This window comes from Neolamprologus brichardi, chromosome 14, assembly GCF_056152115.1.
Source record: "Neolamprologus brichardi isolate AB-2024 chromosome 14, ASM5615211v1, whole genome shotgun sequence".
Lineage (NCBI taxonomy): Eukaryota > Metazoa > Chordata > Actinopteri > Cichliformes > Cichlidae > Neolamprologus > Neolamprologus brichardi.
This window is the reverse complement of record NC_142117.1, coordinates 25,444,295-25,515,787: the sequence shown is the minus strand read 5'-3', so window position 1 is coordinate 25,515,787 and position 71,493 is coordinate 25,444,295. Positions and strand designations below refer to the sequence as shown.

Genomic DNA, 71,493 nt, shown 5'->3' with positions numbered 1-71,493 from the left:
AGTATTTACTTTGAAAACAGTTTGACATTCAAGCTGATGGTAAACAGCATACTGCACTTATCACAACAGCAAAATTTTGGCATCAAGAAACCAGTCCCGAACTGGACTTTCTGCAGGCCATAACTTTCAATATTTTAAAGAATTTGGCATATAATTAAAATAAAAAACTTGACAAAGAAGTCCCACTCTGATGAGCAGCTAGAATCCTGTATCAGACAAGAATGGGACAATATTCTTCTTTCAGACATTTACACAGAAAAATGAGCAAACAAACAACAACAACAGCAAACAAACAAACAAAAAAAATGGAAATAATAATCAAAATATTGCTCTATGAGATTTGCAAATAAATGCATTCTGCTTTTCTGTATATTTTAGGCCAGGAGTGGCCAGGGTGCGGCTCTTTGCCTGGTTTCATGCAGCTCTTACATACATATCAAAGTTTGTCTTTGTGTTTTGGAGTTTTTTTGTTGTTATTGTTGTTTTAAAATGTGCGTGTTCCCTTTGCTTGAGTTAAATGGGGTATTTTCATCAAATGCGCATGTGTGTGAGATGAAAATACCGCAAAGTTTCCCAGTAGGGGCAAGTTCACCCTCAAAATGGCAGGGAAAAAATGCACAGCTAAACAAAAATATGCTGGCTTGGAACATTGCACGGGCTAAAAAGCCATACAGTGAAGGGGAGTTCGTTAAAAAAATGCCTCAGTGACATTGTCTAAGGAGCTTGGAAAGAAAAGCGTCTGGACGTTTCACCTCTCATCCGAGAAGCTTCTTCAGTTCTTCAAGAAGGTTCAAGAAGCTTCTCGGATGAGAGGTGAAACGGCTTCAAGCAACTTAAAGAAGTCCAGATGCTTTTCTTTCCAAGCTCCTTAGACTACAATGACCTGGATGACTGAGAACCTTCACAGACTCAGTGACGTTGTTGAAATCTTTTCTCCTGAAAACGACAAAAGTAAAACGCATGGTATTGTCGGATGTCCAACTGTCCCACCACACTGTTGAACACAGAATATCAGACATTAACACAGCTATTGAATTACAGTTGCACTCTGACCTTCAAGCATGTGAGTATTTTAGTGTCGCATTGGATGAGAGTTGTGATATACAAGACAAGACTCAGTTGGCAATATTTGCACGGTCTGTGTCAAATGATTGTGTGATCAAAGAAGAACTCCTTGATAGTGTGCCATTAAAAGAGAGAACCTGTGGCATAGATGTGAAAGAAACCATGATGGCTGCATTTGAAAAATCGAATCTGCCCTTAACGAAACTAACTGCAATAACCACGGATGGCGCACCAGCCATGATGGGATCTGTGAACGTGCTCATGGGGTTGTGCAAGCTGACCAAACATTTCCTGAGTTTTGGAAACAACTCGTGTCTAAATCATTGAATTTAGATAACGTCATGAAGCCTTTGATGGAAATCGTCAACTACATCCGCACACATGCGCTTAACCACAGGCAATTCAAGAATCTCATCGCTGAGCTGGACCAAGGGCTTCCAGGTGACCTGCCACTCCACTGCACTGTGAGGTAGCTGTCAAAAGGCCAGGTACTCTCTCACTTCTTTGAGCTTTTGGAATCCGTGAAACTGTTTATGGAAGAGAAGGACAAGGACTATCCCAAGCTCTCGGACATCAAGTGGATTATGGATCTGGCATTTTTGGTCGACAAGTTGTTTCACTTGGACAGACTGAACCTGACCCTGCAGGGTAAGTTAAAAAATGCTGCCTGACCTGGTGCAAAGTGTGTTTGTGTTTGTCAACAAACTGAAGCTGTTAAAGGCACATATTCAAAAGATAGATTTATCGCATTTTCCCACTCTGCTAAAAGCCAGCGGGCAAGTCGCCAGCACCGCCCTGAGTAAGGAAAGAGACAGATATGCAATTCTGGTTGAAAACTTGCACAAAAGCTTTGTGACCCTGTTCCATGATCTACAATTGAAAAGGCCACAGATTACATTCCTTGTCGACCCATTTAATGCAGAGACAGACTGTTTGAAAGTCCCGCTAGTCACAGATGAAGCTGCGGCTGAGTTGGAGATGATCGATCTTTGTAAAGAGGACCAATTGAAACCTGCTTTAAGGGAAGGGACCATTGAGTTCTGGAAAGGTGTGCCAATGGAAAAATACCGCAAAACGGGCTGCGCTTAAGATACTGTCAATGTTTGGGTCAACATATGTCTGCAAGTCTGTGTTTTCTACCCTAAAACATGTGAAATCAAAGCATCGATCTGTTCTGACTGACACTCATTGCTTCGAGTGGTAACAACGGAATACAAGCCAGATTTGAAGAGGATTGTTCAAGGCAAGGAATGCCAGAAGTCCCACAAAACAACATGCATTGTAAAAGAAAAATGCTATTGTAGATTATTATATTTTTGTTTGTGGACTTAGAGTTTGTGTGTGAGAGACAGTGCACACAATATTCATTGTTGAAAATGACTGGCCTGTGGTTTTAGTACTGTAGGAGTCCATTGCTGTCATTATCATGTTGGTGTGTGACATTTACAATAAATCTGGCTGAGCAGAGGTGTGTGTAGTGTGTGTGTGTGTGTGTGTGTGTGTGTGTGTGTGTGTGAGAGAGAGAGAGAGAGAGAGAGAGAGAGAGAGAGGGAGGAAGGGATGGGTGATGTTCATGTGTGCCCATGTGTATGATGTGGCTCTTTGCGGTAACACAATAAAAAAAGAGCGGCTCTTGGTCTCTGACTGGTTGGCCACCCCTGCTTTAGACAATGTTTTGGATTTATAAATTTTGTAGGAAACAATTCATCAAAATTATTAAATAATTCTTCAGAGGAATTAGTCCATATTTTTGGATGGCATGTGAAATTTTTGCTATGTGTGAAACTTAAAAAAAAAGAGATCTAACCTGTAATGTTGCTGATTTCTCCCTCTGCACATTGTATACAGTCATAGCAGCAAACAGGCCTTCCTTTCTGGAGAACCTTGCGTGTTCCTGGGGGACATTTCTCGCTGCAAACTGACACAGGAACCTGCATGAATAATTACATAAAACTTTATATAAAATATGAAAAACACTGCATGGTGTCATCTTTCCAACATGTAGCAATAAGCAAAAAAACATAGCGTGAAACTATATAAAAATATGTATAAAATATGTACAGTTATAATATAATTTTAAAATATTTTATAGCTTACCAGCTTTGAGTTTCTTGCCCAAATTAAAGACTTGTTTTGGAAATTTAGTTGTTTTTCTGGAGCTAATGATATATCATAAAGACCAACTGTCACAAACTCCACAATGCCGTTTTCTTTTGGCTGCCAGTTTATAATTTCATACTTTGCTGCTGGATCTCCATTCTCATCAAAGTAAACCTCATCCCCTTCCTTAGTTGTGAAGTGACTCTTTCGTATGTGTTGTAAAATCTAAGAAATATGTCATAACTCAGTATATTGCATGACTGAGATCTTGCACACCCATTGACTTACGAATATAAGACATTAGCTCTTTTCTAAAAAACTTTTTTCTTTCTAATTGAACTTAATGTGTTAACAATAGTATTAGTTGGTTTTAAGCTCACCGTGAATGGATCTAGCTGCACATTGTTGCTACATTTATTACAGCTGACAATGTTGTGAAGTGCATGGGCCACTGCATACACTCCTTTATAGACATTGTTAAAGATAGGCATGAGAGACATATCAGTGAAGCTGTTTTGAACTCCGTTCAGATCTTCATCTCCAGTACACTCTCTCTGAATGTTTGCTGATGACATTGACTGCCTAAACTTACAGTTAAATAATGCCTCCCAGAACTCAGTAAATAGTTCATTGTTAAATGAATTGAGTGACTTCACATCCAGTATGAACTCTCTCAGGCCAGTGACATGTGCTTTGGGAATGGAAAGGCCTATGGCACCATTCAGTATGTGATGTATATCCATTTTTGCTGTTTGCGAATCAAATATCCAAGACTCGCTGCCTACCCACTGATACCCAGACAAGTTATGGTATGAAAACTCATGTATCAGAACATCCATCTCCTTGTGTGACAGAAAGGCAATGATCACCTTGGAGGTTGAAGCCTTTATAGTGCGAATTATTTCTCTTATTTTGTCAGATGGATCTGTTCTAAAAAAAGATACAGAATACTCCAGACAGATGCCCAGCTGCTGTGCAGTTTCTGTGAATGTGGCCATGCCATTATTTCCATAATCATTATTAGTTCTGATAGCTCCAACCCAAGTCCATCCAAAATGCTTGACCAAATGGGCCAGGGCTCTGCTCTGGTAGTAGTCACTGGGTATTGTTCTTAGGAAGGATGGGTACTTGGTTTTGTCACTAAGACAAGCACATGTGGCAAAGTGGCTGATCTAGAATTAAACATAAAGAACTTATATTTGAAAAAGACACAGAATGAGAGAAGATAAAGATGTTAAAAATAAGACAAACACTTAATTAAATTTGCTCAGAGGAGTTGGGAAAATGATTTAGTTACATTATTTAATTTTATAAAATATCAGTTCTACTCACTACTGGTACATAAAATGGTCCAATAACAGTGGCTATTGCTATGGTTGGAGAGGAAGAGGTCTCTCCCATTATGGCCTGTATGTGCGCAGGTCTGGTACATGATGCCTTGGAGGGTACAGACACAATTTCATTACCATTAGCCAAAGCCAGTGTAAGTCCTACACTTCGGGCAACATTGCCACAAGTATTAAAGATTTTATAGCCCAGAGTGACTCCCGGCAGTAGGTCTGTACTGTTATTAATCTCCTCAATGGCAAAAAGCATAGCTTGGGCAAACTGCAAATCTCTGAAATTTAAACTTAATTGAGACAATTATTAATAATTCATAAAATAGAGAGAAAAAGTATTTCAAACAAAACCATTTAATGTCAATGATTTATATAACTGAAACCAAACATACATAATACAAAATATTTATCAAGTTTTATTTGTATCAAGTGACTTCTAGGAGATTCCTTTAATCTAAATGCATTTTGTTGATGAGACTTACCTGGTGCATTGAAGTGGCAGTGGTTTGTGCCTGTAGGTATCCTTTCTGTCTTTCCAGCTGGTGTGAAACGAAAACATACCCCCCAATATAATATCCCCATCCTTACATAGCAGTGGGTTCCCAGGATCTCCTCTCTGCCTGCACACTGGCTCCTCAGCATGAGAGACAGATGCCACTAACAGCAGTTGCAGCAGTGCCCATCCCTGCTCAGGCCATACCTGTGTTGATGTCATTTTTCAGCTAAACCAATTAGTGGAACTAAAAATGAAATTTACAGTGGTATTTATACCTTTTGGTGAAACATAAGAAATGATAGAAGAGTGGCAGTTCATTCTCAGTAGACCTACAAGGTTGGGCAAAAGGAGGGACATGCCCTAATTTTCAATTTAATGTAGGTTAAAGTGTGTAAAATAAATAGATAAATAAGATAAGATAAGATAAGATAAGATAAGAAGAACTTTATTTATCCCAAGGAAAATTATTTTGTTATACACATGCTCAATGCAGCAAGAGAGACAGAGGAACAGTAATAAGATATACAATATGTACAATAGAATACAAGTAAATACATACATATACAATACAATACAATAAATACATACATACACTTTAGCCATGCCCATTTAAATATGAAGTAACAGTGTAAAATAGAACTCCCAACAAATACACATGCTTTGCAAATTATTTTTCCATGGGAAATTTGCAGTGATTTCTCCTTCTATGGCAATAAAGGTCATATATTTACCATAAATTCCAGACTACAGAGTGCACCTGATTAAAAGCCACATGCTCTAATTTTAGAAAGGAAATCTATTTCTAAAATTAGAAATAGATTAGAAGTAACACACAATCTAATTAGAAATAGATTGTGTGTTACTTATGTTGTGTGTTACATAAGTAACACAAGTTATGTTGCTTATGTTTTTTTACTGAACAGTGAATGAACAACATTCCAATATCTTCTAACGACCGGTAAACATATATACTGAATACATACGACAGCCTACCAGGAAAAGTAATTAATCGCCTTCTTCATCTTCCTCTTGAGCACTAAAACCATCAAAGTCCTCTTCTTCAGTGTCCAAATTGAACAGCCTTAGGCTCTCGCCACACACTTCAGTCTCTTTGTTGTCACTCTCACTTGAGCACAGGTGGTCCTCTTCATCACGCAGCAGTCCAGCCTTTTGAAATCTGTTGGTGATGGTGGATGTTTTGACACAGCTCCACACATTTAGGATCCATTGGCAGACTTTAGTTAAAGATGCTCTTTGCATGCGGCCTGTTTTGGTAAATGATTTCTCGCCGCTTGTCATCCAAGCCTCCCATTCAAGGCGCAGTGCCACTTTAAATGCCTGGTTCACGCTGATGTCCAGTGGCTTCAAATACTTAGTGCTGCCCCAAAGAATCACAGCTGGAATTGAGTTTGTACTCTTGTTAGCAGTTTTTCCTGAATCTGTTATATGGGCCGTCATGCTGTCCATAACAGCAATGCTTTTTTTCTGTGAAAAAATCCCCCTTTGGCATTGTCAGCCGCTTAAAAATCACCATTGGTGGAAGCTTTAGCCTGGATGCTGTGTAGCTCAGAACACAAGTAAAATGCGTTCTCTCATGGTCACTTGTTTTCTGTGTGATGGACAAGTCACCTTTTTTATTAACAATCTGAGTGAGAGGCAGGTCAAACATCAAATGTATTTCATCCACATTTATAATATCGTCTGGCTCGATGGAATTCTCCACTATCTTTGTTTGAGTGACTGTGCAGAAGTTAGCAAGTTTTTCCTCGTAGTCGGGAGGGAGCTGCTGACACAAAATTGTGCCCTGATGAGCAGGCCTTTTCGTCTCACAAATCTAAATCACTGCAATGGTCCACTTCTAAAATCTTCAATTTTCATTTCGGTGGCGATTGCTTTAGCCTTCAGTCTGATCTGCACGGTGGAAACACCGCAGCCGCCTTCTCTCTGATGTTAATCCAGTTTTCAAGAAAGTTTTCAAGTTCGGGCCATCTGTTATGATTACCTCTGAAAGCTTTTGTCGTCTTTTTGCATTGACTCAGTTTTTCACACTGGCATCTCCACTGTCTCATCATCGATTCATTTATGCCAAGATTACATGCAGCGGGTTGTTTTCCTTCTTCAACCGCCAGATTGATTGCCTTTAACTTTAATGCATACATAATATTAAAATTTGGGCTGCATCATATGCTTTTCATCGAGTGTTTTCCATGTTGATGAGGATGATTTACAATAATTTAATTGTGAAAGTATGCTAATGTATCACACAATTTCATTGGACCTCTGTGAACTACTTATCAACTTTATTGGTCTACTGTTACAAGGCATAATGTTTTTGGTAGCATTAAAAAAAAAACATGCATGTTTTTTTTCCTCCTCCTCTGGTGTGTTCCTCACCTGAGTGCATGCTACTGTGCACAACCCGTGGCATTTCCACCCTCAAGAGACGAAAAAGGGGAACGAGGGCCGGCGTCCAGGTGAAACGGAGAAGGTACCGGAGGCTAGCTGCTTGGCTGTGGGGTGCCTGCGACCAGTATCTCTCCTGTCGTTTGCTGGGGATGTTACGCCGCCGCCTGGGACCCGAGCCCCATGGCTCGAAAGCAGTTTGCTCACTCTGTGTCCGTCATCCATTTTCCGTTTTGCTGGTGACAACTACGTCTGCTCATCGATCAAGGTTTTTCCCAACTCTGAAGTCGCCACCCTGCCCGGCAGGTCCACAGGTTTGCACAGGTGTTTAATTCAAGTACCGCTGCAGTCAGCTGTAGATTCCGCAGATAAACCGTCATCAATTTGGTTCACCCTGCTTAACGTTCGCTCCATAACGAACAAATCATTTATTCTAAATGATCTTTTTATTAAAGAGTCTCTAGATTTTATGTGTCTGACTGAGACGTGGCAGCAAAATAAGGATTATGTCCACTTGAATGAAATCTGCCCGTCTGGCTGTTCTGTCATTGGAACTCCGCGTCTTTTAGGACGTGGTGGAGGACTTGCTGCTGTTTACCAGGACAGACTCATATGCAAACTGATGACCTCGGACTTCTTTTCTTCATTTGAGTCACAGATGATGAAGGTCGGTTCTTTGAAAACCTTTTACTGTATTTTAATCTATCGACCTCCTGGACCTGCTGGGGCCTTTCTAACTGAATTTAACGACCTTCTGACATTGATCATTAAACTGGAGAAGGTTGTAATATTGGGAGACTTAAACCTTCATATTGATGACGCTTCCTGTAACACTGCTGCTGAGCCCATCACTATCACTGAGTCTTTTAAACTTTAAGCAGCATGTTTCTGGCCCCACACATACAAAGGGCCACACTCTTGATCTTGTTTTCTCCCTGAGTTTAAATATACATGATGTATGTGTGGAAGATGTCCATGTGAGTGACCATAGTTGTATATTCTTTAATTTGTCATTTTACGTGGATCCTTCACCTCCTAAATGATGATGATGATCCAAAGGCGGATTATAAACCGGGATGCTGCTAGAAGGTTTTCTGTCATGTTTGTCCCTCGCATGGCTCAAAATTATATGGATTCACTTATTTTGTCTTTTAACAATCAATGTAAATCTATTTTAGATACGGTGGCACCTCTGAAACTAAATGTTGTCCATTCTTCAAATTTCTGTTATTAGTGTGTTTGACTCTATTGGCCCCTGTATTCTGGAAATAATTAATACTTCTCTTTATACTGGCTCAGTTCCCAGCTATTTTAAAAAAGCTATTGTTGAACCTATATCAAAGAAACCAAATTTGGACCCATCTCTTCTAAGCAGTTACAGGCCAATATCAAAATTGCCATTGGTGTCAAAGATCTTGGAAAAAACAGTTGCAGAACAACTTAACAACTTTTTGGAGAAGAACAATTTTCTGGACATTTTCCAGTCTGGTTTCCGCAAATTGCACTCTACTGAAACCACTTTGCTTAAAGTGTCTAGTGACATTCTGATGGCAGCAGACACTGGAGAGTACACCGTTCTGGTTATGTTGGATCTCAGCTCTGCTTTTGATACTGTTGATCACAGCATCATGATAAATAGGCTGAAGGACTTGTTTGGGATTACTGGTGTTGTTTTAAAATGGTTTATGTCGTATCTATCTGAGAGATCCTTTACTGTCTGTATAAATCATGTGCTGTCGGAAACATCAGTTCTGCCTTCTGGGGTACCTCAAGGATCTGTTTTAGGTCCTATTCTCTTTTTGCTGTATATACTCCCTCTAGGCCAAATTATCAGACGTTACAATAATATTTCTTATCATCTCTATGCTGATGACATTCAGTTATACTGTTCTTTCTAAGCTTCTGAGTTGTATAAATTGTCTTGTTTAAATAATTGTCTGTCAGAAATCAAACAATGGTTTCATAAAACTTCCTACGTTGCAATAGACGTCAGCATGAACTATCACATGTACGGTGTACATTTTAGGACATCGTCAGGTCTCAGGAAAAAAGTTGTCAGGTCTCAGTCTCACATGAAAAAATGTCAGGTCTCAGACTCACATGAAAAAATGTCAGGTATCAGTCTCACATGAAAAAATGTCAGGTCTCAGACTCACATGAAAAAATGTCAGGTCTCAGACTCACATGAAAAAATATCAGTCTCACATGAAAAAATGTCAGGTCTCAGTCTCACATGAAAAAATGTCAGGTCTCAGACTCACATGAAAAAATGTCAGGTCTCAGACTCACATGAAAAAATGTCAGGTCTCAGACTCACATGAAAAAATGTCAGGTATCAGTCTCACATTAAAAAATGTCAGGTCTCAGACTCACATGAAAAAATGTCAGGTCTCAGACTCACATGAGGAGATGGATGTCAGGTCTCAGACTCACATGAAAAAATGTCAGGTCTCAGTCTCACATGAAAAAATGTCAGGTATCAGTCTCACATGAAAAAATGTCAGGTCTCAGTCTCAGATGGAGGCTGCCATCTTGCAAATTTGGAGTAGTGACTTGAGGTGGAGCGACTGTGTAACGCTCCCGCCCACACACCCGCTGGACATGACCGCAAACACGCCCCCCTACACTTTTTATGTAGCCCGGCTGCTCAAGTTTTTTTTGCTGGTTTACCGCGACTGACGACTCGTTTAATTAAGGTAAATACAACCATGTCACTGTTATAAAAAAAAGACACACAGTTTATCATCTTATAGTTCTAAAATCACTCTGTTGTTAATTCATTTGCTAGATTAGCCGCTAGCATACGCACTGTGTTGGAGGCTTGTTGCTAGCTAGTTAGCGATGCTACACACCTGCTACTCTTAATAGTCTGTGTTATTGAAGCATTGAGCACTCCTTAGGTTTTGTTATACATTTTTAGACAACGATGAGATCATCTGCACACTCTACAGAAGCCCAGAGTTACTGTTAATATCAAAAATATAATGCTGTCCTTTGAGATTTTAACATAAGACTGTGAGTGTAATTGATCTAAAACTGTTTAAATCTCTACATCCTGGTAACATGGAGACTTTAAAAACATCAGCAGAAGGTTTCAGTAGTGTAGTCTAATTTGTTCTTTTCATTTAATAATAGAGTCCATATTATATCAACAGCTACATTCACCCTGGAGAGAAACTAGTGAGGGAGACCATCAGGACCAAGCTGGGTTTCCTGGGTCCAGAGGTTTGGAGAAACTTCTTCCCTTTCTTCATCACAGCTGTCCTGTGCCTTAAGTTCTGTTGACCCGCTGTAAGAGGCATCATTTAAGAAACACCAGGAAGACTGAAGCTCATCGCATTGATCAAGCAGGACTCATGATCTTCACCAGCAGCTCCCTCACAGGGAAATCTTCAGCACTCCTCCATAGGCCCACCCCAGGAGATGGATAAACCCAGCATTTCATGAACACTGTGATGAGACCTTTGGTTTGTGTTAATGTTATAAATACTCAGATACTCCCCAAAGGCTCCAGACTTTTATATAAATATATGATATTCAGTCCTGTAGAAAGTTATATATTTAAAAATATATGATCCTCTCTGGTTACTCTGGTATGAATAACTCTGAATCACTTTATGGTAAATAACACTATCTGCAAAAAACAGTGAATGAATTCCAGATGACAAGTTTGTAGTTCAACATACAAGTGATGACCTTTGACCTTCATCAGGTTTTATTTAATTGTGTTAGACAAAATCTCATATGCTCTTCATGCAGCTGAGTACATCAAGTGTTTAAAACGGAAGCTGTGCAGGTCTGAGATACAAACTGAGGTCCTGTTAATGCTGATATATAGTGACACAGTTACATGGGTGATTAATCCTTTTGTTTTTTTGTCTTTAACTTTATCAATAAAGCTGCAGCCTTCACTACAGCACATGTGGTACTCTAACCTTTGTACTGTTTTCATCAGTTCATTTTACAGTTAACATATGAACATGTTGGATGATCTGTCTGCTGTCACTCGATGGGGCTGAGGTCTGAATCTGAGGGCAGCTCCTGTAATCACAAAGAGAACAGAACCATCAAACTCAGATATCAATTTTATCCCTCAAAATTGAAATAAAGCTGATTCTTCTGTCCTCACACACTCAGGATCTGAAGTTCTTCTCTTACATTTTTTTCAGTATTACAGTACACTATAGTACTTTAATCCATAGTTCCTGATTAATGAGGAGTTACTGAAGTACAAGCTTTTAAAAAAAATTGTTACTGTCTTTACAGATGTGGCAAGAGACTGAAAACATGCCGTTGTTTGCACATATTTAATATTCAGCTCTGCACAGGAGCTGAAGCAGGGTGCAGCCTGTTGCTTTTACAGTATAATACTTGTAATAAAAGTACAGTAACAGTAATTAGTGACTGAGCAGCCCGGGGCGTTTCTCTTGATTTCTTTAGTAAATGCATTCACCTGCACAGATTAGCTAAACGAACCCTGACATCTTAGCTAGCTAGATCTCAGGACCTAGCTAAGGACGGTAGTTACGGAGTAGCTTACAAACACATTTAATTTACCGAAATAGTGCAGCGGGGCCTCGGGTCCTTCTGTCGGGTAGTCCAGTTTACTGAAGAACACCTCAGGCTGTCAGGTTAAAACACTCGGTCGTGTTTTCGAAGTGTAAACGCTGGCCCTCCTCTCAGAGCCTACGCTCTATCTGCTATTCCCGAACAGAGATACGCAAGTTTCTCCGTGACTGCAGCTGTCACTACTGTCATTGGTGGGACGTGACAACAGCGCCACCTGCAGGAAGATTTTCTCTCTGTCTGATAGCTGTAGCTTTCATGTGAGTCTGAGACCTGACATTTTTTCATGTGAGACTGATACCTGACATTTTTTCATGTGAGACTGAGACCTGACATTTTTTCATGTGAGTCTGAGACCTGACATTTTTTCGTGTGAGACTGAGACCTGACATTTTTTCATGTGAGACTGAGACCTGACATTTTTTCATGTGAGTCTGAGACCTGACATTTTTTCGTGTGAGACTGAGACCTGACATTTTTTCATGTGAGACTGAGACCTGACATTTTTTCATGTGAGTCTGAGACCTGACATTTTTTCATGTGAGTCTGAGACCTGACATTTTTTCATGTGAGTCTGATACCTGACATTTTTTTCATGTGAAACTGAGACCTGACATTTTTTCATGTGAAACTGAGACCTGACAACTTTTTTCCTGAGACCTGACGATGTCCTAAAATGTACACCGTACACATGTCCGCAATTACCTGCCTGAAACCGGAAGTGACAGCATTTTTGCGAAAAATGTAGTTTTTTATCTTCAGGGCCTCATAAACCTATACTGGTGTTTTTAAAAGTCATGTTTGACTTTATGCTTTTCTTTATCGTTTCTGGGATGCTAAGAACTCAGATTGCACTGCCGGAAACAGTTTATTTTGATGCACATGCTGGTTTTTTGCAAATTTGCATGATAATATTGTGGCGTGTTGGAGGAGCAGCTCATTCTTTCCCATCATGGCTTGGGACATGTGCTGCTGTTTAGATGTTCTTGTTTTATTGTTTATGGTTACGTTACTTTTAACTGTTATCTTTAATGTTGTGTTTGTACTACGGTACAAAGTCACTGACAATTATTATTTTATAGAAAGAATGCAGTACCATAAGTGAGTTTTGTTATGCTGTTATTGACCATTGAAGCACACTGTAGCACAAGCAAGTGTTTTATAAAGAGCTCCCCTACCTGCTTGGGGTTGAACAGCAAGCTCCAACCTTCAGTAGATCTTCTTTGTTAAGATTTCTCTCCATGCCATGATATTTAATTTTGTTTTTCCTGCAGTACATAAAAATTGGTCTCAAAAATAAAACTATTCATACACTCAAAATAAATTTCCTGTGGTTTGAAACTATGTTATGCATCTGTTTTGTATTTACAGTTTTGAGAGATAAACCTCTTAAATTTCTCTAACTAGAAATTGTTGTAAAAAAGAAAAAAAAAACACAAACAAGTTTGTATAGTTTTTATAGATTATTGCACTTTTTTGCAATTTATGTAGTTACTATGGACTTAATGCATACATAATATTAAAATTTGAGCTATAACGGTTGTTTTGATGTATAGCAACTTACACTACAGCATGTAAAAATATAAAGATAAGCTCTGGCAGACTTAAGGCGGTCTTAAAGGGTTAAAAAGTTGGTATTCAGAATACAGTCACTTTGTTGAAATAAATGGATTACACGGCAGTCTTTTCCTGTTTCATATGCTAGGCTATGCCTCTATTTTTGGTAATTCCACGCTGGTGGAAACCCAAACAAAACACACATTAAGAGGCTCTAATGCCTGAGTCTCAATCTCACGGCCCATGTCACCACTACTTGCGCCTGACGAGCCCTGACGAGCCCAGTTATAAGTAAGCTAGGGTGACCAACCTTCCTCTTTTCCCCGGACATGTCCACTTTTCACATTTTGTCCGGGGGGATTTTAAAGATTGATGAAAATGTCCGGGTTTTCCTACAGAGGACCCATTTGTGTAACGTCATCCCCGAGCTGCTGCTTTGTGAGTTGTTGTTCTGCACTCACAGACGAGACAGACAGCGCGCAGTAGCACACCTGATGATGCTTAAAAGATGCCAAAGTGCAACTGCAGCTTTTCAGACAAACTGTAAAATAAATTTCCTTCATACTGTCCCGGTACTGGTACATTTTTTGTTTCACCATTCATTAACCGCACAAAGAAGGCGTCGTTTAAATGTGTTCAAATTTTCGTTAAGCAAACAGTATTATTAAAGTTATTCCTGACTTTTTGGAAATCAAAATATGGTCACCCTAAAGTAAGCTATTAAGACTCGACTGTACACTGTGTTCGGGTTTTCCTCCAAAATAATAATTTCCGTTGGAGCAGCCTTTCAACTCCTCTCTCTGTCTCTTGCTAGCAAAGTTGACCCAGACAAAGTAAAGCTAGTTTTCAGCTACGAGCCCGACACGGAACCCAGCTTATTAGCCAGAGGTCCCTTTCCAGACTGCTCAGGAACTGTGCAGACCAGCTCTGTCAGGTGGCCCTGTACATCTTCAACTTGAGCCTGAGCCTGGAGAGAGTTCCTGAACTGTGGAAGACTTCATGTGTGGTTCCGGTGCCAAAAATCGCACACCCCAAGGAGCCCAACCACTTCAGGCCTGTTGCCTTGACTTCTCATCTGATGAAGACCATGGAATGGCTCATCCTGCACCACCTTCGGCCACTGGTGGGCTCAGTGATGGACCCCCTGCAGTTCGCCTACCGTTCTGGAATTGGGGTGGATGACGCTGTCATCTACCTGGTACACAGATCCCTCTCTCACCTAGAGCAGGCGGGGAGTACTGTGAGGATCATGTTTTTTGACTTCTCCAGTGCTTTCAACACCATCCAACCTGCACTACTGAGAGGAAAGCTGGAGGGAGCCAGAGTAGGCAAACAGCTGACTGCATGGACCATCGACTACCTTACCAACAGACCACAGTATGTGAGGCTCCATGACTGTGTGTCCGAGGTGGTAATCTGCAGCACGGGGGCACCACAGGGCACGGTTCTCTCACCTTTCCTGTTCAGCCTTTACACTTCAGACTTCTGTTATAATTCGGACGATTGCCATCTACAGAAGTTCTCAGATGATACAGCCATCATTGGATGCGTATCAGACGGGAATGATCAGGAATACTGGGGGGTCATCAGTGACTTTGTTGGCTGGTGTGAGACCAATGTACTCCGAATCAACGCCGGCAAGACAAAGGAGATGATCATAGACTTCAGGAGGAAGTCACCCCCTACAACACCGGTGAACATCCAAGGGAAAGACATTGAGATAGTGGACTCTTATAAGTACCTGGGTGTTCACCTCAACAATAAACTGGACTGGATTACAAATACAGACATCCTGTATAAGAAGGGCCAGAGTCGACTCCACCTGCTGAGGAGACTGAGGTCCTTTGGAGTCTGCAGGACTCTGTTAAGGACATTCTATGACACTGAGGTAGCATCTGCCCTTTTCTATGCAGTGGCCTGCTGGGGGAGTGGATGCACGGACAGGGACAGGAGCAGGATTGACAAACTGGTGTGGAGGTCTAGCTGTGTGCTGGGATGTCCCCTGGAGTCTGTGGAGGTGGTTGGCGAGAGGAGGATGTTAGTAAAGCTGACATTCATCATGAACAAGCCACATCACCCACTGCATGAGTATGTGAGTGGGCTGAGCAGCTCCTTTAGTCAGAGACTGAAACACCCTCGCTGCAGGAAGGAGCACTTTCGCAGATCATTTATCCCAACAGCAGTTAGACTCTATAACTCCTCAATCATGATGTCATAAGTCACTGGACACTGTGAACATCCACGGCCACCACTTCATGCATAATGGACCTTCTATGTGTATGGACATGTGCAGGTATATATGTATGTATATGTATACATATGTATATTTACTGTGTACATGTGTGTGTGTACATGTCTATAAATAGGAATAGTAGTGGTACAATAGCTATATCAAGCTATATAGTTTATGTCTTCCATATTTCCAACCATATCCATAATCACATACTGTGTATGCTACCATTGTATATAGTATTATCTTACTTTTTTTCATTGATTGTACTTATTTGTATTTTTGTATTTCCTTCTGATATCTGTACCTGAGCTGAGGTGACGCAAAAATGTTCCCATTGTGGGATCAATAAAGTCTTATCTTATCTCCTATCTTATCTTACTTGGGGGACTGAAGAAGTCACTTGGATGAGTGACGAAACATTTCTCCCACTGAAATTGCTATGTCCAAATAACCAGAATCAACTTTTGGGGATTGACTTGCCTGGATGATTGGGCATGCATCAGGGACTTGGGAGACAGATTCTGTTCAGCATCAGCAACAATGTACCAGATGTGAGATGAAGAGCTAACACAGCACAAAGGCAACAGTATATGATCAGCAGTTTAGAGGTATTTTAGACATTCAATTTTTGTTTACACCAAAAACCCATCTTGTAGAGTACCATATATTATATTTTGTTCTGATCCTATACCAAGGAAGAGCTGGACTGTTATTGCTGTTACCAATATATTAAGAGGATAAAGGTAAACTTCCCTGATTTCATTTGCTATGTATCTGTGTGTACCTGCTCTTTGACAATTATGCATGAAACGCATACATGGACAAAGCAAAGCAATTACTGTCATCAAGTTGAACACACACACATTGTACAAAACAAACAAATGGCCAACTGTACCCTTATACACACACTGATAACATGGACTGAACCACCACTTACAACCACTAGCACTTTATATAACTACTGTATAAATTATCCATATATCTCACTGATATCAACTGCACTACTGTAAATTCTATACTGACAATCATACTGTACAATACAATAATTATAGTTTTACAACTGTTTACAACTGTTTATTAATACTTGCAATTGTATATCTACAATCTGTATAGTTTTCATATTTCATATTTCTGCATTTTTTCTATATTTTTAACCATATGTATTACCTGTTCATAGCCTGTACATAGATTGTACACTCACTACAACTATAGCCTGTACATACTTATAGTTATAGTATATTCATAACATGCCTTCATACTGTGTACATTGTGACATACCTATAATAGATCCATATTCTGTAATATATCTCTATTATTGCTAAAGCACTTTCTGGATGGATGCAAACTGTATTTTGTTGCCTTGTACTTCTGACATGTGGAATGACAATAAAGTTGAATTGTATTTAATTCTATTCTATTAGACTGTGCTGCACACTAAAATTCAACAATGGCATGGGAATAGAGCAGCTGAGAGAGAATTCAACATTAATGAATCAATGGTACGGAAGTGGAGGAAGCAAGAATGACTTTTGTTTTGTTTGGCTTAATGCCCCTTATAATCCGGTGCACCTTACATACCAAAACGGACCCGCTCATCGACAGTGCTCCTTATGGTCAGAAAACTACGGTGCATGGAAAATGTGTGCTGCACACTAGATTTCAACAATGGTTATATATAGAGGCTTCTTGAAAATGAGAACAAACAAGATAGAGAATAATAGATACTCTTACTGATTTTACCTGCATTTGCCTGCTATTCAAATGAATAGCAAATGAATACAGAACAATATAAAAGCATGTCATGATGAATGTGTGAATGACTCAATAACCTTTAGCTATCACTAACTTGGTTTCTTGTTTGAATAAGTAATTAAAATGCATTAAAAATGAGAAGTAGTTTCTATAAAGACAGTATCAATTGGAGTGTATCCTACTGACAGCTTCTTTCTATTCTGACAGGATGGTGACCAACTAATTGTGTAAAAATGATCAAATTAAAATCCCATTTACTGCATTCATTTTTCAGAGTGAATTTGGTGCCTTCTTCCCCATCATGTATTTCTTTGTATTCTTCTCAGGTTTCATTAAGATTATATAACATTTGGGTATGAAGATGCAAATTAGCAGTCCAAAACTGGAAGCAAGTATAGCAAATATTTCTACAGCAACACTGAACTTCCCAGGAGAGCTGACATATGCTGGGACAAATGTAATCCATACTGCACAGAATATCAACATGCTGAAAGTGATAAACTTGGCTTCGTTGAAATTATCGGGGAGCTTTCGAGCTAAAAATGCAAAAATAAAACATAAAATAGCCAGAAGTCCTATATAACCAAGCACAGCCCAAAAGCCCACAACTGAGCCAAGGGCACACTCCAATGTGATCTTGTCTTTAATTTCCTTAAAATTCTTAAATGGAAAAGGAGGAGAAGTTGTTAACCAAATGATACATATGTTAACTTGTATAAGCGTGAATGCCGTAACACAGAGTCTCTGCTGTGTCTGCCCAAACCATTTTTTAACATTACTACCTGGACGTGTAGCTCTGAAGGCCATTAAAACAACCATAGTTTTTCCCAGAAGACAAGAGATACAAAGGACAAAGGTGATGCCAAATGCTACATGTCGGAGCATACAGGACCAATCAGAGGGCTGACCAATGAAGGTCAGAGAACACAGAAAACACAGAATTAAGGAGAAGAGCAGCAGGAAGCTCAGTTCAGAGTTGTTTGCCCTGACAATAGGAGTTTTCCTGTACTTGAAGAAAATAAGTATCACACCAATCGTCATGTGGGCCCCAAATACAGATGCTGCAGTGAGCAGTGCTCCCATAATGTCTTCATATGATAGAAACACTGCTTCCTTCTTTATACAGGCATCTCTTTTTTCATTTGACCAAAACGCCGGGAGACATCTCACACAGGTGACTGAATCTGGAAATTAATATTAAAGCAGACGTTACTTTTACCCAGTACAGTTGTGTATGCCTCTGCCATGATATATTCTACTGGTGCTTTAGAATTAGAAGTTGAAAAACAACATTATTATTGAATGACTGCTACACTGTTTTGTGATTAAGTGACGATTGACACAGCATTCATCAAAGATTATGAATGTGGTATACGTTCCCCTAGAATTTTAAAGGAATATGCATATAATTTAAAAAATCATGAGAGTACACAGGCAGAAAGATACATAATTCTCCTGTTAGAAAATCAAACATGTCCCTTTTATCCTAACGATATCTATAGCTATATATCTATACATATCTATCTATCTATCTATCTATCTAACTATATATATATATATATATATATATATATATATATATATATATATATATATATCCCCAAGAAAGAGGAGGAACCATCATGAAGAATAGGCCTCTGCACAGTATGTGTGCTGGCAGACAGAGGAAGTGGAACTGGTAGGAATCCTACCAGTGCCTCGAAAAAGCTGAAAGACAGTACAGAGGCACTAATCATGACAGCAGAGGAACAAGCTCTGAGCACAGGATCCATAGAAGCTGGGGTCTGTCACACCAGACAAGACCCCAGGAGCAAGCTGTGTAAAGATGTCCCTGAGACAATCCAGCACATAACTGCAGGATGCATGTTGCTAGCTGGCAGGGCATACATGGAACGCAATAACCAAGTGGCTGGCTTAATATACAGAATCATCTGTGCCGAGTATGGCCTGCAAGTCCCAAGGTTAAATTGGGAGAAACCCCCTCGAGAATGATCGAGTTAAGATCCTGTGTGGCTTTCTGGTAGGACATAACAAAGAAGTGCAGGAGACAGATGCTGTCCAGTGTAGCAAGTGATTTATTCACCATTTTTTGACCAACCAATATTTACAAAAATAAATAAATAACTCAACTCCAAAATTAACTCAGTTCAAATAAACATAACTAAACTTAAATCAATGGAAATTAAGGTCAAACTGCACACAGCTACACTGCCCTGGTCCTTCCTTCCTGAACACCTGCTTTCATCTGCTTAAATAGTCCATTCACCCCTGGACTATTCCATTAGGGTAGGTAAGGCAAACATTTCTATACTCAAACCTGTACTACTACTCTTCCTAGCAATAAAACTCTAAGGTATAGTCAATACATCCATCCATCCATCCATTCGCTTCCGTTTATCCTTTTCAGGGTCGCGGGGGGCGCTGGAGCCTATCCCAGCTGTCATAGGGCGAGAGGCGGGGTACACCCTGGACAGGTCGCCAGTCTGTCGCAGGGCCAACACACAGGGGCAGACAACCATTCGCACTCACATTCACACCTAGTGGCAATTTGGATTATCCTATTAATCTATCCCCACAAGTTGCATGTCTTTGGATGGTGGGAGGAAGCCGGAGTACCCGGAGGGAACCCACGCAAACACGGGGAGAACATGCAAACTCCACACAGAAAGACCCCGGCTTGATGGTAGAATTGACCTTCTTGCTGTGCGGCATAGTCAATACATATTAAAACAAATCCATTTCTCTACTAACACTCTAAAAATCAGCTTTATTAAATTACAAAGAGTCTCCTCCTTCTTCACCTGGTCTCTTCCTGTGACCTCAGATTAACCAGGAAACTAAGCTACATTTCCTCCTTTTGTTCCTGGAACACAGGTAGGTAAGGCGGGTTCAAACAAAACCAATTAACAGTTGAAATAAATAACATGTTAACTTAACAAACTTGTCAGAATTGATTTAAACCAAGATGTTATATAATCTGTAAAAGTGCAAAACATAAACAAACCCAGGATAGTAGATATTTGCCTATTGCAGACCACATATGAGATATGGCTAAATCAAAACAAGAATGTTAACTAAAAATATGGACAAATGGTGTTCTCACCCACTTTGTCACAGGCTTTCAGATACAGATGGACAAAATGGAGATGGCTAACCAACCGGACATAGTGGTGGTAGACAAACAGAAGACAACAGCCGTAGTGCAGACGTAGCGGTTCCCAATGACAGCAACATCAGAAATAAGGAACACAAGAAGCTTGAGAAATACCAAGGGCTCAGAAAGGAGCTCAAGAAGACGTGAAGGGTGAAGGTAACAGTGGTCCCAGTGGTAATCGGAGTGCTAGGTGCAATGACTCCCAAGCTAGGTGAGTGGCTCCAGCAGATACCAGGAACAACATCCGAGATCTCTGTCCAGAAGAGCGCAGTCCTAGGAACAGCAAAGATACTGCACAGGACCCACATGTTCCCACACCTCTGGTAAAGGACCCGAACGTGAAGGATAGACCACCCGCAGGGGCAAGAGGGAGTTTGTTGAAATATATATGTATACTTTTCTAAGGTAGCACGTTTTATTACAGCTCAGTACTTAAATAGTAATAGTAGGGTAACAAGGCAGAAACAAAGTAGTAATGCAGTTATTATTAGTTAAGTTATTACCATGCTATTACCAAAGTAATAACCACTTAATAACCAAGTAATATTATGGTAGCAACATTTGTAACAGGAAAGTAATATTATGCTGACATTTATGTTAATGCATAATAAGCGCCCAAAAACTAAGTGTAATACTGTAGAAATACAGCTCGGTAAAAGAGTGGTAATAGTAGGGTAAAAATGCAGTTTCCAAGTAATATCTACTGAATTACTACTGGTGGTTTCTGTGTAATAAGCAGGAAACAGAACTGCAAAATGCAAATCTGCCTCTCTATTTAATAACATATTAATCAACTATTAAAGCAGACGTAAGAACGTTGTGATTACCTGGAAACACCTGTGGTAGTTTTTCTGTTATAAGCATAAATAGAAACAGCCTACAAAGAGCTGGCTGCCAGTAGGTGGCAGACTGCTGTCTACTGGGAGTCTGTCATTTGTATTTTAGCCCTGGATAAAAACAAAGAAGAAGTAGTGCGTCTTTTTGGCTTGCTTCTTGGAGCGATGCTTGCACAAAACAATGGATTATAACAGTATATTGGACAAACGGGAGAACATAGATGGCATCTTATTTTTGTGTACTGGACATTTTAAAAATTTGTTCCACTTCCTTTCCTACCTGAAATATTTTTACGATACTATGCATTGTCATCCATATATAAACTATGCTGTGAAAGAGGGTCCTTTACACTTCTATGCACACCTAATGTATTCATATGTATTATTATTTTAAGCTTAATTATTAGTATTTTACCTAAGTGTTTTCACTTCATTACAGACTTCCTGGTGCTTGTTTCATTCAGTTATAATGATCATGGAATTCAATTCCTGCTTATTAAGCAGAAAATGCCAAAGGTGTTTCCTGGTAGTCATCACTACTTTTTAAGTTTGGTTATTAATTTGTTCTTAAACAAAAATAGGCAGTTTTGCATTTTGCAGCGCTACTTCCTGCTTATTACACAGACTCTTTGACAAGTAATTGAGTGGTAATAACTTAGAAATTACCACATTATTACATATTTGTTTCTGCCTTGTTTCCCTAGTCCAATAACATTAATGTTAGTTTAATATTTCTTAACTATAACCACTGTTGCTACCATGATATTACTTTGATGTTGAAAGGTTATCACTTTATAAACAAGCTGTAATACAATGTGCAGGCATACAGACAAACCTGAGGCAGTGAGTTAAATATTTTCAAATATTTTAATCAGGCCTTCTAGATGGAGATTATCTCTGCATAAAAGCATTAATCAAAATGATTAAATAGTTCTCATATGGCCTTCCTACATATATAACATTGCTTTGCAACACACCAAAGTTAAAATGAAATATTACCACACCTGTAACGTTGCTGATTTGTCCCTCTGCACATCTTATACAGTCATAGCAGCAAACAGGCCGTCCTTTCTGGAGAACCTTACGTGTTCCTGGGGGACATTTCTCGCTGCAAACTGACACAGGCACCTGCATGATCAAGAACGTTATGTATAAAATAAAAAAAATAGAACAAAAACATAAAAACAATGAAATTGTACGATAGCTTACCTGCTTTGAGTTTCTTGCCCAAATTAAAGACTTGTTTTGCAGATTTAGCTGTTTTTCTGGAACTAATGATGGATTATAAAGACCAACTGTTACAAACTCCACAACGCTGGTTTTTTTTGACTGCCAGTTTATAATGTCATACTTTGCTGCTGGATCTCCATTCTCATTAAAGTAAACCTCATCTCCTTCCTTAGTTGTGAAATGGATCTTTCGTATGTGTTGCAGAACCTAAGAAACATGTTATGACTCAATTCATTGCATGAAAAAGATTTTGCACACCTACTGACTGAAAAATATACAGAAGAACTGCAAAATGAAGTTCTTGTAAATATTTTTAACTAAAAGATCCTTTTAATAATGTATCTTAATGTGAACATTGTAATGTAAATTAGTAAAAAGCTCACCGTGAATGGGTCTAGCTGCACATTTTTGTTACATGTTTTATTACAGCTGAGGATATTGTGAAGTGCATGGGCCACTGCATACACTCCTTTGTAGACATTGTTAAAGAGAGGCATGAGAGACATGTCAATGAAGCTGTTTTGAACTCCAGTCACATCTTCATGCCCAGTACACTCTTTCTGAATATCTGCTGATGACGCTGACTGCCTAAACCTACAGTTAAATAATGTCTCCCAGAACTCAATAAACAGTTCGTTATTAGATGAATTCAGTGGCTTCTCATTCAGTATGAACTCTCTCAGGCCAGTGACATGTACTTTAGGAATGGAAAGACCTATTGCACCATCCAGTATGTGATGTGTGTCCATTTCTGCAGTTCGTGAATCAAATATCCAAGTCTCACTTCCTATCCACTGGTACCCAGACAAGTTATGGTAGGAAAACTCAGGTAGCAGCACATGAAAATCTGCACGGGTAAGGAATGTAACAATCACCTTGGAGGTTGAAGCCTTTATAATGTCAATTATCCTTTGTATCTTGGCAGATGGATCTGTTCTAAAGAAAGGTACAGAATACTCCAAACAGATGCCCAGCTGCTGTGCAGTTTCAGTGAATGTGACCATGCCTTTATTTCCATAATCATCATTGGATCTGATAGCTCCAACCCAAGTCCATCCAAAATACTTGACCAAATGGGCCAGGGCTCTGCTCTGGTAGTAGTCACTGGGTATTGTTCTGAGGAAAGATGGGTACTTGGTTTTGTCACTGAGACAAGCACATGTAGCAAAGTAGCTGATCTAGAATAAAAAAATGAAAAACTTATAAATGAAAAAGACACACGATGAAAAAAATAAAGCTGTTAAAAATAAAATATTTGAATTTTTTGTTTTTAACAGTTGTGATGCATATGCATAGATACAAAAATAGCAATTCTACTCAGTACTGAGTACATAAAATGTACCCGGCAAAGCTTTGATCTAAGAAAATAAAATATTTTTAAAAGTATTCAAAGATTTTTAAAAAAGATTAGATATGTAAAATACCCACCACTGGTATAAAAAAAGGTCCGATGACAGTAGCTACTGCTATGCTTTTAGAAGAAGAGGTCGCTCCTATAATGGCCTGCACATGTGCAGGTCTGGTACACAGTGTCTTTGACGATACAGACACAATTTCATTACCATTAGCTAAAGCCAGTGTAGCTCCAATGCTTCTGGTGTCAGGTCCACAAATGTCATAGATTTTATAGCCCACAGAGATTCCTGGCAGTAGGTCTGTGCTGTTATTAATTTCCTCAATCGCAAAAAGCATAGCCTGGGCAAACTGCAAATCTCTGAAATTTAAACTTAATTGAGACAAACAATTATGAATAATTGTGTTCCTTAAAACAGATACAAATATTTATGGATAAATGTTTAAATAGAAACAAAAGCATTTCTCATGAAAACATTTAAGATAAGATAAGATACGATACAATAAGATAACATTTATTAGTCCCACACATGGGAAATTTGTTTTGTTACTGCAGAAAGTGGACAGTGCAAAGTTACATAGAAAAATTAGAAAAAACACTAATGAAAGGAATTTAAACGACTGAGAAAATAAAAATAAATTTTATTCTTCAACAGATTCCGTAAATGTAAATGGATTTGTATCTTGTCATTTACCTGGTACATTGTAGTGGCAGAGGTTTGATCATGTAGGTATCTTTTCTGTCTTTCCAGCCTGTGTGAAAAGAAAACACCCCACCCAATATAATATCTCCATCTTTAAATAGCAGCAGGTTCTCAGGATCTCTTCTACGCCTGCACACTGGCTCCTCAGCATAAGAGGCAGATGCCACTAACAGCAGTTGCAGAAGTGTCCATCCCTTTTCTGGCCATCTTTGTGTTGATGTCATTTCTTGAGCTAAACCCTTAGTAGCATTAAAGTACTGTAATGACGATGAAATACTTAGACTGGTATTTATACCTTTTGGTGCAGCATAAATAAAAATCGAATAGAGACAGTTCATTCCCAGTAGATGTACAGATTCAGCAAAATGAGGGACATGCCCAACTTTGCCATTTAATGTAGGTTCATATATGTAAAATAAGGATATACACAGGTTCATTTAAATATGAATTAACAATGCAAATCACAATTCATTACAAATGAATATGTAGAAAAAATATTTTTCCAAAACAGTACTTTTATGGAGTACATTTTTACAGCACTCTTAGAGTTTTATGAAACAAGTTACAGTCATCCATTCACTCCCACTTTCACATCTGTATAGATGTGTGAATAGATGTGATATTAAGATCTGTCATGAGTCTAATACCCATTCTTTAGTTTACATGACATGCTAAGGAAAATTTACACCATTGAACCCTACTCTAAGAAACTGTCGTGGATTTAACAATGTCTTTGAAGTGTGGTTTAAGAAAAAGTGATTTTACATCATGTGTAGTGCCATCTTGTATCAGCAGTGTTGGGAAGGTTACTACAGAATACAGAATACATGCCCCAAAATGTATTCTGTAACGTATTCCATTACGTTACTCAATGAGAGTAACATATTCTGAATACTTTGGATTACTTAATATATTATCATGCTGTTTACAACTACGTGAATGTACTATTGCTGTGATTTATTACTGTTACTGAAGGTCCGCGGCTCCGAACCGTAGTAAAGGGACCTCTGGCTAATACGTCGGGTTCGTGTCGGGCTCGTAGCCGAAAACTAGCTTTACTTTGTTGTCTGGGTCAAGTTTGCTAGCGAGAGACAGAGAGAGGCGTTGAAAGGCTGGTCCAACGGAACTTATTGTTTTCGGAGGAAAACACGAACACGGTGTACAGTCGAATTTTAATAGCTTACTTACAACTGGGCTCGTCAGGCACTCTTCTTGGCTGCAGTGGTTATTATTATATTTACATGCTTCCAGCTCCCGTTTTTGCTCGATGACAGCTCGTACTTTTCCTTTTTCTCCCTCCCTCGCTCACAGACACATAACAGGTATGGCAGTCCATTCTCCCTGCAGCACGGACTACACTGCCTATGATGCTACATTCTTTAGCGCTATGTCTGTAGCATTCTGCCTATTAGCTTAGCACAACAACAACAAAAAAGCGCTCTCTCACCCAGGAAACACACAGAGAGAGAGAGAGAGCGTCACCCTGTAACCATGGGTAACCAACCGTAACGCTGCCACCTGGAACAACAGAACATAGCTGTCAAACAAAACCCAAACAGTCCTGACCCGCCACAATATGAAACAGGGAAGTACCGCCGTGTAATCCATTTATTTCAACAAAGTAACTGTATTCTAAATACCACCTTTTTAAACGGTAACTGTAATGCAATACAGTTACTCATATTTTGTATTTTAAATACGTAATGGCGGCACATGTATTCCGTTACTCCCCAACACTGTGTATCAGTACAGAACCTGATTGTTTGGTGTTAACTTTTTTGCTAGATGCACTGAAATGGGGTAATCCACCTGTGGACCCTAATGTTTGGGTTTGTAGATCACTTTGCAAATGACAGTTGTGTGGATAAGTACTTGCGTGAGTCAGTTGCATCGGTGGTTCAACAGACCCACAAGTTGAAGCTGACACTATCCCCTCTGTGTTGTTGAGTCATGATGTGGAAAAACCAAGCGTTGCAATCAGCTGGCAGTGCAATATCCTTTTTCAATGAGTCCCAAGCACTTCCAACCAGTTTACACCAGTTTGCAACCAGTGTGGGGGTCAGTACTCAAGAACAATAATGTATTACACATTATGTGTTACATTTAAGTAAAACAGTATGTTACATACTCCTAGCCTAAAGTTATTTGTTATATTACTCAATACTTTCTGGTAACTTTGTAAAATGACCAGTTATGTTGTTTGGATGAGCTGCATTTTATCACATAAAATATTGCTGATTGCATCCAACGGGCATCTGCTCTGCCAGCTTGGTCTGTATACTGACCCAGCGAAGAAAAATCAAATCTGGCTTTAGCCTGTTGGTCCGGTGAACCACTGGTTCTACTTAGAAGACAGATTCCATTCAGCATCAGCAACAATGTACCAGATGTCAGATGAAGAGCAAACACAGCACAAAGGCAAGAGTACATGATTAACAGTTTAGAGGTATTTTAGACATTCAACACCAACAGATTTTTTTTTATTAACTGTAATTTTTGTTTACACTAAAAACTCATGTTCTAAAATACCATATATTATATTTTGTTGTAATTCTATACGAAAAAAGAGCTTGACTGTTATTGCTGTTAGCAATATATTAAGAGAATAAAGATAAACTTTCCTGATTTCATTTGCTATGTATCTGTGTCTAGCTGCTCTTTGAGAATCATGCATGAAACGCATACCATATTTTTCGGACTACGAGGCGCACTTAAAATCCTTCTCTCAAAAATCAACAGTGCGCCTTATAATCCAGTGCGCATTATGTATGAATTCTGGTTGTGCTTACTGACCTTGCACAGATTTTATGTAGTACATGGCGCTCAAAGATCTGTCAAAAAATGTTTTAGTACGACTTTGATAAGCTACGAAGGCGCACCGCTTGATGGATTGTCGGAGCATTACGGCTACCGTAGTCAGGAACATCGCAAAGTAATCCGCGTCCAAACTGCCCTTCAGGTCCCAAAGTCAAACGAACAATGTGGCATCACTGAGAGTTAAAAACTGTCTAAATTCTTTCATCTTTAATCAAATGATCAGTGTTGCTGCTTTACCAGGTGTAACAATTAAGATTAACAGCCAGGCATCCATGAAAACAGAATTTATTAATGTTCTGATATCAAAAGTTTTTAAGGTAGACTGTTTTCTTGGATTTGGTAAATGTTTAAATATACAATTGTAACTCTCGGGTGCCACCTTAAAACTTGTAGTCGGTAATAGGACATGATGTCGTCGGTAAACAGGAAGTAAGTCTGTGAATTAAGGAGAAGGCATGTGTAGCATGGTGGCCTTAGCCAGATAAATCCAGTGGCATCCACATACATCCTGTGCCTTTGGTAGCATTGTGGGTATGTATAGACTTGTTTTATATTTTATGTGCATGTATAGACCACTTTCTTTTAAGTAAGTTCATTTTTCTGTAAGTTTAATGATAAAACCAATCTTATCCAGTTTACGCTAGCAATCGCTTATGGAGCTAGTTAAAGGGGAACGACAAACGAATTGGAGGCATTCATTATAGCAAGACTTGTTAAAATCATAATTTGATGTTTGTATTTGAGTTAAAAAGGGAAGTAATTCATATGAACGTTGCATGTTGACATATTAAAAAAAATGGGTTAATATATTTTCATCGTTATATATGTACATGGTGAATAAGTACAGTGATTATGCCTTGTACTGTTTGTTACAGTTTCACCTTTCCCTGTGTCAATAAACCTGTGAACCGGGAATCGTGTCTTCAGAGTCTTGATGTGGGGAAGGAGTTTAGCTGACTGCCCAACCATAGCAGAGGCAGTACAATTAAACTTACCAGAGTTAGAAGTTAGAAGGAAGTTAGCTCGCTAGTTTCCACCTAAACATGATATACCATGTTCTGAAATTCGTGAAAAAATTTAAACATACAGCGCTGCTATGACTTCCAACATAAATGAAGACAGAAAAATAAACAGCAGTGACATTTGTAGGGTTAATGAAGTTGGACTAGCTGGTATATAATGATGTGCTAAGTGCTAGCGATCACTTAGCACATCATTATATACCAGCTAGTCCAACTTCGAGACAGTTATGTTAGCATAACATTAGAACAGTTAAGCTGGAGGATGAATGCTAACTTTTTTCCACTTGATAAAAATTAATGTGAGGGCTTCCGAAGGTGAGGGACAAATGCAATCGCATGGCAGGATGCTGTAAACAGACCAAACTTCTGTCAGGAGAACACCTCATATAATCCATCCACAATATGAGGCTAGTCATTAATATACTGTAATAACATGGGAATAGAGCAGCTGCGAGAGAATTCAACATTAATGAATCAATGGTACGGAAGTGGAGAAAGCAAGAAGAATGACTTGAGTAAAGTTTGACCTATCTGACTGTTTTGCTTAATGCCCCTTATAATTTGGTGCACCTTACGTATGAAAACAGACCCGTTCATTGACAGTGTGCCTTATAGTCAGAAAAATACGGTACATGGAAAACGCAAACCAACGATTGTCATCTTTTAGACTGTGCTGCACACTAAATTTCAACAATGGATACACATACACATAGAGGCTTCTTGAAAATGAAAACAAACAAGAATTATAGATACTCTTACTGATTTTACCTTAATTTGCATATTATTCAAATGAAAACTTTCCTGAGTTTTACAGAACAATATAAAAGCATGTCATGATGAATGTGTAAATAACTCAATAACCTTTAGCTATCACTAACTTGGTATGGTTTCTTGTTTGAATATGTGATTAAAATGCATCAAAAAGGAGAAGTAGTTTCTATAAAGACAGTATCAATTGGAGTGTATCCTACTGACAGCTTCTTTCTATTCTGACAGGATGGTGACCATCTAATTATGTAAAAAGGATCAAATTAAAATCCCATTTACTGCATTCATTTTTCAGAGTGAATTTGGTGCCTTCTTCCCCATCATGTATTTCTTTGTATTCTTCTCAGGTTTCAGTAAGATTATATAACATTTGGGTATGAAGATGCAAATTAGCAGTCCAAAACTGGAAGCAAGTATAGCAAAAATTTCTACAGCAACACTGAACTTCCCAGGGGAGCTGACATATGCTGGGACAAATGTAATCCATACTGCACAGAATATCAACATGCTGAAAGTGATAAACTTGGCCTCATTGAAATTATCGGGGAGCTTTCGAGCTAAAAATGCAAAAATAAAACATAAAATAGCCAGAAGTCCTATATAACCAAGCACAGCCCAAAAGCCTATAGCTGAGCCTAGAGCACACTCCAATGTGATCTTGTCTTTAATTTCCTTAAAATTCTTAAATGGAAAAGGAGGAGAAGTTGTTAACCAAATGATACATATGTTAACTTGTATAAGCGTGAATGCCGTAACACAGAGTCTCTGCTGTGTCTGCCCAAACCATTTTTTAACATTACTACCTGGACGTGTAGCTCTGAAGGCCATTAAAACAACCATAGTTTTTCCCAGAAGACAAGAGATACAGAGGACAAAGGTGATGCCAAATGCTACATGACGGAGCATACAGGACCAATCAGATGGCTGACCAATGAAGGTCAGAGAACACAGGAAGCACAGAGTTAAGGAGAAGAGCAGCAGGAAGCTCAGTTCAGAGTTGTTTGCCCTGACAATAGGAGTTTTCCTGTACTTGAAGAAAATTAGTATCACACCAATCGTCATGCATGCCCCAAATAAAGATGCTGCAGTGAGCAGTGCACCCATAATGTCTTCATATGAGAGAAACACCTCTTCCTTCTTTATACAGGCATCTCTTCTTTCATTTGACCAAAACTCAGGGAGACATCTCACACAGGTGACTGAATCTGGAAATTAATATTGAAGCAGATGTTACATTTACCCAGTACAGTTGTGTATGCCTCTGCCATGATATATTCTACTGGTGCTTTAGAATTAGAAGTTGAAAAACAACATTATTGAATGACTGCTACACTGTTTTTTTCATCAGAGATTATGAATGTGGTACTCTTCTTTTCCCCAGCATTATAAAGGAGTATGTATATATATATATATATATATATATATATATATATATATATATATATATAGAGAGAGAGAGAGAGAGAGAGAGAGAGAGAGAGAGAGAGAGAGAGAGATCCAAGAAAGAGGAGGAACCATCATAGAAGAATGGGCCCCTGCACGGTATGTATGCTGGCAGACAGAGGATGTGGAAATCCTACCAGTGCCTGGAAAAAGCTGGAGTGAAACACAGTACAGAGGCACTAATCATTGCAGCAGAGGAACAAGCTCTGAGCACAAGATCCATAGAGGCTGGGGTCTATCACACCAGGCAAGACCCCAGGTGCAAGTTGTGTAAAGATGCCCCTGAGACAATCCAGCACATAACTGCAGGATGCATGTTGCTAGCTGGCAGGGCATACATGGAACGCAACAACCAAGTGGCTGGCATAATATACAGAAACATCTGTGCCAAGTATGGCCTGCAAGTCCCAAGGTCAAATTGGGAGAAACCCCCTCAAGAATGACCGAGTTAAGATTCTGTAGGGCTTTCAGATACAGACGGACAAAATGGAGATGGCTAACCAACCTGACATTGTAGTGGTAGACAAGCAGAAGAAGACAGCTGTAGTTATAGACATAGCGTCCTGATAGTACTACATGTTATACACCCCCCTTGGTTGATTATGTTGTTAATTCTATGTTGTCACCTGCTCCTCTATTCTGGACACGTCTTAACCTTGGTAAAATGACTCTATACAAGCCTTACGACGTGTCTTTCATCCGTCTGAGAGGAAGTGGAACAAAAACAATCTTCAGGTATCCCTTGACACTCTACGTAGGAACCGTTCTATATACCAGGACTCTGTTAAGACAGCTAAAGCGTCTTTCCTGTCGGATATTATTATGACTAATAGCCATAACCCCCGAATCCTGTTCAAGATCTTTAACTCTGTGATCGATCCTTGTCCTGGAATGTTGGATTTGGCCTCCCCAGCTCTCTGTGAGCAATTTTTAAATCATTTTACAAGAAAAATTGTATTGTTAAGGGCCTCACTTTTACACCCTTCTGTGGTGAATCCTCTTCCTACTTCAAGATGTCTGTTGACTTTTTATCAGTTTGAGCCAATCCCACTCTCCACCCTCAAGAGACTAATTGAACAGCTGAGAAGTTCAAATTCTGTACATGACATTCTCCCCTCCTGCATGATTAAGGATGGTTTTGATGTAATGGGGCCTTATATTCTATCTTTGATGGACCGATCAGTACTGATGGGCTGTCTCCCAACTGCTTTTAAACACACAATAGTGCAACCTGTTCTAAAAAAACCCAGCCTTGACCATAATGAACTTGCAAACTATAGACCGATCTCCAAACTCCAGTTCTTATTTAAAGTATTAGAGAAAATTGTCTTTTTGCAACTACAGGCCTACTTAAACACAAATATTAGTGACAAATTTCAGTCATTACGCTGCAGTACTGAAACGGCTCTGCTGAGGGTCTTCTACAATCTTCTTTTAATTAGTGACTCAGGTCGCCCTGCTATTTTAATTTTATTGGACTTGTCTTTAGCTTTTGACATGGTGGACCATAATATTCTTTTAAAGAAGCTAGAATATGCTTTAGGCATTAAGGGTTCTGCCCTTAACTGGTTTAAGGTCTTTTTCTGTGAAGATGGGATGTTATTCATCCACCATGGCTCCTCTTTGTTGTGGTGTGCCCCAGGGGTCTGTGCTGGGCTCTTTGTTGTTTTCTTTGTACCTGCCATCTCTGAGCTCTATTTTTGATATAAAAATCGCTTACCACTGTTATGCTGACGACATTCAAATTTATTTTCAATTGACTGGTGATTTGTCGTTTTCACTGGACTGCTTGTTAGATTGCATGAAAGAGGTCAAAGATTGGCTGTCAGCCAATTTTCTTATTTTGAATGAAAGGAAAACTGAGATTGTGGTGTTTGATAGTCATATCCCTCGGGACCAGTTAGCCTTTCTATTTGGGTCCCTTGCCATCTTCCTCTCTGACACTGTAAGCAATCTAGGTGTTTTCCTGGACAGTTCATTTAAGCTCGATAAACAAGTGTCCCCAGTAGTCAAATCTGGCTTTTATCAATTGCGCCGAATCGCTAAAGCCAAACATTTTATACCGTGCAACGATCTTGAAAAACTTATCCACGCTTTTGTGACTTCCAGATTAGACTACTGCAATTCCCTTTACTTTGGTCTTCAATCCGTACACCTTCATAGGCTTCAGCTTGTTCAAAATGCTGTGGCTCGTCTCCAACCTGAACCCGAAAATTTGCTTCCATTGCTCCAGTTCTTGCTGACTTACATTGGCTACCCATCAAATATCATATTGATTTTAAAATCTTGTTGCTTACCTTTAAAATTTTAAATAATGTTGCTCCTAGTAATTTTGCTGACCTTCTTAGCTTGTATACTCCTAGTCAAGCATTAAGATCATCTGGTCAACTACTCCTGGTCCAACCTATGTCCCGCCTAAAGACCAGGGGCGATCGTGCTTTTGTCTCAGCTGCACCGAGCCTCTGGAATAGTCTTCCTATTACTATTCGCGCCTTGCACTCTATTCAATCTTTTAAAACATGGTTGAAAACGTACCTATTTAATTTGGCATTCCCCACTAGCTTGTGCTCTTATCTCATCTATTTTAACCTTTTACTGCGTTATTCCTGATTCTCCTAGATAATATTTTATATTTTGAATTGACCCTATCTCTGAACTGAGGCCCGATATCTATTGTATTTAGCCCACACTCCTGGTTTAATTAGTGCTTCCTATCTGTTAGTATTAGTACCGGTGCTTGTTTTGTACTTTGTTAATGTTTTATATCAATGACTTATTGCATTATGGTGAAGCACTTTGGTCTATCTTTGGTTTTAAATGTGCTATATAAATAAAATTGTATTGTATTGCATTGTAAGGAACATGAGAAACTGGACCAAGGTATCAGAGAAGAGCTCAAGAAGATGTGGAGGGTGAAGGTAACAGTGGTCCCAGTGGTAATCGGAGTGCTAGGTGCAGTGACTCCCAAGCTAGGTGAGTGGCTCCAGCAGATGCCAGAAACAACATCTGAGATCTCTGTCCAGAAGAGCGCAGTCCTAAGAACAGCAAAGATACTGCGCAGGACTCTCAAGCCCCACACGTCCTGTAGAGGACCCGAACTTGAAGCATAGACCACCCACAGGGGAAGGAAGTAGCACGAAGTTGGACTAGCTGGTATATAAGGTAGCACATTTTATTACAGCTCAGTACTAAAGTGGTAATAGTAGTGTAGTAATTCAGTGGTAATTCAGCAGTTATTACTTGGAAACTGCCCTGTTAACCTACTATTACCACTATATTACTGAGCTGTATTTCTACAGTATTACACCTAATTTTTGAGCCCTTATGATTCAATAACATAAATTCCAGCATAATATTACTTTACTGTAATCAATGTTGCTACCATGATAATACTTTGATGTTATGTGGTTATCACTTTATAACCAAGCTGTAATAGAAAGTGCAAGGAGATATACTAATCTGTGGCAATGAGTTAAATATTTTCAAATATTTTAATCAGGCATTCTAGATGGAGATTATCTCTGAATGAAAACATTAATCTAAATGATTAAATAGTTCTTGTATGGCCTTCCTACATATGTAGCATTGCTTTGCAAAACACCAAAGTTAAAATGAAATATCACCACACCTGTAACGTTGCTGATTTCTCCCTCTGCACATCTTATACAGTCATAGCAGCAAACAGGCCTTCCTTTCTGGAGAACTTTGCGTGTTCCTGGGGGACATTTCTCACTGCAAACTGACAAAGGCACCTGCATGATCAAAAAAATTTAACTGTGTATAGACATAGAAAAAAATGTCTCTTTGATGTTCTTTGTCAAAAAAGCCCCTCTTAATCTTGACGCATCAAAACCAAAATAAACAAAGTATGTACGTATGTATAAAATGAAAAACAGAACAAAAACATAAAAACAATGAAATTGTACGATAGCTTACCTGCTTTGAGTTTCTTGCCCAAATTAAAGACTTGTTTTGCAGATTTAGCTGTTTTTCTGGAACTAATGATGGATTATAAAGACCAACTGTGACAAACTCCACAACGCCGTTTTCTCTTGGCTGCCAGTTTATAATATCATACTTTGCTGCTGGATCTCCATTCTCGTTAAAGTGAACCTCATCTCCTTCCTTAGTTGTGAAATGGATCTTTCGTATGTGTTGCAGAACCTAAGAAACATGTTATGACACGGTTCATTGCATGAAAAAGATTTTGCACACCTACTGACTGAAAAATATACAGAAGAACTGCAAAATGAAATTCTTATAAATATTTTTAACTAAAAGATCTTTTTAATAATGTATCTTAATGTGAACATTGTAATGTAAATTAGTAAAAATCTCACCATGAATGGGTCTAGCTGCACATTTCTGTTACATGTTTTATTACAGCTGAGGATATTGTGAAGTGCATGGGCCACTGCATACACTCCTTTGTAGACATTGTTAAAGAGAGGCATGAGAGACATGTCAATGAAGCTATTTTGAACTCCAGTCACATCTTCATGCCCAGTACACTCTTTCTGAATGTCTGCTGATGACGCTGACTGCCTAAACCTACAGTTAAATAATGTCTCCCAAAACTCAATAAACAGTTCATTGTTTGATGAATTCAGCGGCTTCTCATTCAGTACGAACTCTCTCAGGCCAGTGACATGTGCTTTAGGAATGGAAAGACCTATTGCACCATCCAGTATGTGATGTGTGTCCATTTCTGCAGTTCGTGAATCAAATATCCAAGTCTCACTGCCTACCCACTGGTACCCAGACAAGTTATAATACGAAAACTCTCGTAGCAGCACATGAAAATCTGCACGGGCAAGGAATGTAACAATAACCTTGGAGGTTGAAGCCTTTATAATGTCAATTATCCTTTGTATTTTGGAATATGGATCTGTTCTAAAGAAAGATACTGAATACTCCAGACAGATGCCCAGCTGCTGTGCAGTTTCTGTGAATGTGGCCATGCCATTATTTCCATAATCACTGTTGGTTCTGATAGCTCCAACCCAAGTCCATCCAAAATACTTGACCAAATGTGCCAGGGCTCTGCTCTGGTAGTAGTCACTGGGTATTGTTCTGAGGAAGGATGGGTACTTTGTTTTGTCACTTAGACACGCACATGTGGCAAAGTAGCTGATCTAGAATAAAAAATGAAAAACTTATAAATGAAAAAGACACATGATGAAAAAAAAAATGAAACGGTTAAAAATAAAAGATTCAGTATTACTGTAAAAATACAAAAATAACAATTCTACTCAGTACTGAGTACATAAAATGTACTAGGCAAAGCTTTTATCTAAGAAAATAAAATATTTTTAAAAGTATTCAAAGATTTTAAAAAAAGATTAAATATATAAAATACCCACCACTGGTATAAAAAAAGGTCCGATGACAGTAGATACTGCTATGGTTGTAGAAGAAGAGGTCGCTCCTATAATGGCCTGCACATGTGCAGGTCTGGTACACGGTGTCTTTGACGGTACAGACACAATTTCATTACCATTAGCTAAAGCCAGGGTAACTCCTGCACTTCTGGCATTAGATCCACAATCATCATAGATTTTATAGCCCACAGAGATTCCTGGCAGTAGGTCTGTGTTGTTATTAATTTCCTCAATGGCAAAAAGCATAGCCTGGGCAAACTGCAAATCTCTGAAATTTAAACTTAATTGAGACAAACAATTATGAATAATTTGCATTGCATTGTGTTCCTTATAACAGACACAAATATTTATGGATAAATGTTTAAATAGAAACAAAAGCATTTCTCATGAAAATGACTTTAAACAACTGAGAAAATCAAAATACATTTTACTCTTCTTTTGATTCCTTAAATGTAAATGGATTTGTAGTGTGTCATTTACCTGATACATTGTAGTGGCAGAGGTTTGTTCATGTAGGAATCTTTTCTGTCTTTCCAGCTTGCGTGAAAAGAGAAGATAGCACCCAATATAATATCCCCATTCTTAGATAGCAGTGGGTTCTCCGGATCTCCTCTCTGCCTGCACACTGGCTCCTCAGCATAAGAGGCAGATGCCACCAACAACAGTTGCAGAAGTGCCCATCCCTTTTCATGCCATCTCTGTGTTGATGTCATTTCTTGAGCTAAACCACTTAGTGGCATTAGAGTACTGTAATGAAGATGAAATAGTTATTCTGGTATTTATACCTTTTGGTGCAGCATAAGAAATAACTGAATAGAGAGAGTTCATTCCCAGTTTCAGCAAAATGAGGGACATGCCCAACTTTGCCATTTAATGTAGGTTCATATATGTAAAATAAGCATATACACAGGTTCATTTAAATATGAATTAACAATGTAAATCACAATTCATTACAAATGAATATGTAGAAAAAAATAATTTTCCAATACATACTTTTATAGAGTACGTTTATACAGTACTCTTAGAGTAAGTTACGGTCATCCATTCACTTCCACTTTCACATCTGTGATGCATAGATGTGATATTAAGATCTGTCATCAGTCTGATACTAATTTCATTCTGAAGTTTACATGACATGCTAAGGAAAATTGACACCATTGAACCCTACTCTAAGAAACTGTCATGGATTTAACAATGTCTTTGAAGTGTGGTTTAAGATAAAGTGTATAATGATTTTACATCATGTGTAGCACCATCTTGTATCAGTACAGAACCTGATGTCACTAGGTTGGTTGTTTGGTGTTAAATTTTTTGCTAGATGCACTGAAATGGGGTAATCCACCTGTGGGCCGTAATGTTTGGGTTTGTAGATCACTTTGCAAATGACAGTTGTGTGGATAAGTACTTGCTTGAGTCAGTTGCATCGGTGGTTCACCAGACCCACAAGTTGAAGTTGACACAGTCCGTTCTGTGTTTGCCGTTGAGTCATGTGGAAAAACCAAGCGTCACATCAGCTGGCAGTGTAGATGTCCTTAACGTTCAATGAGTAACCTAGGCTAAAGTTATTTGTTACACTACTCGATACTTTCTCATTAGTCTGTAAAATGACCAGTTATGTTGTTTGGATGAGCTGCATTTTATTGCATAAAATATTGCTGATTGCATCCAATGGACATCTGCTCTGCCAGCTTGGTTTGTATACTGACCCAGCATGGAAAAATCAGATCTGGCTTTAACCTGTTGGTCCAGTGAACCCCTGGTTCACCCATGCAAACAGCCTCTCCTCTACAAAGTCCTCATATATAAAGTACTATACAACACTCAGCATTACAGTTAACAAGTGGATTCTCCCATTTCAGTGCAGCAAGCCATCAAGAAAAAAGAAACACCTATTGCTTAAAACATGGAAGGTGAAAGTGGACAGTATCCTTGTTTTTTTAAACATAAAATTCATTTCCACTGCTAGGAGCAGTATGACTCTTTTTAGAGCAGTGCTCCATGGAGTAACTTACCCTTAATACATGTAGAGTTTAATGTCCACCTTCAGTAGCTAAACTTTGTGTCACTGACAATGGGCCAATCTACCTGGGAGACAAATTCCATTCAGCATCAGCAACAATGTACCAGATGTGAGATGAAGAGCTAACACAACGCAAAGGCAAGAGTACATGATCAGCAGTTTAGAGGTATTTTAGACATTCAACACCAACAGATTTTTTTTTTATTAACTGTAATTTTTGTTTACACTAACAACTCATGTTCTAAAGTACCATATATTGTATTTCATTCTGATCTTACACCAACGAAGAGCTTGACTGTTATTGCTGTTACCAATTAATATTAAGAGAAAAAAGTTAATCTTTCCTGATTTCATTTGCTATGTATCTGTGTCTAGCTGCTCTTTGAGAATCATGAATAAAACACATCCATAGACAATGCAAAGCAACTACTGTCATCAAGTTAGACTGTGCTGCAGTCAGCAATGGTTATACATGGAAGCCTGTTGATAATGAGAACAAACAAGATAGAGAATAATAGATACTCTTACTGTTTTTATCAGCATTTTATTGCATGTTATTCAAATCAAAACATTCCCGAGTTTGACAGAACAAAATAAAAGCATGTCATGATGAATGTGTAAATGACTCAATAACCTTTAGCTATCAGTCACTTGGTATGTTTTTTGTGTTGTTTTTGTTGTTGCTGTTGTTTAGGTAAGTTGCAAAGTAAGTAATAAAAACACATCACAAAGGAGAAGTAGTTTCTATAAAGACAGTATCAATTGGAGTGCATCCTGCTGACAGCTTCTTTCTATTCTGACAGGATGGTGACCAACTAATTATGTATAAATGATCAAATTAAAATCCCATTTTACCGCATTCATTTTTCAGAGTGAATTTGGTGCCTTCTTCCCCATCATGTATTTCTTTGTATTCTTCTCTGGTTTCGTTAGGATTATATAACATTTGGGTATGAAGATGCAAATTAGCAGTCCAAAACTGGAAGCAAGTATAGCAAATATTTCTACAGCAACACTGAACTTACCAGGAGAGCTGACATATGCTGGGATAAATGTAATCCATACTGCACAGAATATCAGCATGCTGAAAGTGATAAACTTGGCTTCGTTGAAATTATCGGGGAGCTTTCGAGCTAAAAATGCAAAAATAAAACATAAAATAGCCAGAAGTCCTATATAACCAAGCACAGCCCAAAAGCCTATAGCTGAGCCTAGAGCACACTCCAATGTGATCTTGTCTTTAATTTCCTTAAAATTCTTAAATGGAAAAGGAGGAGAAGATGTTAACCAAATGATACATATGTTTATTTGAATAAGAGTAAATGCTGTAACACAGAGTCTCTGCTGTGTCTGCCCAAACCATTTTTTAACATTACTACCTGGACGTGTAGCTCTGAAGGCCATTAAAACAACCATAGTTTTTCCCAGAAGACAAGAGATACAGAGGACAAAGGTGATGCCAAATGCTACATGTCGGAGCATACAGGACCAATCAGAGGGCTGACCAATGAAGGTCAGAGAACACAGAAAACACAGAATTAAGGAGAAGAGCAGCAGGAAGCTCAGTTCAGAGTTGTTTGCCCTGACAATAGGAGTTTTCCTGTACTTGAAGAAAATAAGAATCACACCAATCGTCATGCATGCTCCGAATAAAGATGCTGCAGTGAGCAGTGCACCCATAATGTCTTCATGTGATAGAAACACTGCTTCCTTCTTTATACAGGCATCTCTTCTTTCATTTGACCAAAACTCAGGTAGACATCTCACACAGGTGACAGAATCTGGAAATTAATATTGAAGTAGATGTTACTCTTACTGAGTATAATTGTTTATGCCTGCATTTGCATCTACAACAACATCCATGTAATATTCTACTGGTACTGTACAGTCAGAAGATGATAACCAACAAATATACTCAGTGACTGCTACACTGTTTTGTGGTTTGGTGAGGATGGACAAATGAGACATTTAAAGTGTTCAATAGCTCTTGTGATTATGGCATATTTTTTGTTTCCATTTTAAAGCAAAGTGCATAATGTTATAATTTCTTTCCAAGGAGCACAGAAGTAGAAATGTTCATATACAAATTCCTGAAGCTCTTCATACACCTCTGTTTTTTGGATATAAAAATTGGCAATGAAAACAACCTCAAATACTATTTTGGGACCTCATTTCTGTTATTGAGAGGAGAAAAAAATGAACTCAATATTATTTTCCATCAACAACAAACACCAGCTACGATTGAGAGGCCTAAACAAGAATTATTATGTCACAGTAAGAAAGTGGACTACTGTATGTATAAATATGATTTTGTAAGGCGCCAAAATAAATACAGAAAATAAAGTGAACTTATGCAATTTAGCACAGACAACTTTTTGATTTCTTCACATAGTTCATCTTTCTGAACTACTCCACTTATACAATCCCAACAGAGCACTTAGATTGTCCAATCACATGCTCAACCTAGGTCTCGACTTAAGTCGGCAGGTGATCGGGCCTTTGCAACCATGGCACCTAGACTCTGGAATAACCTCCCTGTTCATATTCGTACCGCCGAGTCTATCCAGTCTTTTAAATCTTATCTTAAAACCCATCTTTTTACTTTGGCTTTTGATTCTAACTAGTTGGCTGTTCTAGCTTGTTGTGTTGTTACCTATTGTTTGTTGTCCTGTTTTATTGTTTTGTCTCAATTGTCTCATGCTTTTACTGACTGTGAAGCACTATGGTCAACATTGTTGTTTTTAATATGTGCTATATAAATACATTTTGATTTGATTTGATGTCAGAAATTTTTATCTCACTTTATTTTTCAATTCAAATTCACGACTGAGACCTGGATGAGCACCAGAAAATGGATGGATGGTTTCCACTTCACCCTATACCATATTCATATTGATAGCTAAAGAGGTTTTTACTGTATAACCATATCCACACTGTACACTGAACTCAAGATTACTCTAAACAGAAGACTGTGTTTTTATTATGAATGTTGATTATGTGTAATATTTATAATTTTCACTTTGTTGTTGTTACTCCTTTATACGTTGTTTTATTATTTTGGTTGTATTGGATTATTATAAGGCATGAGTCCTTATTTTGACAGTGCAGCATCACAGTGTTAAAATACCAGCAAACTGGCTGTGTATAAGAACCTTTGCAGAAATCCAAAACCACCAACCAAAACAATGCCCAACTTAAAGCCTCTTTCCTTTCTATATTTTTTGAGAAATGGTCTGAAAACCACGCAAACATTCCTTATTAACTGTTCATATAGAGCTACAAACTGGAACTGTGTTCTTGATCATGTCTTTATCTTTCTACAAATGAAAATAAATATAATAAAAATTCAACATGTAATATATGGTAAAGATGGGATTTAATTTTCATTTCTATATGTGGCTTTACTGTTCATAGTTTAAGAAGGCAATCTGGATGCTGATGTTATCTGCAGTAAATATAAACAAATTATTTAATTTTAAGAACAGAAATTCTCCAATGAGCTTCTAACATGTGTTGGAAGTATTTATAACTCACAATAACTTGCCAATGAAATGCAAAAAGCCTTAAAAAAATATCACCACACCTGTAACGTTGCTGATTTCTCCCTCTGCACATCTTATACAGTCATAGCAGCAAACAGGCCTTCCTTTCTGGAGAACCTTGCGTGTTCCTTGGGGACATTTCTCACTGCAAACTGACAAAGGCACCTGCATGAATTTTAAGCAATTTATTAAAATTGAAGCATTAAAATAATGGCAATAATAATGCAAAATAATTTAAATACAAACTGATATGTTAAAAGTAAAATAGAAGGGAAAAATGTATCGCAGCGTACCTGCTTTGAGTTTCTTGCCCAAATTAAAGCCTTGCTTTGCAGATGTAGCTGTTTTTCTACAGCTAATGATGTATCATACAGACCAACTGTTACAAACTCCGCAATTCCATTTTTTCTTGGCTGCCAGTTAATAATGTCATACTTTGCTGCTGGATCTCCATTCTCATTAAAATAAACCTCATCTCCTTCCTTTGTTGTGAAGTGACTCTTTCGTATGTGTTGTAGAATCTAAGACATATGACATAGCTAAATTAGTTTTGACAGATATGCTGAAAACGGACTGGCTGAAGAATATGAAAGAAACCATTTCTTTAAATTAAAACTATTTTCTTGTCAATGTGACTTAATATGAAAAATATAATTTAAGCAATTAAAAAGCTTACCATGAATGGATCTAGCTGCACATTTTTGTTACATGTTTTGTTACAACTGAGGATATTGTGAAGTGCATGGGCCACTGCATACACTCCTTTGTAGACATTGTTAAAGATAGGCATGAGAGACATGTCAATGAAGCTATTTTGAACTCCAGTCACATCTTCATGTCCAGTACACTCTCTCTGAATGTCTGCTGATGACTTCAAGTCCTTGAACTTACAACTAAATAGTGTCTCCCAGAACTCGGTAAACAGTTCATTATTAGACGAATTCAGTGGCTTCTCAGTCAGTATGAAATTTCTTAGGCCACTGACATGTGCTATGGGAATGGAAAGACCTATGGCACCATCCAGTATGTGATGTATGTCCATTTCTGCAGTTTGTGAATCAAATATCCAAGACTCAGTGCCTACCCACTGATACCCAGACAAGTTATGGTAGGAAAACTCTCGTAGCAGCACATTCAAATCTGGACGGGAAAGGAAAGTAACAATCACCTTGGAGGTTGAAGCCTTTATAATTTCAATTATCCTTTGTATTTTGGCATATGGATCTGTTCTAAAGAAAGGTACAGAATACTCCAACCGAACCGTAGTAAAGGGACCTCTGGCTAATACGTCGGGTTCGTGTCGGGCTCGTAGCCTAAAACTAGCTTTACTTTGTTGTCTGGGTCAAGTTTGCTAGCGAGAGACAGAGAGAGGCGTTGAAAGGCTGCTCCAACGGAACTTATTGTTTTCAGAGGAAAACACGAACACGGTGTACAGTCGAATCTTAATAGCTTACTTACAACTGGGCTCGTCAGGCACTCTTCTTGGCTGCAGTGGTTATTATTATATTTACATGCTTCCAGCTCCCGTTTTTGCTCGATGACAGCTCGTACTTTTCCTTTTTCTCCCTCCCTCGCTCACAGACACATAACGTGTATGGCAGTCCATTCTCCCTGCAGCACGGACTACACTGCCTATGATGCTACATTCTTTAGAGCTATACTGGTAGCATTCTGCCTATTAGCTTAGCACAACAACAACAAAAAGGCCTCTCTCACCCAGGAAACACGCAGAGAGAGAGAGCGGCACCCTGTAACCATGGCAACTGTAACGCTGCCACCTGGAACAACAGAACGTAGCTGTCAAACAAAACCCAAACAGTCCTGACCCGCCACAATATGAAACAGGGAAGTACCGCCGTGTAATCCATTTATTTCAACAAAGTAACTGTATTCTAAATACCACCTTTTTAAATGGTAACTGTAACGGAATACAGTTCCTTATATTTTGTATTTTAAATACGTAATACATGTATTCCGTTACTCCACAACACTGTTCATATATTACTGTATACATGTTTATGAGGGCATATTTCAATTCATTTCAATTCAGTTTTATTTATATAGCCCCAAATCACAACAACAGTTTCTTCAAACCACTTGATATTGTAAGATGAAAAACCTATAATAATACAGAGTAACCCCAACAATCACATGCAATCACTTTGGTGAAAGTGGTAAGGAAAATTTCCTTTTTAACGAGAAGAAATCAATGACAGAGGGGTGGCTGTAGCTCAGGTGGTAGAGCAGGTCATCTACTGATTGGAAGGTTGGTGGTTCGATTCCTGGCTTCCCCTAGTCTGCATGCCAAATATCCTTGGGCAAGGTACTAACCCCAAATTGCTCTCCGATGCATCCATCGGAGTATGAATGTGTGTGAATGTTAGCTATAAAAGCACTTAGAAAGATGTGCTTGTGCGAATGGGTCTGAATGGGTGAATGCACAAGTTGTGTAAAGCGCTTTGAGTGCTCAGATGAGTAGAAAAGCGCTATATAAGAACCAGTCCATTTACCATTTACCATTTACAGAGCCAGGTTCAGAGAGGTGCGGCCATATGCCGTGACCAAGTGGGGGTTAGGGGAGGGAGACAGGACAAAAGCCATGCCGCGGAAGAGAGCCACAGATTAATAATAACTTATAATTAAATGTAGATTGATGTATACATGGTGAGTGAAAAGGGCTGAGAGAAGGAGAAACGCTTAGTGTATCATGAGATGCCAAGTCTATTGCAACATAAGGGTGGATTCAGGGTCCACCCGATCCAGTCTTAACTATAAGCTGTGACAAAAAGGAAAGTCTTAAGCCTAATCTGAAAAGTACAGAGGGTGTCTGTCTCCAAAATCCAATCTAGGACCTGGTTCCCCAAAAGAGGTCCCTGAAAGCTAAAGGCTCTGCCTCCCATACTACTTTTAAATACTCTAGGAACCACAAGCACATCTGCAGTCTGAGAGTGAAATGAGTATTATGAGGTCTCAAGATAAGATGGGCCCTTGTTATTCAAGCCCTTTTATGTGAGGAGCAGGATCTTAAATTTGATTGTAGAATAGAATACAGAACAAAGTGGAGAATTATATAGAAAAAGAGAAACATATACAAACTAGTGGACATGTCCACATGGCCTTCTCAGCTTTCCAGCTGACTCCTCTCCTCTCTCCCATCCTGGCGTCACTGAAAAAGGAAGACACTAATTAGGAGGATAAGGAACAGCTGCCCTGTCAGCCTCACTGGCATTGCCCCTCGAGCCTGCTGCTTCATCCCTCCCCTGCACCTACCCCAAAGACACATCCCCACCACCACCCTCACCACCTGGCCGAGACTGGGGAGCCATCTGGCCGAACCTACTCCCCCTCCTGTGGGTGTGGGAGAGGAAGTCGGCCATTGCCATCTGAGGACCAGGCCTATGGATCACCTTGAATTTAAAGGTCTAAAAAGCCAGATCCCACCAGGTGATCTGGGCGTTGGCATCCTTCATGCGCTGGAAGCACTGCAGCGGAGCAGGGTCTGAGCAGAGGGTGAACGAGTGTTCTGGGAGGTTGCGATGGAAATTTTTTTTACCTTAGTGTACTGATCACGTGTTCTGACGATAGTATACATATGTATTAGTGATATTAGTTATATATGAAGGATAACTTGTTTCCCACTCGCTGGTTGAACAAGAAGGGTCTTTGCAACTGGAAGAGGGAAGTAACACAAGCACTTTGTCTCCCGGTGAAAACTGCCTGAGTCTAGCCCCTCTGTTGCTCTGTGCTGCTGGGACTTGAGCAGTGTCTCTCATGATAACCTCCCCAAAGTGTACAGCTTTGGTCTCAGGTCCAGAACCTACTGAATCTGATTTTTTGCTGGGCTTGGACCTTCCTCTCAGTTTTCTTTAAGCAGGTCCAACACCCCTGCGGCTTTCTGCAGGGGGCACCTCACGCACTGCAAACAACAGAGGGTCTAACCAGCGATCACAATTGTGTTCATCCTTATGAATGAAATTCCGAATCATGGACTTTAAGGTCCATAATCCACGTGGATGTCCGGCCAATAACATCTGGCCATTATTCTTTCCAGAGTTTTGTCATAGACAACAACAACTGTGTGTGTTCCTCTGTGCGAGTATCACAAATTACTCAATAAAGCCTATCATTTAACAATATGAAGTGCAAGAAGGTCCATGCGGCTTCAGGGTGCACCAAGTAATCATTAATTTCTATCACTTAGTCAAAGTCTGAGTGTAGGGGTCATCATGAGATTGCTTCAGTGGAAAATTTCATGGGGCAAATCGTTGGAGCCAGCAGGACCTTCTAGTGAGGTCTACTCAGTCAGTACACGCTACTAAAGGTTATGATCGCATCTCCACACACTGCCTCAACAGGTTATTACACCCCAGCCAATTCATTTCCAGAATTAGGGGATGCAACAGGCACGAGCTAAGTGCAACCTTTATCCCATCTAATAGAAGAAAGTATGTGAGAGTAAAAAAAAAGGAATTCTGACACCCATAAAATTATATTTTTTTCTTGTTCAGCAAGAGCATCAATGGTATGTCTAAATTAGGTTGCTATGACCGTATGTGTTTGTTTTTGTGTGGACAACGCACTGTGGTATGTTAATTAAACTGTCCAGGAGCCCTGCTGCGATCAGTGCGTGAATGTACAGCTCCGAAGTGACTGGTTGCAGGTGGAGGACCCACCTCTTAAATGAGCGCTGGAGCGCTGCCGGCGAGGGAGGTTCTCGAGCTTCTCCCAATACCTGAGCAGTACGCTTGTGACAACCGCTGGCTGTGGTTCCCTTTAGCAGTTAAGGAGGTGGAATGGGTAGGGGTGAGCTGCCATTTCTTTTGATCACTCATTTTTCTTCTGTTTTGTGTAGGTCAAGGAGGTCAGACTCAGCCTTTGGTTTTGGCTTTTGTTTTCTGTAAGGTTAGGTGTGTGGGAATACGAGTTTAGTTTAGTTTATTATTTTGGCCTTGGCCCACCCTAAGTTGTTGACTCTCGTGTTTTGTTGTTTCTTTTTCATTATGTTGTAAATAAATGGCATTGCAATGAACAGATATTTGTTTCTTGTGGCTGCTTGGGTATTCGGTGGGGTGGGGGTGGGGGGTGCTTCATTCATGTTATGACCTCGCCCCTAGACAGGTCGTAACAAGGCACTAATATAGAAGTTAATAAGGAGTTTGGATATATTTCAGACAATTCACACTGATAATAAACAGTGTGAATTGTCATACACAATTTATCTTTTGTTTACAGTAATTTGTGTTTACAATGGTTAAGTAAGGAGATTTCAATGGTAAATTGTCATCATGTAAAGTATCATATACCATTTTTTTCTACTCCAATACCAAGCAAAGGTTTGGCTGGTGATGCAAAAAGAAAGGGTTAACTTTCCTCATTTCATTTCCCATGTATCTCATGAGTGTAGCGGCTTTCTAGAAATCATGCAGAAGTGCTTGAGGCAAAGCAACTAATCAAGTTACATTGCACTTAATACTACAATTCATACATAGCAGCCTCTTGAAAAATAAGGAAGAATTGAGCAGGTTACATATGCTTTCTGAATTTATCTGCAGTACCATGTCAATTAAATTTAAATGTGAAAAATTCTAGCCTTTAACATAATCAAGAAACTATAAGAAGTGAATGCAAGCTAAAGGTTATCGAACCACACATATAATTACTATTGTGTGTCTTTATTTTATTAAGTAAGTAAACAAAATCTCATTTTACTACATTCAGTTTTCAGGGTGACTGTGGTGCCTTCTTCCCCATGATACGTTTTTTTGTATTATTCTCTGGCTTCAGTAAGATTATATAACATTTGGGTATGAAGATGCAAATTAGCAGTCCAAAACTTGATGCAAGTATAGCAAATATTTCTACAGCAACACTGAACTTCCCAGGGGAGCTGACATATGCTGGGATAAATGTAATCCATACTGCACAGAATATCAACATGCTGAAAGTGATAAACTTGGCCTCATTAAAATTATCAGGTAGTTTTCGAGCTAAAAATGCAAAAATAAAACATAAAATAGCCAGAAGTCCTATATAACCAAGCACAGCCCAAAAGCCTACAGCTGAGCCTAGAGCACATTCCAGAGTGATCTTGTCTTTAATTTCCTTAAAATTCTTAAATGGAAAAGGAGGAGAAGTTGTTAACCAGATGATACAAATATTAACTTGTATAAGAGTGAATGCTGTAACACAGAGTCTCTGCTGTGTCTGCCCAAACCATTTTTTAACATTACTACCTGGACGTGTAGCTCTGAAGGCCATTAAAACAACCATAGTTTTTCCCAGAAGACAAGAGATACAGAGGACAAAGGTGATGCCAAATGCTACATGCCGGAGCATACAGGACCAATCAGAGGGCTGACCAATGAAAGTCAGAGAACACAGGAAGCACAGAATTAAGGAGAAGAGCAGCAGGAAGCTCAGTTCAGAGTTGTTTGCCCTGACAATAGGAGTTTTCCTATACTTGAAGAAAATTTGTATCACACCAATCGTCATGCATGCTCCGAATAAAGATGCTGCAGTAAGCAGAGCTCCCATAATTTCTTCATATGACAGAAACACTGCTTCCTTCTTTATACAGGCATCTCTTCTTTCATTTGACCAAAACTCAGGTAGACATCTCACACAGGTGGCAGAATCTGGAAATTAATATTGGAGTACATGTTACTCTTACTGAGTATTATTGTTTATGCCTGCATTTGCATCTACAACATCCGTGCATCATACTGATGCTGTACAAGTAGAAGATGAAAAACAACGCCTTCATTGAGTGAATAACTAGTATCCTGATTTGTTATCAAGTGAGTATTGACAGATGTGACATCGAGAGAGTCCATCAGCATTTGTGATTGTGGCATACTTTACTTTACATTTAAAAGGAATGTGCAAACAATTATAAATATTTTCCAGAGTGCACAGAGACAAAAAGGTACATGCAACCTTTGAAAGAGACCACATATATGTCCTGTAACAAGATGAAACGACTCCTTTGGCCTTCCTAAATACTTAATTTTGCTAATCACCACACCTGTAATGTTGTTGATCTCTCCTTCTGCACATCTTATACAGTCATAGCAGCAAACAGGCCTTCCTTTCTGGAGAACCTTACGTGTTCCTGGGGAACATTTCTCACTGCAAATTGACACAGGAACCTGCATGATCAAGAACATTTAACCATATGGACTTTGACAAAAAAGATCTCCCAATGATCTTCTGTATCAAACAGTTTATTCATTTTGAAGCATTAAAACCAAACAATGTGAAACTAATTAGGTATAAATTGAACAAAGGAACAAAGACATAAAAACAAAATTGTATGATAGCTTACCTGCTTTGTTTTTCTTGCCCAAATTAAAGACTTGCTTTGCAGATTTAGCTGCTTTTCTGCAGCTAATGATATATCATAAAGACCAACTGTGACAAACTCCACAACGCCGTTTTCTTTTGGCTGCCAGTTTATAATGTCATACTTTGCTGCTGGATCTCCATTCTCGTTAAAGTAAACCTCATCTCCTTCCTTAGTTGTGAAATGGATCTTTCGTATGTGTTGCAGAACCTAAGAAATATGTTATGACTCAGTTCATTGCATGACAATTTTTGCACACCTACTGATTGAAAAATACCCAAGAATCAATTTTGAATTAAAAATCTTGTTAATAATTTAACTTAATGTGAAAACTGTAATTTAAGCTAGTAAAAAGCTCACCATGAATGGATCTAGCTGCACATTTTTATTACATGTATTATTACAGCTCAGGATATTGTGAAGTGCATGGGCCACTGCATACACTGCTTTATAGATGTTGTTAAAGATAGGCATGAGAGACATGTCAATGAAGCTATTTTGAACTCCAGTCATATCTTCATGTCCAGTACACTCTCTCTGAATGTCTGATGATGACTCCTTAAACTTACAACTAAATAATGTCTCCCAGAACTCAATAAACAGTTTATTATTAGACGAATTCAGTGGCTTCTCATCCAGTATGAACTCTCTCAGGCCAGTGACATGTGCTTTGGGAATAGAAAGGCCTATGGCACCATCCAGTATGTGATGTATGTCCAGTGCTGCAGTTTGTGAATCAAATATCCAAGACTCACTGCCTACCCACTGGTACCCAGACAAGTTATGGTATGAAAACTCATGTAGAAGCACATTCAAATCCGCACGGGCAAGGAATGCAACAATCACCTTGGAGGTTGAAGCCCTTATAATGTCAAGTATCCTTTGTATTTTGGCATATGGATCTGTCCTAAAAAAAGATACAGAATACTCCAGACAGATGCCCAGGCGCTGTGCAGTTTCTGTAAATGTGGCCATGCCATTATTTCCATAATCATTATTAGTTCTAATAGCTCCAACCCAAGTCCATCCAAAATACTTGACCAAATGGGCCAGGGCTCTGCTCTGGTAGTAGTCACTGGGTATTGTTCTGAGGAAGGATGGGTACTTGGTTTTGTCACTGAGACAAGCACATGTGGCAAAGTGGCTGATCTAGAATGAAAAATGGAAAATGTATATATGTAAAAGACAAAGAATGAGAAAAGCTGTAGCTGTTAAAAATAAAACATTCAAACATACTGTAAAAATATGAAAATAACAGTTCTGCTCAGTACTGATACATAAAATGTGACAGGTAAAGCAACAGATCTAATAGAGTAAATATGGTTTAATAAGTATTCAAAAATAGAAAAAAAAAGATTATAATACCAACCACTGGTACAAAAAAAGGTCCAATGACAGTAGCTACTGCTATGGTTGTAGAAGAAGATGTTGCTCCTATTATGGCCTGTACATATGCAGGTCTAGTGCATGTTGTCTTGGAGGGTGCAAACACAATTTCACTACCATTAGCCAAAGCCAATGTAACTCCAATGCTTCTGGCAACAGATCCGCAATCATCATAGATTTTATAGCCCAGAGAGATTCCTGGCAGTATGTTTGTACTCTTATTAATCTTCTCAATGGCAAAAAGCATAGCCTGGGCAAACTGCAAATCTCTGAAATTTAAACTTAATTGACACAATTTTTAAAAATTTGCATTGCATCATGTTCCTTAAAACAGACACAAATAATCATGAATAAATCTTGAAATATAAAACAAATCATTTCAAATTAAAACATTTAATGAAAGGAATTTAAATAACTAAGAAAATCGAAATACCCTTTACCCTTCATTTGTATCTTTAATGATTCACAAAATATTCCTTAAATGCAAATGGATTTGTAGTGTGTCATTTACCTGATACATTGTAGTGGCAGAGGTTGATTCATGTAGGTATCCTTTCTCACTTTCCAGCTTGTGTGAAAAGAGAACATCCCCCCCAGTATAATATCCCCATTCTTAGATAGCAGTGGGTTCTCAGGATCTCCTCTCTGTCTACACACTGGCTCCTCAGCATGAGAGACATATGCCACCAACAACAGTTGCAGAAATGCCCATCCCTGCTCTGGCCATCTCTGTGTTGATGTCATTTCTTGAGCTAAACCACTTAGCGGCATTAAAAGTACCTTGATGAAAATGAGTTATACTGGTATTTATACCTTTCAGTGCAACATAAGAAATAATACTATAGTGACAGTTTATTCTCCGTAGACCTACATGGTTAGTCAAAATTAGAGACATGCCCAAATTTGCAATTTAATGTAGTTTTATGTATATAAAATAATGGTATACACACATATGCCCATTTAAATTTAAAGTAACAATTCAAATAGAACTCCTTACAAATATATATCCACTAAAAATAATTTTTCCAATGTGAAATGTGCAATGACCTCTTCTTATATGGCAATAAAGGTCATATATTTACTTTCTTGGTAAGTCAATATGTTATTAAACAAGTGGATGCATTGGAAACATTATTTAGTTTATTTCATAAAGTACTTTTGGGCTACTCTTAGAGATTTACACAACAAGTCACAGTCACCTACTCATGTCTACCCATATGGAAAAGAAATAGTAAAAACGTATATGACTTAACTCATGAAAGTGGCCACTTTCATGAGTAAATCATATAAGGCTTACATGATTTACTCATGAAAGTGGCCACTTTCTCATTACTTTCATATATTGTTTTAGTAAGTATCCAAAACATACAAGTTTCATTATATAATTTTTCAAGGGATCTTATATCTGTTTTTACTCTTGTATGCTTTTCATACAAGTTTCACACAAGACAGATACAAACTTTATAAGATTTATATATATCTTTTCCATATGGGTATATTCGCACTGAAGAAGTAATATTTGAAACTATCATCAATCTAATACCAGTCTGATATAATCATTTAAGTAGTCAGACTGCACATTACTGAAAGTCAGTCAAATACACTGGGCAAACTAATTCTAGGAGGAGTATTCCAAGTCCAAATTCATTCTTTCACTTTTACATACATAGCTTCTTCTTTCACATACGTACACTACTGGTCAAACGTTTTAGAAATCAAATATTCCTCAGAATGTTCTTCCCATATCTGTTGGAGAAGTTCCCATAAATGTGGGGCACTTGTAGGTTGGTTTGTTTTCACTCTTCTGTCCAGTTCATCCCAAACCAGCTCGATTGGGTTTAAGTCTGGAGACTGTGCTGGCCACTCGATGTTTTCAAGATTACCATCTTTTTCTTTTTTCCTGAGGTAGTTCTGGCATAGATTGGACTTATGTTTTGGGTTATTATCTTACTATAGAATGAACGCCTGAGCAACGTCTACAGCAACACTCAGAGGGTGTTGCATGGTGCTGCAGAATGCTGTGGTCGGCGTTCACTGTAAAATCAAATTAGTTCACAGAACTCAAAAAAAAAAAAAACTATGCAAACTTGTTGCCTCAAAAAAATTGAGTAAAGTTTTACTTAAGATGATTAAGCTAGGGCAACTTACCCATTTTGAGTATACTGTACAGCCTCATTAGTTCCCAGAACTCAAAAAAACTATGCAAACTATGCAAAATTGAGTAATATTTACTTTAGATGACTAAGTTAAGGCAACTTATTCACTTTGAGTACAGAGTAAAAACCTATTTAGTTTCCAGGACTCAAAAAAAAAAATGCAAACTTGTTACCTCAAAAAAACATACTGGACACTGTTCTCTTGAACAACAAACAATTATATTGCCATCACTGTTATAATCTTACAATGAAACAAAGTCTCAGATGTAATTATTCTGAAAATAAGTTTAGGCCTACCTCAAGTTTGTTTTGTACTTACATTACTTATATAATCAAAATAAAATATATTTATTGTTCTGTCACAAGTGCAGTCTCTAATTAAAACAACACATTTGTTTTTCATTCCAACACATGAGCTGGAATGTTGTAATGTTTTAAGGATGGCTTGTTTCCAGTCCAGGCATTACTGATCCAAATGTAAGTGCAGAAGAAAGTCTTTACCTACCCTTAAGTACAGTGTCAGTGGATGTGGGTTGGAGATGCAATGAGCTTGAACCTGCAGGCGACCATCTTCACTGACCACACCATCTGTGACGGAGGACTCATCTCTCCTGGTGTCCTGCAAGCAAACAATCATATTTTTTGGAAAACTAACTTAATTGCTTTCTTAAAACATTTTTTCTGCATTTGGTATAAAACAGACTCCAATTTAGACAATCTCAGGCTCCCTCCACCAGAGAAGTGACATTCAATGTCCCACTTGTCAGTCTGGATAGCCCTGACTGCCACCCAACATACAATAATGTCATGAAAGCATATTTTTAAAAAGGGCTATGCAAACATGGTCAATAATTTTCATTCTAATGATCTGCAAAATGACTTGGGCACAAAACAAATCTTGCTGTTAGAAAACTTGCAGACTTCACTATATACAGTGTAGACCCTTATTAAATTCAGTTCTTTGCATTCTTTTGGCGGCGAAGAAAGACTCAAGCTCAAAGTGGTCTAACTCAAATAATGATCTTTAATTTTACATTTTCTGGAAAATGGAGACCGAGCTCATAGAGACACCAGCTCAAGTCTGACTGCGGTAGCAGCCAGCATGGTTATATTTCTGCAGCACGTCACACACACACACTCAGTTCCTCTTTCTTTGTGTCAAATTTCCGGTGCAGCTTTGCACTAACTTCCCCTTTCTAAGTTCTGTTGCCAGGGCAACTTGTCACCCTTAACCTAGTTCTTGTCTCGTCTGGGTCTAGTTCATAAAGGCCTACACATAAAGCAATATAGTCAGCAAATAAGCACTAAGAATATATATTAAATACATGACGGTTCACCCCCTTTTTGTGTTTCCCCAAGAAACTCATCATATATTACGATGATTGTTTAATATGTTTACATCACGGTGCATTGTGGGTTAAATATTGCTAGGCTACTAGGAGTGTTGCATTCACAGTCTACACTACGCTGTAGGAATTTTTTATTTTTAAAAATTAATTGATTAATTTTTTGCATTTTCTCTGTGTTTCTGCCAGGACCACAGGCAGGGCCACTTGCAGGTTGCTTCTAGGCCGCATGTGGCCCGCAGGCCGCCATTTGAATAGGCTTGTATTAGATGGTCTCTATATTGGCTAGAATTAAGATTATTTTTATTTTTCCAGTTATTGAGGATCATTTTCTTGGCAATGCATAGGACAGTGAAAACCATGTGGGCTGTATTCATTTCTGTAGTGACATCATCCAATTTGCCCAACAAGCACACTAAAGGGGAGGTTGGGATTTTACATTTAAGACACTTTGATAAGTCTTCACATATTGACAGAACCAAAGATCGTGGATGTAATTGTCCGGTGTATTGCCTTGACAGTGTGGGCAGTTGTATAACTAGTCTGTCAAACGGAATAAAGTCTGTTCCTTCTCAAATATATGTTCCAAGTATTTAATTCCTTTACAACTCCAATCTGGAAAATTAATCATATTATTGTTTTCTAATATTTCAGGGTTGTTCCAGATAGGTGTACTATTGCATGGGATTAAGCCTTTAAAACCAGTCGGAGTGGGCATGCTCCATTTTGCGTAACTATTTTTAAATCCCTGTAGAACTGGAACCACGTAAGCTAGCGCAATAATTTTTTTTGCATATGAAACCGGAGGAGTTGTACTTACATCTTATGCCATCAGCTTGTCCTAGACCACAGTTTCCTTCCACATATAGCTTTGCAAAAATTGCATAAAAAGCAACAAAAACATAATATTCCAGACACACACTTTGCCGATCCAATCAGCTGTTCATAACATTTCCTATGTTGGAATAGACATCAGCGCGAACTATTGCATGTCCGCCATTACCTGCCCGAAACCGGAAGTGACGTCATTTTCGCAAAAAAATTTGTTTTTTACCTTCAGGGCCTCATGAGCCTATACTGGTGTTTTTAAAAGTTATATTTGACTTTATGCTTTTCTGTGTCGTTTCTGGGATGCTTAGAACTCAAATTGCACTGCTGGAAATAGTTTATTTTGACGCATATGCTGGTTTTTGTTTTTTTTTGCAAATTTGAATGATAATATTTAATCCCAGTCTTGTGATGGTTTGTTCAGAATCATTGAAAATAAATAATTTATTCTTGGCAAGACCACCTTTTTTTTTAGCTGCGACCCTTCCCATGAGTGATATGGGTAGAGATTTCCATCTAGCCAGATCGCCTTCTACTTTCTTTGAAAGTCGGAATTGGTTTAATTTAGTTAAATCTTCAAGTTAAGGAGAGATATTAATACCTAAATATTTTATATTTCCATATTGCAATGGGGTAGAAGACAAATTATAGAGGGAGCATTTAATTGGAAGAACTGTAGATTTTGCCCGGTTAATTGAGTAATCTGAAACTCTTGAAAAAGAGTTTATTAGTGTAATTACCTCAGAAAGGTTGATTTGTGAGTTCGGGGCGGGGGGGAAGCAACACATCACCCGCATAAAGACTAATTTTATGTTCTACATTCTTGTATTTTATGCCCTTAATTACTGTAGCCTAATTGCTGCTGCTATTGGTTCAATAAAAATTGCAAACAGTGACGGGGAGAGTGGGCATCCCTGCCTGGTACCCCAGGCTGGAGGATGTTTGGTAATTTTTTCTGACACAGGCTGTTGGGGAATTATATAATATTTTTAGCCAGTTTTGGAAAGAGTTTCCAAAAACCAAATCTGTGTAAAGTTGCAAATAAAACTTTCCAGTTAACTCTGTCAAATGCTTTTTTCTGCATCTAGAGATGTGGATTCCGTGTTTTTACTGCAAGAGACAGTCTATTAAAGTCTATTAGATCTAGTCTATTAAATTAAATAATCTATGTGTGTTTGTTGATGAGTGTTTACCTTTTATGAAGCCGGTTTGGTCAGGGGGGTTATCTTCTCTAATCTCTTTGAGAGGGCTTTGTAGATTATTTTGAGGTCTACATTAATAAGGGATATTAGACGATAACTTGAGCAAAATACAGGGTCTTTGCCTGGTTTTAGGAGGAGACTAATATCAGCAGGATTCATATTTGGTGGTAGTCTGCCATTTTCCTTGATTTCCTGCAACATTCTGTGAAATACTAGTGCCAGAATTGTCCAGAATTATTTGTAGAATTTTGCTGGAAAGTCATCTGGACCTGGAGCCTTATTATTGGGCATACTCATCAGGGCTTCCTGGAGTTCACCTGGTGTCAGTGGCAAATCCAGTGCCATTGCTTGACTGTCTAGTAATTTTGGAAGAGTTACTTTGTCAAGAAACTGATCAATTTCATTTTTAGATGGGTTTATTTGTGGTGAATATAAAATTTCATAGAAAACCCTAAAAAGGTTGTTTAGTCTTTCAAGGTCATATATTGTGTTTCCAGATAAGTCTTTAACAGCATATAGAGTTGTTTTTTCTTTATTTACTTTTAACTGGTTGGCTAGAAATTGACCGGATTTGTTACTGTGTTCAAAATTCTGCAAGCGAAGTCTTTGTACTAGGAATTGAGTTTTTCTATTAATGATTTCATTTAATTTGAGTTTTGTTTTGCGTATTTTGTTCAGTATTTCCTGATCTTGGTCGGACACGTTGGCTTCTTTTAAGGATATTATGGTTTTCTCTAGTTCCTGAATATTTTTGTTTTCTTCTTTCTTTTTATGTGATGACAAAGAAATTATTTTACCTCTCATCACAGCTTTCCCTGCTTCCCAGAGGACAGATGTTGATGGTCCACGAGTGTCATTACAGTCTAAATATAAAGTCCACTGTTTTTAAAAATATTTAATATTTCTTCATCTTTGAGCAATGGTGTATTAAATCTCCAGTTTTTATTTGGTGGAATGTTCTTCTTATGTATTAGTGTTAAAGATACATAATCGCTGACAGCTGTAAGGTGTATCTCAGTGTCTGAAATGTCACTCAACATTGAGTTGCTGACTAGGAAATAATCCAGACAAGAGTAGGAGTAATGGACATGTGAGAAGAAAGAGTATTCCTTACTGTTGGGGTGAAGGGAGCGCCATGCATCGCAAAGACCAAAGTCGCTCATATACTGTTTGATTATATTTGTGGACTGCCAGTTGCGCTGAGTTCCTGCTGTGTTGAGCCTATCCATTTCTTCATTTTGTCCCAGGTTGAGGTCACCCCCAAGAACAAGTGCACATCTCGGTGTACCAATCAATACTTTTGTTAAGTATTGATAGTTTAATAATTAGGAAAAAGAAAGAAAAAACCCCCAGAAACATTCCAGTTAACGCAATGATCGAGGGTGACGTTGTTATATCTGTATGACATCATACTGATATTGCTAGGTTAAACACATGTTAATGCAGAAGAGTGTGAGTGGATAAGAAAAGATTGAAGCAGATTCTTATCTGGAGTGAAGTCAATACAACCACAGAGGGATGCCGGGGTTGCGGTAGAGTCCGTCTACGTAGAGTCGGTTCACAGCAATGACAGCGCGGGAGCCTTTCTGGATAAAGCTACATCGGACTGGGAACAGAACCTTACATCGTTCCAGGATCTCTTTGGGGAAATGATTGTTCACGCTGAAGTCCGTTCCTTTCAGCTCCCTGCTGTGACTCTTCACCTGTTCCTTCTGTTTGAAGTGGCCGAATTTGGCCACAATTGGATGTGGTCCCCCGGTCGCTGACCTCATGACCCCAATGCGATGTACTCTTTCAAACGCGATGTTATTTATGGTGTCCTCCGGCATTTCAGGTGTGTTTTAATGAAGCTTTTCACCATTATTTCCGCATCCTCTCCAGCAGATTCTGGAATACCAGAAAACACAAGGTTATCTCTCATGCTAACAGTCTCTTTTATTTTTTATTTTCTATGTTTAGCTGAGTCACATTTTCAGTAAGAGATTTGACCAACTCTCATAGCGTGGCATTTTCAGCAGCAAGTGTTTCCACCTGCTCCTGGCTGAACTCCAGGGATTCTCCCAGAGATTTAAATTCCCAGTGAAAAATCTCCACCAGGGACAGCCTCGCACTGAAACTGGACAATCGCTTGTCGATTGACTCCAGGATGTCTGCAATGTCATTGCTGGCAGGAAATGTTGTGCCAGGTGACATCTTTACGATGACGGCGTCTCAATTTTGGTCGAGGAAGATGCAATCTGGACCTTCTTCATCCCTATGTCCTGGAAGCACCGATCAATGAAATCTTGGAGAGCATCTAAACTCTCCCCATTGGCCTCCAGGGTGTTGGAGATGATAATACAGATGTGATTAGCTATATGACAATTGATTAGTATATTGATTAGTATATTTAGTATACTTGAAGCCTAAAGAAACGTTTGTTAAATTCTACGCTACCATTCACTTTTTTTGAGTCACTTACCTTTTTCCGTCACTTTCGTCACTTACCTCTTGTTCCTCTTTGCTACCAAAAAACAAACAAATTCAAATTCAAATTCAAATTTTTTATTTGTCACATACACAGTCATACACAGTACGATATGCAGTGAAATGCTTAGACAACTGCTCGTGACCTAAAGAAAAAAAGAAAAGGCTATGAATAAGATAGGAAATAAATATGAAAATAAAAAAGGGTAAATTTAACCAGGAAGGAATAAAATAAAATAAAATATAAAAATTAAGTTAAGAATGAGATAACTGTACAACACAAATTAGAATGAAGGGTAAATTTAACTGAGAAAGAATAAGATAAAATATATAAATTAAAGTCGAAAATAAAATAACTGTACAACAAAATACACAGTATAGAAATATATAAGAATGTATGAAGAAATATAAATATATATATATATATATATATATATATATATATATATATATATTTTTTTTTTTTTATATATATACACACAATAACAGCAGCTGTACAAATATTAACTGGAAATGAGGAATATAATGTCCAGTGTTGTGCAATCCACATTATATAGTGTCTTGTGCAGTGCAAATATGCTTAAAGTGGTTTAAGTGATGAAGTGAAAACAATGTCCAGAATGTCCAGTGTGTGTGTGTAAGAACTATATGTGTGGGTCAGTACTGTGTGCTGGTGTGATTGAGAGACCGTATTGCCTGCGGGAAGAAGCTCCTCCTCAGTCTCTCTGTGTTTGTCTTCAGGGAGCGGAATCGCTTTCCTGACCTCAACAGAGAGAACAGTCTGTTGCTGGGATGTCTGAGGTCCTTCACGATCTTCCTGGCCTTGGTCCAGCACCGCCTGCTGTAGATTGAGTGCAGGTCAGGGAGCTCTGAGCGGATGGTGCGCTCAGCTGAACGCACAACCCTCTGTAGAGCTGGTCTGTCCTGCATGGTGCTGTTCCCGAACCAGGTTAAGATGTTTCCCGTCAGGATGCTCTCTATGGTGCAGGAGTAAAAGTTCCTGAGCACCTTGGGGGGCAGTCGGAAGTCTCTCAAGCGTCTGAGGTGGTAGAGACGCTGACGGGCCTTTTTCACCACGGTGTTGATGTGACAGGACCATGACAGGTCCTGCGTGATGTGAACTCCGAGGTATTTGAAGCTGTCCACTCTCTCCACTGGGCACTCGTTGATGACGGGGGTCTGGTAGTTCCTCTCCTGCTTAGTGCTGAAGTCCACTATCAACTCCTTTGTCTTACTAACGTTTAGAAGGAGGTTGTTCCTCTGGCACCAGTTCTCCAGATTCCTAATCTCCTTCAGGTAGGGCGACTCGTTGTTGTCAGAGATCAGGCTGACAACAAACATGTGTATCTAATAGAAGAAAGTATGTGAGAATGAAAAAAAAAGAATTCTGGTACGGGTAAAATTATATTTTTTCTTGTTCAGCAACAGCAGCAATGATATGTCTAAATGAGGCACTAACATAGAAAAATAGAATAAAAAAAAATTGAAGTAACACTAAATGATCAGAAGTTTAGATATATTTCAGACATTAACACCAATACATTTTATTTTTATTTTGTTTACAGTAATTTGAGTTTACAATGGTTTAGTAAGGAGATGTCAATGGTAAGTTGTCATAATGTAAACTACCATATACCACTTTTTTCTGATCCAATACCAAATAAAAGTTTGGCTGGTATTGCTTTTTCCAGTTAATAAAAAAAGTCAAGAGAGGGTTAATTTTCCTCATTTCATTTGCCATGTATCTCACAAGTGTAGCTGCTCTCTACACTGTAAAATGTAATATTGTGTTTAATTAAAAATATTAAATAGGCTGAACTCAATTTTTATCAATTTGTTATTAGAACTCAATTTAAGTAAGTTACCAGTACTTTTTATGCAAAAACGCTGATAAACTCAATTTATTTGAGTTGTCTTAACTTAGAAAAACTAAGCTGGAAGTTTTGCTTCTCAGTGCGGAAGGATGAAAGATGTATTTTGAAAATGCCCGGTCACTACCGTCCTCCTCCCTTGCGGATCAGTCCGCATGTTCATGGTGCCAGCATTTGTTATGGAATATGTTGAGCAAACCTGGAGAAGCATCAGCTCAAGATATTATTGTCATTGCTGTGGATTTTTACCTGATACACTGACTTGGTGAGTAAATGTTTACGCTTATTCAAACTGATTTTGTGTCTTCTCTTAGTTTAGCACCAGGTTTATAATCTTGCTAGCTAGTTAGTGTTAGCCTAGCGTTGCTGCTGTGGCTGGGCTCATGTTACTTAAAAATTAACACCACAGCCTTAAAAACCTTACATAAAAATATGTCTGTGAAATTTTCTGTTGATTGTTTGAAATAAAAAAGTGAGATAAGAGCCCAGACAAAATTCTTCGGGAGGTGCAGCCGTTAGGGGTGGGGTGTGGGGGTATTTTCAATCCATAGTCATAACTAACTAACAAACTAACTAATTATATTTATCATGTTTAACCTGAGTAGCAAAAGACTGCAGGGGGGTTGAAAACAATAAGCCAGGAGTTAGTTGTGCTCGCAGACTCTATCAAGCCTTGACCTCCCGGTCAGCTTTCGCACTGGTGGATAACAGAGCTCTTCGAAAACGTGGAAGCACTTTTGCAAATATGTAATATTTTTGATAAATTAAGTAGATAGTTGAGCATTACACAGCTACATTCTCGGCTAAAAATATCTTAAAAGGTTATTTTGTGACCCAGAAAGGGTAGTCTGGGGAAAAGGAGGATCGCATTTGTCGGCCACGGTTGTTGGAGCCTGTGCGTACTTGTAAGCGAGGCAATGGCGGAGGAGCGTGGCTTAAAAACGTATTACTTTTTCTGGGTCACAAAATAAACTTTTAAGATATTTTCAGGCGAGAATGTAGCTGTGTAAAGTTCAAATATCTGCTCGATCTATCAAGACATAACATATTTGCAAAAATGCTTTTGGAGACGTCCATTTTTTTCATGCTTTGTGGCAGCTTTTGAACATCTGTGGCATCTGTTAATGTCAAATCTAGCCTTTATTTAACAACATAAGCAAACTCTATGTTACAATGATTGCACAGCCATTAAGGATCAAATCAGTTTCTGAAAAATGTTCTGCTTTTTCTCCCTCTGCTTGCTTCTTACTGTCTTTGAGGCTCGGGACCAGCACTCCTGTTGTTGGACAGAAAGACATCAACTCAGTGGTAAGTATTTTGGTTTTCCAATATATTAGCAACTTAAAATATTACAACATTCCAGCTCATGTGTTGGAATGAAAAACAAATGTGTTGTTTAAATCAGAGACTGCACTTGTGACAGAACAACAAATATTTTATTTTGATTATATAAGTAATGTAAGTACAAAACAAACTTGTGGTAGGCCTAAACTTATTTTCAGAATAATTACATCTGAGACTTTGTTTCATTGTAAGATTATAACAGTGATGGCAATATAATTGTTTGTTGTTCAAGAGATGTCCAGTATGTTGGCTGTTATACTTTGTTGTGTTTGAAAATAAAAGTTGGGCTGATTTTTAACATCATTACAAAAAGTGTTGTTAATTATTTTTAATCATATTCAGGTTACCACAAATTGTTTTTTGATTTAGTTGAACTTGAAATGTTTGTCAGCAGGTAAACAATTAGTATTGTACAGTCAGAAATATCAAGTTTTTCTTAATACTGCAGACTTGCAATGTATAAGTTGTCCTAACAGTCATCTTAAGTAAGCTTTACTTAGTTTTTTTGAGGCAACGAGTTTCCTTAATTTCTTGAGTTCTGGGAACTAACAAGGCTGTACAGTGTACTCAAAATGAGTAAGTTGCCCTAACTAGGTCATCTTAAGTAAACTTGATCCAATTTGTTTGAGTTCTGGGAACAAATGAGCTTGTACAGAGTACTCAAAATAAATAAGTTGTCCTAATTTAGTCATTTTTAGCTAAGCTTTACTCAATTATTTTGAGTTCTGGGAACTAATTAGATTTTACAGTGTAGGAATCATGTAGAAACAATATAAGTGAACAAAGCAAAACATATTAATCAAGTTGCATTGCACTTAATAGTAGAATTCAACTATGGCTCTAAATGGCAGCCAAAGAAGGAAGAATTGAGCAGGTTACATATGTTTTCTGAATTTATCTGCAGAACCAAGTCAAGTAAATATAAATAAAAAGACTTCTAACTTTTGAGATAATCAAGAAATCATACCAAGTGACTCAAGGCTAAAGGTTATTGAGCCATACATATAATTATTACTGTCTGTGGGGTTTTTTTGGTAAGTAAGTAAGTAAAATCCCATTTTCCTACATTCAGTTTTCAAAGTGACTATGGTGCCTTCTTCCCCATGATATGTTTTTTTGTATTCTTTTCTGGTTTCAGTAAGATGATATAACATTTGGGTATGAAGATGCAAATTAACAGTCCAAAACTTGATGCAAGTATAGCAAATATTTCTACAGCAACACTGAACTTCCCAGGGGAGCTGACATATGCTGGGATAAATGTAATCCATACTGCACAGAATATCAACATGCTGAAAGTGATAAACTTGGCCTCATTGAAATTATCGGGTAGTTTTCGAGCTAAAAATGCAAAAATAAAACATAAAATAGCCAGAAGTCCTATATAACCAAGCACAGCCCAAAAGCCTACAGCTGAGCCTAGAGCACATTCCAGAGTGATCTTGTCTTTGATCTCCTTAAAATTCTTAAATGGAAAAGGAGGAGAAGTTGTTAACCAAATGATACAAATGATAACTTGTATAAGAGAGAATGCTGTAACACAGAGTCTCTGCTGTGTCTGCCCAAACCATTTCTGAACACTACTACCTGGACGTGTAGCTCTGAAGGCCATTAAAACAACCATTGTTTTTCCCAGAAGACAAGAGATACAGAGGACAAAGGTGATGCCAAATGCTACATGGCGGAACATGCAGGACCAATCAGAGGGCTGACCAATGAAGGTCAGAGAACACAGGAAGCACAGAATTAGAGAGAAGAGCAGCAGGAAGCTCAGTTCAGAGTTGTTTGCCCTGACAATAGGAGTTTTCCTATATTTGAAGAAAATGAGTATCACACCAATTGTCATGTATGCCCCAAATACAGATGCTGCAGTGAGCAGTGCTCCCATAATTTCTTCATATGACAGAAATACTGCTTCCTTCTTGATACAGGCATCTCTTCTTTCATTTGACCAAAACTCAGGTAGACATCTCACACAGGTGACAGAATCTGGAAATGAATATTGAAGCAGATGGTACAAGTAGTTACAATCAGTACAATTCCATATGCCTGTGTTTGCATCTACAACATCCATGCAATATCCTACTGATGGTTTACAACATGTTTATTGAGAGAATAACACTTGCATTCTGTTTTGTGATCAAGTGAGGACTGACAGATGTGACATCCAGAGTGTCCATTAATATTTGTGATTGTGGCATACTTTACATTTTAGAGTAATTTGCATACAATTCTAAATATTTTCCAGAGTGCACAGAATCAGAAAGGAGTGAAGTTGCCCCCCCCCCGCCCACCTTCTTCAAATTCAACAAAAGTGGTGTCAAATGTATGAGGTATGCGTGTGCTGGTTTGTGCAAAGATTGAAATGAAATATTACCACACCTGTAATGTTGCTGATCTCTCCTTCTGCACATCTTATACAGTCATAGCAGCAAACAGGCCTTCCTTTCTGGAGAACCTTACGTGTTCCTGGGGGACATTTTTCACTGCAAACTGACACAGGCACCTGCATGATCAAGAAATTTTAACTGTGTATAGACATAGAAAAAAATGTCTCTTTGATGTTCTCACTCGAAAAAGCCCCTCTTAATCTTAACGCATCAAAACCAAAATAAACAAAGTATGTACGTATGTATAAAATGAAAAACAGAACAAAAACATAAAAACAATGAAATTGTACGATAGCTTACCTGCTTTGAGTTTCTTGCCCAAATTAAAGACTTGTTTTGCAGATTTAGCTGTTTTTCTGGAACTAATGATGGATTATAAAGACCAACTGTGACAAACTCCACAATGCCGTTTTCTTTTGACTGCCAGTTTATAATGTCATACTTTGCTGCTGGATCTCCATTCTCGTTAAAGTAAACCTCATCTCCTTCCTTAGTTGTGAAATGGATCTTTCGTATGTGTTGCAGAACCTAAGAAACATGTTATGACTCAATTCATTGCATGAAAAAGATTTTGCACACCTACTGACTGAAAAATATACAGAAGAACTGCAAAATGAAGTTCTTGTAAATATTTTTAACTAAAAGATATTTTTAATAATGTATCTTAATGTGAACATTGTAATCTAAATTAGTAAAAATCTCACCATGAATGGATCTAGCTGCACATTTCTGTTACATGTTTTATTACAGCTGAGGATATTGTGAAGTGCATGGGCCACTGCATACACTCCTTTGTAGACATTGTTAAAGAGAGGCATGAGAGACATGTCAATGAAGCTAACTTGAACTCCAGTCATATCTTCATGTCCAGTACACTCTCTCTGAATGTCTGACGATGACTTCAACTCCTTAAACTTACAACTAAATAATGTCTCCCAGAACTCAGTAAACAGTTCATTGTTTGATGAATTCAGCGGCTTCTCATTCAGTATGAACTCTCTCAGGCCAGTGACATGTGCTTTAGGAATGGAAAGACCTATTGCACCATCCAGTATGTGATGTGTGTCCATTTCTGCAGTTCGTGAATCAAATATCCAAGTCTCACTGCCTACCCACTGGTACCCAGACAAGTTATAATACGAAAACTCTCGTAGCAGCACATGAAAATCTGCACGGGAAAGGAATGTAACAATAACCTTGGAGGTTGAAGCCTTTATAATTTCAATTATCCTTTGTATTTTGGAATATGGATCTGTTCTAAAGAAAGATACAGAATACTCCAAACAGATGCCCAGCTGCTGTGCAGTTTCTGTGAATGTGGCCATGCCATTATTTCCATAATCACTGTTGGTTCTGATAGCTCCAACCCAAGTCCATCCAAAATACTTGACCAAATGTGCCAGGGCTCTACTCTGGTAGTAGTCACTGGGTATTGTTCTGAGGAAGGATGGGTACCTGGTTTTGTCACTGAGACAAGCACATGTGGCAAAGTAGCTGATCTAGAAAAAAAAAAGAAAAACTTATAAATGAAAAAGACACATGATGAAAAAACAAAGAAACTGTTAAAAATAAAAGATTCAGTATTACTGTAAAAATACAAAAATAACAATTCCACTCAGTACTGAGTACATAAAATGTACCAGGCAAAGCTTTTATCTAAGAAGTATTCAAAGATTTAAAAAAAAAAAGATTAAATATATAAAATACCCACCACTGGTATAAAAAAAGGTCCGATGACAGTAGCTAATGCTATTGTTGTAGAAGAAGAGGTCGCTCCTATTATGGCCTGTACATGTGCAGATGTGGTACATGGTGTCTTTGACGGTACAGACACATTACCATTAGCCAAAGCTAGTGTAACTCCTACACTTCTTGCAACATTGTCACAAGTATCATAGATTTTATAACCCAGAGAGATTCCTGGCAGTAGGTCTGTACTTTTATTAACCTCCTCAATGGCAAAAAGCATAGCTTGGGCAAACTGCAATTCTCTGAAATTTAAACTTAATTGAGACGATAATAGACACTTATGAATAATTTGCTTTCCATCATGTTCTTTAAAACAGATACAAATAATTATGTATAAATCTTTAAACAGCAACATAAGCATTTCAAACAACAATATTTGATGCGAACAATTTATAAAACTGAGAACATTAAAATATTTATCAAGTCTTATTAGCATCTACATATTTCAAGCAGATTCTTTTAAACTAAATTAATTTCTGCGGTGTCATTTACCTGGCGCATTGTAGTGGCAGAGGTTTATTCATGTAGGAATCCTTTCTGTCTTTCCAGCTTGTGTGAAAAGAGAACACCCCCCCCAGTATAATATCCCCATTCTTAGATAGCAGTGGGTTCTCAGGATCTTCTCTCTGTCTGCACACTGGCTCTTCAGCATGAGAGACAGACGCCACCAACAACAGTTGTAGAAATGCCCATCCCTGCTCTGGCCATTTCTGTGTTGATGTCATTTCTTGAGCTAAACCACTTAGTGGCATTAAAAGTATCTTGATGAAAATGAAGGTGTGCTGGTATTTATACCTTTCAGTGCAACATTAGAAATAATATAATAGTAACAGTGTATTCTCTATAGACCTACAGGGTTGGGCACAAGGAAGGACCTGCCCTAATTTGCATTTTAATGTAGTTTAATATATGTAAAATAATGGTATACACACATATGCCCATTTAAATATGTAACAGTGCAAAACTTCTTAAAAATAAATATGCACAAAAATTGTTTTGCACATGGGAAATGTGCATTGAGCTCTTCTTATATGGCAGTGAAGGTCATATATTTACTCTCTTATCAAGTCAATATCGTAATTAACAAGTGGATGCACTGAAATATTATTTACTGTATTTCATACAATACTTTTGGGCTACTCTTAGAGCTTTACACAACAAGTCACAGTCATCTATTCATCTCCATATTCACAGTGAAGATGTAATATTTTGAGTCTAAATTCATTCGCTCACTCTCACATACGTGCATTCTTCTTTCACATTCATATATTACTGTATACATGTTTATGAGGGCATATTTCAATTCATTTCAATTCAGTTTTATTTATATAGTCCCAAATCACAACAACAGTTTCTTCAAACCACTTGATATTGTAAGATGAAAAACCTATAATAATACAGAGTAACCCCAACAATCACATGCAATCACTTTGGTGAAAGTGGTAAGGAAAATTTCCTTTTTAACGAGAAGAAATCAATGACAGAGCCAGGTTCAGAGAGGTGCGGCCATATGCCGTGACCAAGTGGGGGTTAGGGGAGGGAGACAGGACAAAAGCCATGCCGTGGAAGAGAGCCACAGATTAATAACTTATAATTAAATGTAGATTGATGTATAAGCACATGGTGAGTGAAAAGGGCTGAGAGAAGGAGAAACGCTTAGTGCAGACGTTCCCAAAGTGTGGGGCCCGCCCCCTAGGGGGGGCGCAGAGCCATTGCAGGGGGGGCGCGGCATGAAAAGGGAGGGAAAAAAAAGACAACGCTTGGTCACTGCTAGCACGGGCGCCCACACAAACGCAAAGCAGGAGATGAAGCATGGCTGACTATGTTTCCAAACCAACTTCATTTTGAGCCAAAGACTAGAAAATATGGTGAAGCAAATCTTCCCTTTGGTTTCACCTGCACAAGCGCCGAGGTAGGTCTCCCTGCAGGATTGGTTTTCCCTTCGTTGGGAGCAGCGCTGGGCTGTTTAAATCACGGACAAACAGTATCCCACATTCTTGATTTGTAGTTCACAAACACTTGTTGTAATGACTAACTACTCCTGACATTTTGGAGATGTTAGCTCTTTATACAGTAAAGTTACAGTGGGATACAAATAACATCAGGCTGATCCTGCCACGATTTGTTCCCCCGGTTCAAATCACGGACAAACAGCATCCAACAGTTGTTTATGTTTTTGAACCCATTTTGCAGAGGCATTTTTTGAAAAATTTATTGATAGCAATGTTGAATATTTTTACACAGGAAAAAAAAAACAACTACATGTAAAATAATTACACCATGACCCCTCTGCCTTTCTAAATGGAGGGACAGTAACTGTGTGTATATGTAAGCTGTAAAACCTGCAGATAGTCAGATTAACAGTATTTTGTCTCTATCTGCCATGTAAACAATAACATGCACACAGCATGACGTGAAAAAAGGCACATACCTTTGACGTTGAGTGACGAACTCTGTATTCCTCTTCCACACATAAACGCAAAAAAGGAGTTTTAAAAAATCTCCGTTCTCGGTGATTTGAAACGCCGTTTACGTGTGGACGAAACAGCTGCGTTTTCAAAAATACCGGTGTAGGTGTGGACATAGCGTAAAAGACTTAGTAGTTTATTTTCTTACTACCTGTAATTTATTGCAGATTACTTGTATTTGCTTAATTGTTTACTAAATGTTTGAGGTGTGAAATAAACCGCAATGGAGCAAAATATGGGTGTGTGTGGTTGGCGCGCACGCACGAGGGGGGGCGCGAACGTTTTTCTTGTAAAACAAGGGGGGCCCAGCAAAAAAAGTTTGGGAACCACTGGCTTAGTGTATCATGAGATGCCAAGTCTATTGCAACATAAGGGTGGATTCAGGGTCCACCCGATCCAGTCTTAACTATAAGCTGTGACAAAAAGGAAAGTCTTAAGCCTAATCTGAAAAGTACAGAGGGTGTCTGTCTCCAAAATCCAGTCTAGGACCTGGTTCCCCAAAAGAGGTCCCTGAAAGCTAAAGGCTCTGCCTCCCATACTACTTTTAAATACTCTAGGAACCACAAGCACATCTGCAGTCTGAGAGTGAAATGAGTATTATGAGGTCTCAAGATAAGATGGGCCCTTGTTATTCAAGCCCTTTTATGTGAGGAGCAGGATCTTAAATTTGATTGTAGAATAGAATACAGAACAAAGTGGAGAATTATATAGAAAAAGAGAAACATATACAAACTAGTGGACATGTCCACATGGCCTTCTCAGCTTTCCAGCTGACTCCTCTCCTCTCTCCCATCCTGGCGTCACTGAAAAAGGAAGACACTAATTAGGAGGATAAGGAACAGCTGCCCTGTCAGCCTCACTGGCATTGCCCCTCGAGCCTGCTGCTTCATCCCTCCCCTGCACCTACCCCAAAGACACATCCCCACCACCACCCTCACCACCTGGCTGAGACTGGGGAGCCATCTGGCCGAACCTACTCCCCCTCCTGTGGGTGTGGGAGAGGAAGTCGGCCACTGCCATCTGAGGACCAGGCCTATGGATCACCTTGAATTTAAAGGTCTAAAAAGCCAGATCCCACCAGGTGATCTGGGCGTTGGCATCCTTCATGCGCTGGAAGCACGGCAGCGGAGCAGGGTCTGAGCAGAGGGGAGGTTGCGATGGAAATTTTTTTTACCTTAGTGTACTGATCACGTGTTCTGACAATAGTATACATATGTATTAGTGATATTAGTTATATATGAAGGATAACTTGTTTCCCACTCGCTGGTTGAACAAGAAGGGTCCTTGCAACTGGAAGAGGGAAGTAACACAAGCACTTTGTCTCCCGGTGAAAACTGCCTGAGTCTAGCCCCTCTGTTGCTCTGTGCTGCTGGGACTTGAGCAGTGTCTCTCATGATAACCTCCCCAAAGTGTACAGCTTTGGTCTCAGGTCCAGAACCTACTGAATCTGATTTTTTGCTGGGCTTGGACCTTCCTCTCAGTTTTCTTTAAGCAGGTCCAACACCCCTGCGACTTTCTGCAGGGGGCACCTCACGCACTGCAAACAACAGAGGGTCTAACCAGCGATCACAATTGTGTTCATCCTTATGAATGAAATTCCGAATCATGGACTTTAAGGTCCATAATCCACGTGGATGTCCGGCCAATAACATCTGGCCATTATTCTTTCCAGAGTTTTGTCATAGACAACAACAACTGTGTGTGTTCCTCTGTGCGAGTATCACAAATTACTCAATAAAGCCTATCATTTAACAATATGAAGTGCAAGAAGGTCCATGCGGCTTCAGGGTGCACCAAGTAACCATTAATTTCTATCACTTAGTTAAAGTCTGAGTGTAGGGGTCATCATGAGATTGCTTCAGTGGAAAATTCCGTGGGGCGAATCGTTGGAGCCAGCAGGACCTTCTAGTGAGGTCTACTCAGTCAGTACACGCTACTAAAGGTTATGATCGCGAGCTAAGTGCAACCTTTATCCCATGCGTTTTTCCCTTGTATTTTAATAGCAGCAGCACAGTGGGGTATTTGTGAATATCCCCATGAACAACTTAATCTTCACCCACTCTGCTTCCAACAATGTCCTGGGGTGAACCGTGAACTAGGGTATGCTTGCAGCCCATGTCCACAAATACCCCCTTGACACCTTACCAGAGAGCAGCCAAAGCGGAACACCCAACTGACCTCCATCAGCTAACAATCCTGTAGTGGGTGTCCCGACCGACCACACTTTCAGCACTCCCACCCCTAGTGGCTTGGGTGCAGTGCCTGTTGTTGCCAGGGAACGACTGGGTTTGTGGAATGTAGTGGTGGCTAGCCCTAACCCACTTCGATGGGGCATGGCCTGCTGACCGGCTGGCTGCGGCCCTCCTCTGCTTGCCTCCATGCAGCCAGATGATCCTCAGCTAGGGTGACCACAGTTTCCAAACTCGCCAGCTGGTTGCAGCGGTCTCTATGGGCAGCCTCTGTCTGACACTGGGTGGGAAGTCTGAGACTAATTGTAGTTGGTTAGACAGGACGTCTTCTCAAGGTTGTACAGTTTGGTGGTGAGGATGTCTGGGATTGTGGTGATGAACGCTGAGCTGTAGTCCACAAAGAGCATCTTCATGTAGCTAATGTTGTTCTACAGAATGATCAGCGTTCTGTGAAGGGTGATGGCATCCTCCATGGACAAACTAAGTAAATGGTAAATGGTAAATGGTCTGTATTTGTATAGTGCTTTACTTGGTCCTAAGGACCCCAAAGCACTTTACACTATACACAATCATCCACCCATTCACACACTGGTGATAGCAAGCTACAGTGTAGCCACAGCCACCCTGGGGCGCACTGACAGAGGCGAAGTTAAGGTTTCCAGGTTCTGCAGTTTAAATATGGATGAGTCTCTCAGATCAAGACAGTCCTTTAGCTGAAGGAAAGCATCATGTGGCCATGTTTTATTTACATATGTGCTTGGAGGAGTTTGTTTCCCTTTGGGGGATGTAGGCAGGGATGAAGAGCAGAGAGAGGTGGGCAGATTGTCCGAGGCGGTGTTGTTTTGTAGGCACGCTTGATATTACTTTACACATGTTCCAGTGTCATGTCCCCCCTGGTAGGACACTTAACACTTGAATTTGGGGAGTACGGATTTCAAACATGCCCCTGTTATCGTCCCCAGCAAATATATGTT

At 38.8% G+C, this 71,493-nt stretch overlaps 5 protein-coding genes and 1 pseudogene across 7 annotated transcripts in view; all 6 read right to left on the bottom strand.

Moving 5' to 3' along the window:
• LOC102779278 (extracellular calcium-sensing receptor-like) overlaps positions 1–5,178 on the bottom strand; it is a 6,217-nt gene extending 1,039 nt beyond the window's left edge. Inside the window, exons 1-5 of the mRNA XM_087851539.1 lie at positions 4,988–5,178; positions 4,498–4,795; positions 3,546–4,337; positions 3,163–3,390; positions 2,873–2,996 (exon numbers count right to left, since the gene is read on the bottom strand). Of these exons, the coding sequence (XP_087707665.1) occupies positions 2,873–2,996; positions 3,163–3,390; positions 3,546–4,337; positions 4,498–4,795; positions 4,988–5,064 (1,519 nt within the window). The 5' untranslated portion in view covers positions 5,065–5,178. The remainder of the gene's footprint in view (positions 1–2,872; positions 2,997–3,162; positions 3,391–3,545; positions 4,338–4,497; positions 4,796–4,987) is intronic.
• Positions 5,179–17,782: 12,604 nt separating this feature from the next.
• Positions 17,783–24,968, bottom strand: LOC102779562 (extracellular calcium-sensing receptor-like). Of its 2 annotated transcripts, XM_087851537.1 has the most exons (6): positions 24,781–24,968; positions 24,161–24,458; positions 23,116–23,910; positions 22,712–22,939; positions 22,507–22,630; positions 17,783–18,696 (listed from the first exon to the last, which is right to left on the bottom strand). In XM_087851537.1, the coding sequence occupies exons 1-6, from the start codon at positions 24,810–24,812 to the stop codon at positions 17,783–17,785; spliced, it is 2,391 nt and encodes a 796-aa protein (XP_087707663.1). In that variant the 5' UTR covers positions 24,813–24,968. The 2 variants fall into 2 exon arrangements, with proteins under 2 accessions (XP_087707663.1, XP_087707664.1); XM_087851538.1 differs by lacking the exon at positions 24,781–24,968 and having other exon boundaries at positions 22,712–22,957; positions 24,161–24,451.
• Positions 24,969–29,687: 4,719 nt separating this feature from the next.
• On the bottom strand, positions 29,688–36,484 carry LOC102779847 (extracellular calcium-sensing receptor-like). 2 transcript variants are annotated; one of them, XM_087851535.1, is made up of 5 exons: positions 36,203–36,484; positions 35,180–35,974; positions 34,794–35,003; positions 34,468–34,591; positions 29,688–30,601 (listed from the first exon to the last, which is right to left on the bottom strand). In XM_087851535.1, the coding sequence occupies exons 1-5, from the start codon at positions 36,464–36,466 to the stop codon at positions 29,688–29,690; spliced, it is 2,307 nt and encodes a 768-aa protein (XP_087707661.1). In that variant the 5' UTR covers positions 36,467–36,484. The 2 variants fall into 2 exon arrangements, with proteins under 2 accessions (XP_087707661.1, XP_006795567.3); XM_006795504.3 differs by having other exon boundaries at positions 34,776–35,003; positions 36,203–36,481.
• A 2,623-nt stretch (positions 36,485–39,107) lies between these two features.
• LOC102780125 (extracellular calcium-sensing receptor pseudogene) lies at positions 39,108–42,692 on the bottom strand (annotated as a pseudogene).
• A 4,811-nt stretch (positions 42,693–47,503) lies between these two features.
• Positions 47,504–51,149, bottom strand: LOC102780422 (extracellular calcium-sensing receptor-like). Its single transcript, XM_087851646.1, has 6 exons — positions 51,022–51,149; positions 50,494–50,791; positions 49,485–50,273; positions 49,107–49,334; positions 48,807–48,930; positions 47,504–48,417 (listed from the first exon to the last, which is right to left on the bottom strand). The coding sequence occupies exons 1-6, from the start codon at positions 51,096–51,098 to the stop codon at positions 47,504–47,506; spliced, it is 2,430 nt and encodes an 809-aa protein (XP_087707772.1). The 5' UTR covers positions 51,099–51,149.
• Positions 51,150–62,807: 11,658 nt separating this feature from the next.
• Positions 62,808–66,476, bottom strand: LOC148098893 (extracellular calcium-sensing receptor-like). The gene is made up of 6 exons (XM_087851645.1): positions 66,355–66,476; positions 65,825–66,116; positions 64,818–65,612; positions 64,414–64,641; positions 64,106–64,229; positions 62,808–63,712 (listed from the first exon to the last, which is right to left on the bottom strand). The coding sequence occupies exons 1-6, from the start codon at positions 66,384–66,386 to the stop codon at positions 62,808–62,810; spliced, it is 2,376 nt and encodes a 791-aa protein (XP_087707771.1). The 5' UTR covers positions 66,387–66,476.
• Between the last annotated feature and the right edge of the window lie 5,017 nt (positions 66,477–71,493).

What these genes read in the sequence shown, in the direction of transcription:
- LOC102779562 (XM_087851537.1), bottom strand. Translation starts at nt 24,812, where the DNA reads ATGATCAAACCTCTGCCACTACAATGTACCAG. An exon ending in CTGCCACTACAATGTACCAG is followed by an intron (nt 24,459 to 24,780) that starts GTAAATGACAAG and finishes GTCTCAATTAAG; the next exon opens with TTTAAATTTCAGAGATTTGC. An exon ending in TGCAGCTAGACCCATTCACG is followed by an intron (nt 22,940 to 23,115) that starts GTGAGCTTTTTA and finishes CATGTTTCTTAG; the next exon opens with GTTCTGCAACACATACGAAA.
- LOC102779847 (XM_006795504.3), bottom strand. Translation starts at nt 36,466, where the DNA reads ATGCTTTTTGCCATTGAGGAAATTAATAACAACACAGACCTACTGCCA. An exon ending in GACCTTTTTTTATACCAGTG is followed by an intron (nt 35,975 to 36,202) that starts GTGGGTATTTTA and finishes TTTTTATTCTAG; the next exon opens with ATCAGCTACTTTGCCACATG. An exon ending in AGAAATCAGCAACGTTACAG is followed by an intron (nt 30,602 to 34,467) that starts GTGTGGTGATAT and finishes ATTAATTTCCAG; the next exon opens with ATTCAGTCACCTGTGTGAGA.
- LOC102780422 (XM_087851646.1), bottom strand. Translation starts at nt 51,098, where the DNA reads ATGTTCTCTTTTCACACAAGCTGGAAAGTGAGAAAGGATACCTACATG. An exon ending in GACCTTTTTTTGTACCAGTG is followed by an intron (nt 50,274 to 50,493) that starts GTTGGTATTATA and finishes TTTTCATTCTAG; the next exon opens with ATCAGCCACTTTGCCACATG. An exon ending in GGGCAAGAAAAACAAAGCAG is followed by an intron (nt 48,931 to 49,106) that starts GTAAGCTATCAT and finishes TTGATCATGCAG; the next exon opens with GTTCCTGTGTCAATTTGCAG.
- LOC148098893 (XM_087851645.1), bottom strand. Translation starts at nt 66,386, where the DNA reads ATGAATAAACCTCTGCCACTACAATGCGCCAG. An exon ending in GGGCAAGAAACTCAAAGCAG is followed by an intron (nt 64,230 to 64,413) that starts GTAAGCTATCGT and finishes TTGATCATGCAG; the next exon opens with GTGCCTGTGTCAGTTTGCAG. An exon ending in AGAGATCAGCAACATTACAG is followed by an intron (nt 63,713 to 64,105) that starts GTGTGGTAATAT and finishes ATTCATTTCCAG; the next exon opens with ATTCTGTCACCTGTGTGAGA.